Below are 69,369 nucleotides of genomic sequence, written 5' to 3'. Positions count from 1 at the left end.
TTACCAAGAAAGAAAAGGTTATTTTGGTAACCTTGACAGGATAAATACATTACATAATGTATATATATTCCACTTTCCGCCCATCCTCTCTGCTGTTTGTCTAGTTTATTTTTTATTTTTTCAAGTCAGGTCAAGTGCAGTAAAGGGGGGGGGGGAGGAATTCCAGCTGGTCCCCAGCTAAAGCCAGAGGCATTAGTTGAAATCGGTATACTTATTTGTGGGATTTCCATTAGCTGAGCCTCATTAGGATGCTAAAAGGAAAGCAAACTTTACATCTGATCTACAAAATGTGACCTTGAGGGGAGTTTTAGGAGTAACGTGGCTTAAAAAGATGATCTCCCCATTATCAGCTGGCGTTAATGCAGGAGGGCTTTTGGTCATTTTCATCTTAATTTATTTAAAACAAAGTGAACTGCAGTGTTTGCCGTGGGAATTCGCACAGCACACAATGGGCTTGTGTTCTTTTTCAAAGTCAGGGCTGTAAGGGCATTAGAAGCAGCAGCTGAAACTCCAGAAGCTTACTACGGTAATTAATTAGCTGGACTGTGGCAACAGGGTAGTCATCACTAGGTGTTTGGATGGTAGCCTAAAGTGCAGGTGTACGGCTGCTGTTTTATAACTACTGTATTGATCTAGCACCCGGCCGCTGACATAACATCTCGAGCAGCATTGGGGAAAATTGCCTTCAGAAAGTGTTCAGGAAATCATCCCATTACTTTTGTGTGTTGGAGAGACACTCCGATTGAGTCAGTAAACTGTAGTTTCATACAGAAGTAAAATTCTGCATTTAAAAAGGACTGAAGCACTGCACTTTGTCCTGAAACGCAGGAAATTTTGTCATTTGGTGTTAATCACAGCCCTTTTTTCCTTTATTGTGAAAGGGAGGCTTTTGAAATCTTAGCGAGCATCTCGGTGCTCGGAAATGCATCTCCCAGGTCTCTGAAAAGCATGCATTTAAAGCCGTTTTAAATGTCTCTGGTGCTCTGCAAAACGAACTTTTGTTCTAATCACTACGCTCTACTTTCCTTTGATTTCACACGGTTAGTTCTTAGGAAGCGTTTGAGGCAGGAGGAGCAATCTGTGTAACAAGCCAGCTGACTCTGCTCAGATGGTTGACACTACCCCGCCATGTGACTGTACCCAGAGTATTTGTCTGCGCAAGTACAAGGTAGTGTAAGGTGATCGTCACAAGGTTCGGAGTGCTAACTAACAGTTCTAGTGCTCTGACACTGAATGTAATCTCACCTCTGTTGGCTTTATGAGGTCCAGGAGAAATATAACGACTTTCTCACCTTATATATCAGATGTGCAACTTTTGGCATCTACCTTCAGAATTTTTCCCACCTTCCTGGGCTGTGAATTAAGTAAAGAAAACATCAAATCTTGAAATATCTCTTAAATGTGTTTAATATCACTGTTCTCGCACACTGGCCAGGCTGTGCAAATTGGCCGTGTTGAAAAAGAAGGGGAACGGAGAGTCGCTCCCACCCTCTCTTCAGTTTCCAATGCCACGCGAAACTTCAACATGCCGGTGAGTTTCGGCCACCCCATTCAGGTGCTAAAGGCTGAATTATTAGAAGGCTCGCTGCCACATGCACCTTGCTCCCCGAGACGACAGACGGAAGAGGGAAAGGAACGCCAGGCCGATAACCTTGCCGATAAGGGAAATGTAATTATTATTTCATTACACTATCTGCAAGTTATTTACTTAATTTTGTTTATGTCTGAAATCCAATTCCCTCCAAATAAAAGCATCCATTTCCTGTGGTTACTTCACCAATATAACTTAGAGTAATGAACTCATTTTGCTGTTGTATGGAAATTTTGGCTCATTACAATAATTTTGCCTGTTACACCAGCCACACAATATTAAGAGCAAGGCCCTACAGTCATGAACTGTATTATTATGCTATACATCACAAACTGCATTAGGCTCATAAAACCTGTCACTGACAGGTTTGAAAGTTTTCAAAATGCAGCCCACTGGGTTAATATATTTCCTCCAAAGAAGGAATAACAATGTCTCAGCCATATTGTGGCAGCTCACGGGAATCCATTTTCTGCCAGTTAGGGGTTTTTTTGCGTTTTTTTTTTTTTTTTTCCCCCCCTCCTCTCCTTTCCCAGTTTAAACATATTTTCTCATATCAACATCAACAAGACTCTGATACGTTTCTCATCAAATCATGTATTTTATTTTGTGTTGACTTGATTGGTAGATAAGAAGTTGCTATTACATTTTTAGTGACACTTTTACTATTAATGCAAAATAATAGAAAAAAACAAATATATTACACATCTGAAAACTCTAATACTTGATAAGTTCGCTGACATTAACCACTTTTTATGCTTACTGCTGTAACTCTTGTTTTAAAAACTTAATTGAAAGTAAACATTTCCCCTCATCTGGTGGTCTGACAAAACTTAGCTTATAATTAGCTTGTTTGCATGTTTGATCATTTCCATGCCATACATATATTAACTTGTAAATTAAGGTGTAATTATCTTTCTTCTCTTTCATATTTCTAGTTAATTATCTTACAAATTCTGCATTTTATAAAACATATTTTGATTCCAGTGAGTTTTTTTTGTTTTGTTTTGCAGCTGTGCTAATATTCTGATGTAATTTAAAAAAAAAAAAAAAGATTCATCAGCCTTTATTATTATAACAATGTTGAGCATATAATTCTGCAATTGGAGCTTAAAAACAGATGCCAGCCTTCAAATGAATCATAACACAGTATTATTTTTAATTGCTTAATTTCCATGTAGCAAGCGGCACTCTGCTCGACAGTTTGTCTTCTTTCTTTGGGGAACTTGTCGTGCATCTGCTTTCTGTGGAGTGATCCGTTGAAGAAAGTGTCAATACATGTGTCCATAATTGCCGGTGGATGCACATTTTGGGCACCTGACTTCCATTCCATTAAAAAAAAAAAACAAAAAAACAAAAAAAAAAAACAAGAAAGACCCAAGGTAGGAATGCGATCTGTCAGGTCTGGAGACAAAGCAACAAAATACGCTAAATTGTTTTGTGCCAGACGTGTCGGCGTGAATTTTTGATCCTTAAGCGGCCACATCGCTTTGTGCAAAGCTTTTAGCTGTCAGATGCTAGCTCTGAAATCGCTGTATGCTTTTCAGGGACCGTAATCTCTGGTAACAATCAATTACACTGCAATTCTTCCTTTGTTTGGGCCTGTACAGCTGCTGTCGACGCACATGGTGAAGGCTGTCTGGTAAATATTCAGTGTTTTCCTTTTAAAGTTCTTGTAGTATGCATGGGGTATATGAAAATGCACCAGGATAGAGGGCTTCAATCCAGCAGAGAGTTTCTCTGTTTGAGAAATGAGGACAGAGCAGTTTGCCGTGCTCCTCATATTATCCAGATTGAATTACACTTCTGTTGCTCGGTTGGTCCATCTGTTCTGATTTAAGCTATACTGACAATTCTATGATCTTTCACTGTTTAGATGGCTGGTGGCAGTTTTGTTGAAAGAGGAAAAGGCAGCACTAAACCACGGCTGTCTTGTGGCATGGAACGTGGCGCAGCGATGCAGATCAAGTGTACTGGGTTGGTATGACGGCCCCTGCTGATTGGACACTTTGTTTTGGGGATACCCCAGATGGTTGCTGTAAGTGTGTTGCTGGGCCGTGAGTCTTGGTATAAGTGCTTCTGCCGATGTAAAGATCCTTAAGTCTTCACTAGGATTTCAAAGCTCAAGGTCATGTTGACTGCAGACAGAGGAGATGAAGGGCTTGAGAGTTGACAAAGGCACTGTGCAACTGCACCCTAATGCCAGGACAGATCAGCAACAGTGTCCTGATGCCACATCACGAAACAGCCTTGCTGCCAACAGCACAGGTCTTGGCTTTCCTGTCTTTGTACTGCCATACAGTATGTATGTACTGTATTGCAGGGTAGCTGTACAGTTCTGGCTGCTTCTCTGAGTTGGTAATTATAGAAGCAAAGTAGTATCTGCCCTTGGAATGCAGTTACCATAAAAGATGTATTTGTGAAGTTTTCCCACACACGGTGCATTTGTTAATTCCGTAATGACGAGGGACGTTGACTTGAACATAGCTGTTGACTGTGTCTCGATTGTAATCCTTTGGAAATGTTTGTTGCTTTTAAAAGATGTGGTTTAGCGGTCTTCTATGCAAAAGCATGTGGCTTTTATTATGGAAAGCTAAATTATAATATTATGACCAGTATTCAAGAGCAACAGCTAAATTTGAACACTGTGGGTTGCTTTATTGTTACAAGATTTTGTTTAGAGAAGTTTTTTTTTTTTTTAAAAAAAAAAAAAATCTGTCCATTTAAAAATGGATGGTTCAGAAAATGGAGAGAATTTTGGATGCACTATAGAATTTATTATTCAGAAAGCTAGGCAAATTCCAAATAATTGTTGTAGACGTCAGTCCGTTGCAGGAATTTTGCAAACACGGTATAATTGCATATGTGGGTGCTAAATATGTCCTGTTGAAAACGAATGTGTTATGTCATGAACAGGTAAGTACTTGTCCTCAGTAGGAGCTCATCATTTTTAGTTAAAGGCAGGATTTCACACTCCCCTCTGCTTATCTGAAATGCTGACTCCAGCTAGCAGGATTCGCTCGCTGAAAGGTAGCCTTTAAATGTCACTGATCCAGAGTGCCAACGGAAGGATGGAGGTGAGGGGCATTGGCGGGTGCACCATTTTAGTGTAGAGATTCGCCCGCGCTAACAGCGCCACGCTCTGCCGTTCCCGAAGTGAACGCCGGCTAGCCCCACTGTGGAACGGAGCCAACCACAGACAACTCAATTACTGCGCCGTTGCAGCGTTCTGTGGTAGAATAAAGGCCCATTATTCGAGTGGCTGAGATCGCCTGAACTTATTACGTCTGTGACCTTTAGAAGCCTTTTGCCGTGATGAATTTCAGGTGAGAATCTGCCTGGAATGACTTCTTCAACGAAGTCACAGAGCTCCTTGCATGTTCAGCCTGCGGTGAAACATTTACTTCTTAAAAAAAAAAAAAAAGAAGCAGAAAGTTGTGGAACTCCAGGCTGTTGGAGACGAGCAGGATGCTCAAGCTCCTGATTTACCTTTGTGTCCTTTGCTTTCAAATTAAAGAGACTTTGAAATGGGGGGCCATGGGAGATGCCTCTGTATTGAGCTTAATCAAGGTAGAAACCCATACTCTGTGTGCATTCCCCACAGGTTCCCATCAAACGGTGCCTTCCTCTTTGTGTGCTTATTAGGCTATTAAAACACAGATGGCTGACTGCCTCGGCTAATTAATCATATATATCGCATCCCGGTGCCGTTTATTAAAAGTGTGTCAATGTAACAGAGAAGAAATCTGTATTTTTTTCACCAGCTAGTGACCACCGAAAGGTAGGTTGCGGGCTGTAAGCTTGTTCGCAGTGAAACGGGTTCTTGAGTAGCTCATTTTGGTCGCTTAACATATTGCGGGCTATTACAGGTGAACTTCCTCACGTCTGACTGACAAGTTCCTGACTGACTTCATGCTCATTGGATATGCACACCTGAGAGTTGCTGATACTAATTATGAGGCTACGGGTGGAATCTCATTTCAGGCTCTTAATTGGGCACCTGAGGGACATAAAACACGGCAACAGAGAGATGCATATTGTGTGTATGCGTCTATAAAAGTGAGGGGGACTTATGCCTTGAATTAGAATGACTTTATAATTAGCCTTTAATTTCACTGACAGCACAGACATCAATACACGGTGCCTGTCATTGCAGCTCAGTGTTGGGAGTTGCTCTTTGAAGAACCGCACTTTTGCAAGAAACTTCACAAACAAGGACTTTGGAGGCCATTTTACCTTAAAGGCATGCGGTTTCATTTATAACCTGTTTAACATCAAACCACTTCCTTGAAATGAAAAGACTGGAAGGATGCTGCCCATGTCAGTTGGTTGTTGTGGCAAACAGCCACAGGGGTTGCATGAATTACTATTTGCCGTAGTAAGTGGATCCAGATATATTTCCGAGAGCCCTCAAAACAGTGCAGTTCTTGAACTCTGATTAGTTTTGGAAATGTGTGGGACTTAAGTAAGCAAAGAACTTTGGAAAGTTTTTCATCACCTTGTTGCCAATGCATATTAACATAGTACTAATAGTATTATTATTTGTTTAGCAAAGTTCCAGCGCTTAAGGATTACATGGTACCAGTCATGTAAGATGAAGAAAAATGATGTTCTATCGTGAACATGCCGTCAAGTTATTAGGCATGGGGCAGCAGGCAGAGTAGTGATTAGAGGTGCTTCGTTGCACTCAAAGGACCCAGATTTCACTTTCACCTCCTTCTGCAATACCCTAGAGAAGAGTAGTTGCCCTAAACTGCTGTAGTAAAAAATCACCCAACTACTGTATATGAATGGGTATTTGTAAGTCATTGTAAGTAGCTTAACACTGTGAATCACTTTGGAGATTAATACAATGGATATTAATAATTGCAGATGTGAGTAACTGAAAAAATCAAAATGTACAAAATCAAACTTTTGTAACATTAAGCTCTTAACAAGATAAATAATAAGCAGTTTTCCAGGGTGCTGCATGTTCTTGAAGGTCCATGAAGAATGGGACCTTGGAGCCTTGGTCTAGTAGCCAGACCTCTCTTAATAGCTCTCTCTTCCGAGGTCTCCGATGACCCCGATCACCGGAAACATACCATTCTGCAGGACAATGCTCCGCAAGCCGTGTCCTACCCTTCAAAGTTTGCACCAAGTTGTTCTTTTCTCTGACGAAAGACTTCAAGTAAATCGGTTTAAATGGAATTGCTGTTCAATTTTAGAGGACTTGGGCCAGGTTTAGAAATGCACATGAGGGTTGATGCACTGCAGCAGAAGTAATAAAAAAAGTTTTACATTATTTAGCAATTTGCTATATTCTTTTTCCCACAGCCACGTACGTAGTGCATAAGTTTGCACTTTATCTGTTTGTACAGCTGCGTATTTTAACAAAGCGGTTTTAATGAAGCACACTGCAAAACTGTAATTGGGGCCCCACAAGGGATTTGAACCAGTGACCTTCTGGCCATAAATCAGAGCCCTTAACATTTGTACTACTTGCTAACCCTTTTAAAAAGTAAAAATTGGCAGCATCGCATTTGTGCAATTTCACCAAGTCCAAGCCATGGGCATAGCCAATGCGATGCCCAGCCTTCAGAGGAAACCATTTTTGGAAAGTCCTGGTGATTTGTCTCAGGAGAAACCATTACGGCTACAACAACGCCAAATCAGAGACCCTTGGGGTGGCGGTCCTTAAAATGAGCGGCACTTCAGTGCAGGCCCTTCTCAGAGTGAACCACAGCATGATCAGGAAACACCACTTGTGCATTAATTAAGGACTGCACCAATGGGATGCCCGACTGATGAGCGGTCGGCAGCATAAAGCGGTGCGTTAAATACAAACTGCCAAGATGCACGAAAGACATGGAACAAGCTTCCTCCGCATTTCACGGGAGCATGAAGCTCCATTACTTCCTAACCGGAGCTGCACCATGATTCAGGACCAGTGGTCGACCTGTGTTAGAGCAAGGCAGAGCGCGTTGGTGTAAGGGGGAACCGCAATCAACAGTAATATATACAGCCCGCTGCGCATGGACTCGTTCTCACCACAGAACAAGGTGATTCTCTTTTTCTTTATGAGAAGAGAAAATTGCACATCTAATGAAATCCAATTTTATATTTCATTCCTAGCATCACAATAAAAAGAGGGCAAGCTGTAAATAAGCTTTTCAAAAAGCTGATTACAGAAGCAATTTATTGCCTAGTCCAGGGCCGTAGCAAAGTAGAAAAGGGGAGAGTGGGGGAGGGATTGCAGGTTCATTCCAGATCTTTTTCAGCACCCAGCTCTCTGCTGGCGGTCTTATGAGCAGGGCTGGTATCGTATGAAGTCGGTCTGATTGACTCACTGTAACGCGCATGGCCTTGTCTTCCTTAGGAAGTGGTAAAACATGCTTTTATGATGGGGGACACCCTCCCCCATCATTCACTGATTATGACAAATGTGATTATGTCAAAGGTCCACATCTTTAGCAAGCTTCATTTTCCATTTTGTACTTCAGATCTGTAATTCACAGAGCACGCCTCTCAAACACAATGCTGATTATCCTGAGGGCTACAAGTGTGCAGATGTTTCTTGCAAACAGTTATGCGCACAGCTTGATGCTGCACTTTTTAATAAATATTATGTACCACTCCCAGGTTGTCCCATTTAAAACAATCTGTGCTGTCTTGTAGTTATTTTTGCAGGCTTAAAATGTTTTACACTACTTGTGTGAGCTCAAGCTAACGTTTAATGTTTTTTCTTGAGTTTCCTGATGCGGTCTGCTAAATTTAAAAAGATTCCATCGCTGAGTTTATTTTCGGAGTCCTATTAAAGGAAAGTTGTTTTTTTTTTTTTTTTTTTTGTACATAATGCTAAGCAACGACACTTTTTTCCCGCAAGCTAAGATGTGAGGTATGTCATCATTTTTAAATTCTCTGAGTAGATACAAATAAAACTTCTTTTTTGTGCCGAGGATTATGGGAGACAGCGGTAGCCTCCCTGAGCACCAGGGAGGTCGGTGAATACCTCTTTATTCTTCTAAATAACGTGTGCGATGGCGTGGGAAAACTGCAAGGTGTAGCTTACTCACAGTTCTGTAAAGTGGATGTGAATCCTTGGACCTTCTCATTTCGGTCACTTATCCCTCATTGTAAAAGCTTGTATATTTCATTGCTGCTGCAGCAGCTTAGAGGATGCATTTCAAAGCACCAAATAAAAAATTGCTAAACTTCAAAATTAGCACTTCAAAGTCAAACAAGCTGTGTCTGTGAAATTGGTTGGGGGTTGGGGGGGTAGGCTAATGTACAGAGTTGTTCGTATATATTTTAAAACCAATTTCTAGGCAAATTGGTTTAATTTAAGAATGAGACCACTGAATAAACAAACCTGTTTTTGCGGAGACTGAGTTTGAAAATGCGTTTTTCACAGTGCTGCACGGAGCATATGAAGACTGTTTGTGTGTTTTAGGTGGTGCAGCACAAGAATATTTAAAGTACCGCTTAGGCCGTTTGCCCTGCTTTATGGTGCTACGAATGAGACGGGCGACTGAACACACGTGTAAGTTTTACACACGGGCTGCCAGACACATGGACACAGAATAGATTCAGCTGATTTATTGGGTTTGTCCTGATCCCCGCTCTGTGTTGAAATCCAGGTTCTGAGTGCATCCATTATCCCTGACCGAGACCAGCATGATGGGCAGCAGCCCACATCGCGACAGTGCCAATGCCAGAGAGCCCCTGCTTGGCAGAGGCAGCCCAACGCCGCTTGGAGGACGACCGCTTGTGGGGGGTGCCGTTCACCGGGAGCCGTGCTCCAGCTCGCAGTGACAATCCTCACAACCATTTTATGTCACAAACATGGCACCGCTGTTGTACTGAGCCCCAGGGCCCGGTTTGGTCCCCCCTCGGTCTTGCCTCGCATGGGGAGGATGTCGCTCTCGGCCACGACTGCCATGGAAAGCGCACCCTCGCTGCCACGCTGATGGAATTCTGATTATTTGGTGCGACTAATTTCTCAGCTTAATGAATCCAGTAGCCGTGGCAAAGATAATTAGTCAGAGAGGGATGCGAGAGGGCACCGCGGGCGCAGTGGGAGGGAGCGGTGCCAGCCAACTCCCTTCTGCCCCGAGAGGCGCTGTAGTGTTTCGCAGCATCTGAAAGGTGCGCGGCATCTGCGCTGATCCGCAGTAACAATCAGCAGAACAGTTTTATGGTTTTTTTGGGAGGGTGGGGAACTATTTGGTTTGGTACAGGCTGTTTATTTAACATGGTAAAGTGTGTGGTTCACAGCGGATCTTTGAAGATCATAGATTCTCAGAAGTACGAAAGTTAATTATAAAGAGTTTATAGCAAAGCTCTCATTGGAAGCCACCGGCTTCAATGTACAGTGTGAATCTTTCCCGCTCAGTGCTTGGTTGCTCGTGTTGAAGCGATGATTCAGCTGCCATTTTGGATTCCCGTGTAGAGCTGTAGTTGAGGTTTTATTTTTATTCCAGGTCTCGTACCCTGGTGGGTCTGGGGTTCGAGTCCCGCGTGGGGTGCCTTGCGGCAGACTGGTGTCCCGTCCTGGGTGTGTCCCCTCCCCCTCCAGTCCTGCGCCCTGTGTTGCCGGGTTAGGCTCCGGTTTGCTGCCACCCTGCTCGGGATAAGCGGTTTCAGCAAGTGTGTGTGTTTTCCATACAAAGTTGTGCGGCAGATGGAGTACAGCTGAGCTCAAAGTGCACTTGCGCATTTTGAAGGACCGTGTTGGACACTCTGATTTTTTTTTCTTCCTTATTTTTGGAGAAAATGAGCAATCAGCTACCAGTCTCGGAGCCTGATTGTCTGCCTCTGTAAATCAATCCAGGAGCTGCAATTAAAAGGCACTCTTATATGGTGTAATTGCCTTCTCACTAATCCTTTATTTGCACACCTGCCGTTAGCCTGAATTTTTAATGACTTTTTAATTAATGCACATTGCACATGTGATTTATTCGTTTGCAAATGATGTTGGTGCTCTATATCCTGCTGGAATAAGCACTTCCAGAAAAATCACTGCAGTGAGAGGCCTTTGTATTGTATGGGGAAAAAGTGCCAGTTCTTTATAGAAATGAAAGACTGATATAAACCTTATCAACATGTAGTAAATAATACAGCTGGCAGTCGGCTGATCTGTACCTGCCCAGGTGTTGATACGAGGCTGATGTCGCCTCTTTATTCTGTGCTGTACAGCGCTTGAAAAGCATCATCCGAGCAAAACGTTACTTCCTTAAAACTGCAGTAACCCCAGTTTACTTGAAGAAAAGCTTGTCGCTTTATCTGAAGTTTCAGGTACTTCACTGAAGTAATTATTTGCACAGTAATTTATCTGCATGGTGTTTTGGGATAAAATCGGGTGCCATTTTGTTGTCTGTAACCCTCTTGCACACGGCGCTCCCAGACAGGAGTTGGCCACACTTTAGCTATCAGCTGTCGCGCATGTATGTGGCGGCACTGGAAGGCCGCTGAGCCGAAGTGGAACATGTTCGGAGCGACTCAGTCATCCCAGACAGGAGATGCAGGGATAGCAGCTAACGCGCCCACCGCAACGATGGTATCGCGATGGTACGGCGCTCACTCGGTACTGTCAGGCTCGCCTTACGGGAGTTTAGCTCTACAGGAACTCCCACTGCGGCATGAACAAAAATAAATGTTTTTTTATTCCTGCAACAGAAGCACAACTTTAAGGGAGCGATGGCAGGCTACAAGGCCCCCCATGTGAAATCAGTTTGACCTTGTTTCCAAATGTAAGATCCAAACTATAATGAGGATTTCCCTGTGAACGGGGTGCTATGAAGGCTTGTGAAATCACTGGGACACACACATTGAGCATTATTTTTGGAACCCAAGCGCCACACCCTCTATAAAGAATGTTCTCCAAGAAATCAAATGTTGGCCGTCTCCGTAATTACTTTTCTTCTTTTCAACTTTGGGCACTTTTATATTTAAAAGCTTTTTAATAACTGTGAGGAAAAGTTTCTGCAGCAAATTACGCGAAAGTCTTCATTTAGGAATAAACTTCTTGAAGAAGCATTCATTATGTGTTTTGTTCATTAGCTAAGTGTTGGACGTTCTTTGCTGAAATTTCAATATGCTCAAAGACCCCAACTGGTTTCCCACAAAATTTCCCTGGCAATGAATGAAGCTAATTGCTGTAAATGGCAGAAAACTCTGCAAAGCAGAGCTCCTGCGGTTCAGAGCCCATAGAAACAGGAATTACCACCTACAGATCAAAAGTAGTGTGAACAATTCTGCTAATTGCATGTCCTTTATATATAAAAGCTATTCAAATCTGATGCATTGGCAAAGGACTTTAACTCTTTTGATGCCCAAATGTGCAGTTACAATTTTTATTCTTCTTTCCCCCCCACAAACAACAAAACAGGCTTTTAAACCCAGGATTTTCATGTTTAATTCACTCGTCTGTTCTCTTACACACACTCCTGTGCACACTGTTGCTGTCAAATGCTGATTGCACACTGTGTGCATGAATTAGTCGTGTTTCTGAGCAGGTGAGATTATTGGAACAGTTCCCTCAGCTTGTCATGGGCATGGCTGATAGACAAGTCAAATTCCCTCCAAAATGAGCTTATCCTTCTAGATGACTAAATGTTATTCTCAGCAGAATATACAAAAATATCATGTGAATGTGCAATGCCTGGGCTGCCTGCCACATTTTTATATTTGACAGCTGGAGCACTCGGGGTAAAGTTAAGAGTTAAATATTCTGATTGGAGACATTTGCTGGTATTTCCTGCCTGAATTACAATTAGCGGAGCCAAACTTAGCAAAACTAGCACCACCATCTAATCTAAAGCGGGATTTGTTTTACGAGCTTCTTTTGTATTCTTTGCATCCAAACAAGTTAAAACACATAAAACCTTGTTTTTCCACTTGTACACTTAGTCGTTATGAGCTGGCAAATACTAAAAATAGCTTGATTTGGTTAACATTCCCACAGCTGGTATGGTTTCAGACCTAATGTCACAGGTTCATCTTCTGATGTATCTTAGAAATTCAGAATTACACAGTAAACATTTAAGAATCTTTAATTCACACTAGTAATAAAATTGCATTACATTTTCATAAAATAAATGTTCCAGTTTATATATACAGAAAAAACAGACTGTACAGACCCTCCAAGGAACCATACCAAAAGGTGGGGGGACAAACATCAAACATACAGGCAATAGAGTGCGCAGCTAAGCAGGCACAACTGTACATTGAAAACTTGTAACTGCTCAGTGTCGGGGATGGACGAGCAGAATAAGGATTAAAAAGTATTGCAGGCAAGCAGACGGACAGCCCTGTGTCGGAGCGTGGCTCGGCGTCCGTCCTGTGTGAATGCGAGCGGCCCCTCCTGCTATTGAACCTGCGTCTCGAAGCTCCCGTTCAGCTGTCCCTCCTCATAGTCCATCTGACACAGAATCATGTTGTTCTTTAGGAAAAATTTGTCCCCGACACAAAACCTGAAGGGAGAGACACATGAAGAAGAAGAAGAAATAAAAAAAAAATAGAAAAAAAAAAAATATATATATATATATATATATATATATAAGAATTTATTTACATATACAGTGTCTTCAGCAGAGGGAGAACCTGCAAGCAATCACAGTGGGGCACACTGTCTTTAAAGAGGGCAGCAGTAGAACAGCTGACGCCATTACACAGAACACTTTTTTTTTTTTTTTCTTTTTTTTTGCTAAAAGCGATCATTGTGCTGATGAGAAAGGCGGCCGTTTAGAATTGCAATTAAAGCCTATTTATTTCCGGCGACTGCAGTCTCTCTGGGTGGCGGAGCGGTAATTGGCATTTTGTGCACAATGATTGCACTAATTTGGCTCCACCGCTCGCCCGCCACCAGGAACGGCTTCGCTTCAGCGTGCGATGTCCCCTGCGATGCGAGAGGGAAGGTGATTCTTTAAATAAAATTAATTGTTTTAGAGATTACAACATTTTAAAGCAGGCAAACACGAGGCCTGGCACCCAGCAGAAGGGGGGGGGGGGAAACCCTGCTTTGAATATTGCACCCGTTTCCTAGGAAACTCTGCCCCTGAGCAATCCTTCCGTGTAACACTTTGGTGCCAACATTTAAAACAAGTCTTTGTCGCCTCTCTCCTCAAGTCGAAGGGTAGGGTTTATTTTATATATTACTAAAAAAAAGAGGATTTCGGTAACACACAAAGCCATATGGAACTCTAAAGGACAGAAGTGAGTGTAAGTTTTAGGGGCAGCAGGAGATTAGAGCACAGTGACGTAGTGGTTATAGCTAACTTACGCTAAACTTGTCTTGTAACTGAAAGACCTGTTTGAGTCCCTGCTCCTGCTGTATTACCCCTGAGCAAGGTACTTACCCACCATTGATGCCATAAAAATTATCGGCCATATAAATGGGTAAATCACTCATTGCAACGTGCCTTCAACAAAGGCATCAGCTAAAAGAATTTATGTAAATGTGACCTGATAAGTGATGACTCCTCTTCCATCAGTAGCACTAGTGAGCGCAAAGCACTCAACACGTGATATGGACCAACTGCCCAGCTGAGGTCGCAAGGTCACCACTTCTTAGGCTTTCTTTCTGACACACTGTCACTTCCTGCACTTACCCTTAACCACCCCTGCTCCCCCCACGGACCGCAGGCATGTTCTGAGGAATGTTCCTTCAATTACGCGTTTTGCCCACTTTTGACGCCAGCTTTTAAAAAGAGGTGCATCTTAAGCGCTTGAACGGGGTTTATATTTTGTGTCGTGGCTTAGAGTCGCCCTTCGGAAACGGAGCGCTCCTGCTCTGCCCGTTTTGATCGGGCTCTCCACTGGCTTGGCAGCTCTACCGCTTCTGATACACCGGCTAAAATTAAAAGCATTTATTCTTCAAGCTTGTAATCCCAGCATCAGCCAGAAGCACAAACACAAATTACTGCCAGGCTTGAAAGTATAAAAAAAAAAAAAAAGAAAATAAAAGAAAAAATTAAAAACCCACACATAAACTCCATTAGTATGGGTATAATACAGAATTGCAGTTAAAAAGTTTCAACAGGCAGGGAAGAGAGCGGGGTACAAGAGCACATTTCTGCGTGGCTGTGGTGTGAACCGGTACCCGTTTCAGCGGGGCATTACAGATTTGGGAAAAAGGTAATCTTTTCGCACAGCTGCGATCCCCTTACTTACCTCTGGTTACAAAGCTGACAGGCGAAACAGTCCAAATGGTAAACATTATCCCTGGCTCTCATCACCATTTCAAAGGCTGGGATCAGTTTACTGCAGGCTGCGCAGTTCCCCGTTGTACCAAAGAGCCTGCGGGGGGCGGGAGACGAGCAGAGCGTGAGGCTGTAGACCGGGCTAGATGGTGTGAGCAGTGTAGAACTGGGTAAATGGTGCGAACGGTGTGGAGCTGGAGCAGCAGAACAAGAGCGAGACATAAGCGCAGGTAACATGGCAGGAAAAAGGATGCTTGTACATGCACAGACGCTGAGTTTTTTTTTTTCCCCCCTTTTTCTTAATGAGGGTACAAACCTCAACGTTAATTCTTTACTAATGATCTAATTAAAATGATCACATGGTTTTAATCCCCCTTCTTCAAAGAATTTCTCCCAACACATTTCAAAAATGCAAGGGGAAAAACACGTCTGAATCCAGCAACTGAAATGTGGAAAGCACCCCCCCCCCCAACCACCACCACCACCACCACCCCCATCCCTACCATCCCAACCCTTTCAAACCAATGCAACTAATGAGACTAAGCTCCAACCAAATCCAGCTGGATTTTACACAGGAGGCTCAATTCCTTAATGTAGTCAAAAGTTCAAATGGTTCCTGCAGCAAGGATCCTGTCTTTGAGAGGGGAGCGGAGTGCCCTGCCTCCAAGGTGAAGAGCGATTCCCAAAAGAGGTTACCGCACGTTCGGCGGCGCACGGCCTAAAAGACATGTGCAAACAGCACTTCCGCCCGTGTTTGTTTAAGCTGACGAGATTGGAGGTGCGAGCGGCCAAGGTTACAGCGCAAGAAGGCGCTGGTGCGGAGCTTCCCCTCCGACCAAGGGCTGCCTGCAAGGAGGGGGCTCAGACCCTCGTGCCGTGTCAGATTTACATTTCCATTTTCCGAGCGCCTGACCTTATGTTTAATTTGGAGATTTTGAATCGCAGATGTATTCCACGGTGCGAGAGAGGACCCCAGCCGACTCGCTAGACGGGATCAGGCGACAGCCGGTCGCCACCCTGACAGTGCGTTAAATGCTTTGCCAAAGTCCTGCGCTGAGACGGCAGGAGAGTCTAAAGTTTGGTATTACACTCCCCCCCCCCATATTAGTCTCTCTCTGGTGCGCATTCGTCGTCACAGGAAACGTCTCTCCAGCGGACCATGCTTTTAATTAGCGCACAATAGTCCAGCTGAGCCGGGGCTTACGGTGCCAGGGAGGGGGGCTGTTACGAGAGACGGGGTGTGAAACGCAAGGCATCGTTAGGGTCCCCGCGGTTACAAGAAAGGGGTTTATACCCAGGCCTCTGTGCGGGAGAAGCCGGTCACACTTTTATAAAATCGAGTCTGTTGGCAGGAAAGGTTACAAAAGGGTCTGTTGTCATTTGAACTGAAATTATCACAGACATGAGTGACAATTAGTGTTTTTTTTTTTTTTTTTTTTTTTTAAATCCATATCAGATGGTGGCCATGGGTTTGAATAAGCTCGCTATACACACAGTTTGTATGTTCTCACATCTGCGTGAGTTTTCTCCCACCGTTCCGGTTTCCTCCCATAGTCCAAAGTCGTTTTTCAGGTGAACTGGTGACTCCAAATGGCCCTGAGAGTGGGATTTGAACCTGTAATGGCTAGCATTCCATCAAGGGTATCCCCTGCCTCGCACACTATTACATTTACATTTTTTCCGTTTAGCACGTTTTTCTCCAAAGTGACGTACATCTCATAGAGAATACAGTGTGTACGTTACATTAGCAGAAAGAGACTTAGATGCAGACACGTGATTCGGAAGTGCAGTTAGTTTCTTTCCACCATATAAACTAATGGACATCACACGAGTAGCTGCATGAAGGTTTATCCAAATAACTGACAATTATTTTATTTTTTTAAACAAACATTTACAAACGGTTGTGATTTCAAGGTTTTGCAGCATGACCATTTACACATTACATGTGCTTAGATTATGGGAGAACTGAGTGCACACTATGATTGTGGGATGGGCTCTGGACCATCGGTAATGCCTTGCAAATGTTTCACTTGGTGGAAGTACTTGTGCTCCAAGTCAAATAAGGGCTTAATTATTGCCTGAAACGTGATTTAAACCTTCGTCCAGACCCCTGTACCCCGTGTGTTCTCATCAGGTGCAGTGCATCACTAACACAGCCCAGTTTAGCACGAGCTTTCAGGGCAATCAGCTTCTTCATTTTCTCTTCAGTATCACCCAAAGAAAGACTTACAGTGTTTCACAGTGGAAGTGTAAAAATATGAAAAACTGAACTAACCGACTCTACATACAGACTCAGTTTGTGTTGATGATATTTATTCAACTGAATGCAATTTATATGATGCTCTAGATAAAAATGTTAGCTAAACAGCATTAGAGTTTAAAATCCAGCAACAAGACCAAAATATAAGTTGTTTCATTCAATTGTGCTTTATTCAGTGTTAACTTCCAGTGAAGCAAAAATAAGTTCTTGTGTCGGGGAGAAAGGAAGCACTGATACAAGCGTTCCAAGCCTGTCATGGAAACACAAATACAGACCTACTGGCCATTTCCAGAGTATTTTGGTTGTGTGCGTTTCAATTTTTTTTTTTTTTTTTAAAACATTGAAAATCATCAATCTGAGCTTGAATAGAAACTGAGTAAAATCAGAGTGAATTCATTCAGCATTTTCCCCTCTGAATGCTGTGCTTAATTATCTGCACCTGTACCTGGAGCAGGAATCCCATTGCCAGACCCAGCAGTCCAGGTCGATCTGGAACAAAAGACGCACTGAATACAGTAATGATGCGTACATGATTTCAATAGCTTTACGTGAATGAAGTCACCTGTAGCGGTCCGTCCACATATGCTGGTGTGTGCCTATAGAAAGAAAACACCTGCCAGCCGTTGCTCGCCAGCTGTGAAAAGTGCACTGCCCAACAAAAGAGGAAGGGTCGAGACCCAGATTCAGCCATGTGAGCAACGCAGGGCTTGGGGGAGAGCAGGGTGTAGGCAGATTGGTTCTGACCAGGACTAAGAACAGAATTAAAGATTTGTCATGTTATTTGGACTCTACCTGCACCTGGTCCTATCTGGCCAACATGACCGCTGTTGCCATCCATCAATGTTTCCATGTGCAATTTCTAGGTTTAAAAACTTACTGTTGATGTGGACAAGTCAAGAGTCAAAATTGAGAGGGGCCAATAGGTAGGACAGTGGTGAAGGTCATAGGTTGCTCTGTCCCACTTCATGCTCCTGTTACAGCACACATTAGTGAAGTACTTTGACTCAGTTGCCCAGCTGTATAAATGGATCTACAAGTACTACAAGCTGATTTGGATAAAAGTCCTCTAAGTAACAAATTAATGCTGCTCAGGAGTGTCAGAATAAACCAGTGCAATTCATTATGTGCCTGTTGGCAACCCTGCTGGGCAATCGCTCCTCTATCTACTTCCTTAGACAGTCCTCAGGTACCTTTCCAATGAAACTTAAAGTCCCGTAAGAATATGGTTAGATATTTAGAAAAAGGTATTGAATTTAGATTATTGCTCACTTCCACCGTACCATTTGTTTCGATGCTAATATTTTGAGTGCAGCACTATAGCGCTTTTCTCAAGGTCCTGATAATCGTGCTGGTGTACACTTCACTGGCTTTTGCTTTTAAAAATCAATACCAACACACAGTATAAGAAACAACTAAACACATGCTGTAGTTTTACCCATTCATCAGTGATGCTATTCATATGGGAATATTGTCTTCTGAAAGCATGAATGAAGGGTACAGTGTGATGGCTGAGTGGTTTTTTAGCACCAACACACACCACACACACACACAGTCAACCTTGTTTTTTCCCTAAATGAAGCAGGCAATTTTAAAATCCGAGCTGATTCTGACAGCATGGAAAAAAGCTACAGTAACTAAAAATGGGGAGACTGAGTGCTTAATGGTTAATTCAAGAGGTATTAGAAGGTTGTGTGCACTCAATAGGAAGGTCACCCGCAAACTTGAAAATCCAATAGCATGAATTTTGAGTCTTTTTGTAGCTGAACAATTTGAGATAAATGAAAACTAACCATTATGACTGCAAGGCCATTTAAAGTATGACTTCGTGTGAATGTGTGTTTAAGGCCTTTCAGGTTTCAAATGGGTTCTATACAAGGACTGTGTAATGTCTATTAAATAAAGCAAATGTCTTGTATTAAGAATCTTCATGTTCCATTATGGTATTTTTGGTGGTGTAAAAAGGTGCAGTTTTACATGATTGTGGATGGAAATTACTAGATGGCCTTCAATAATTGCCCCACACCTTTGATTTTTTTTTTTTTTTTTTAATTCAATAATGGAACAATTCATTTTGGAGAAAAAGGTATTTTTCTTACAGTTCAGAGATTTTTTTTTAAATCAACATCCTGGATGCTTTTTCAGGTATCTTCAAAAGTCACCCCCCCTTCAGTGAATATAAAAATTAATATCTAATTGTAATTTAGTAAGTCGGCCTCAGCAGGGGCATTCGGTTTCAGGCTTTGCGATCCAGAGTTTGTTTTTTGTTCCAGATGAGCTCAGGTATTACTCTTTACTGGGATTTAAGTTATAGTAACTATTATTTAAATGACACCTTTGTCCAAGATGACTTACAGTATTGGATTTGCACACTAAGGTGGTGAGAAAATTACCCATTCATACAGCTGGGTAATTTTCACTGTATCAGTATAAGGTAAATACACTGATCACTGGTATCACAGTGGAAGGGGGAGATTATCAGATGCCCATGGTTCAACTGATTGCATAAACTAAACTAAATGGCAACACTTGCCATAATTTTTCTGTACAATTAAGCCAAACCATCTTAAAACTGCCTTTCTCCTAATATGCTATGTTCCCTACATTTGTGAAATTAAATATGTAAGCATTCATTTAATATTTAGAGAACTAAGAACAATTAACTTGATTAGTACTTATTTTTAGATAACATCTTTACTTTTTACCATTAATGTACCACTATTTCTTCATTAACAGTAATTTGATTTAACACAATTGAAAAAAAGGAGTTCTCAGGGAACACATTTGGTTTCACATGACTGGAACAGTGCAATGTATTCAATCAAAATCCCAGTCAAGGCAATATAATGAAGAACTCAACTGAAACAAAGGCCACCATGCCTTAAGAGATGAGGCCTGGAGTTCAGTACCCCTGAGGTAGCGGACTGTTGGGAAGCACTGGGGAATAACATCTCAGAATAAGGAGTTGAATGGAAGGATGTGGGTTAATCCTTGTTTAGGCACTGTATATTAGCAAGAAGTTTGTTTGGAACTGGTTAGCAATTCTGTATATGCAGAACACCGCAGGATCACAGGCCAGTGCTGCCCATTTCCTATATCACCAGATCCCCTGAATCTACACCCTCTTCTCCCCAAAATAAATAGCCGTGCTCGAGAAGATGGAGCAGAGGCACCGCCAAGAAGAAAGTCGTTGCTTTGGACAACTGTTTAGAATGTATTGTGAACACACGCTAACAGTCAAGTTTTAAATTGTGAAGAGGCTGATTTCTTTAGGCACTGGACCTCTTTAACGTGGCACTCTTAGCCTTAGATGCGCGAGGGATTCATTCTGCTCATCATGCTGACAGCCTTATTTCACCCAAAAGTGCTGGCATTTGAAGCGGGTTAAGAGAGCGTATTTTAATTTCAATTAAAATAACCACCTTTGATAAGTGAATGGCTAATCTGTTTCCCTTAATATATTTAATAGTGACAAGATAAAACCCTCAGGCGCTGGGTCCTGGCAATCAAAAGGCAGCCTGGTTTGACAAACGTGTACTCGGAGGTCATCAGATTCTCGGCCCTCGAAAAATTAAAATGACTAATTAATCTGTTGTTCTCTCGTCTAATGAAGGAGCGTGGTGACTTTGTTCCATTTAAAAAAAAAAAAAAAAAAAAGCCAGGTGGATCCCAAAGCTTATGACATGGTATTTACGCAAGTGTTTTCTGCATCTCAGTGTGATGAGGGCCCGGGATACTGTAACTTTACCTCACTGTGTTGCGATGGGTGCTTCTCGCAGTCAACGTGTGTGTGTGGGGTGGCTCCCAAACATACACATATCAAGGGAGTGTGTTTGATCCATCACATCCAGCTTTAATGAACTGCCACTGCGGTACGGATGTGCGAGTTGCTCCACATTCGGGGATGCATATCTGTCCCAGAGGGAGACGGCTCCTCTGAAACCGGGGTGGAATGGGAGTCCCAGCCCATGGGATTATGCACCACCCCATCCCAGCCCACCCGCCCCTTGAATCCAGAGCTCAGAACTGCATCTTCTGAGAATAAGCGGGAAAGCTGTTAATTTGATTCATGGTAACAATTCATCTCGAGCATCTTCAGCCGCTAAGTGGCATGCGTTTTTGTCTCTGAGGAGAGCGGCAGAGTGGGCTGGATTTCATTAGGTCATTAGAAGTGAAGCTGAAATGGAGAGGCCATCTCCCTGCCCCCTCCCGCTGCCCACTTTCCTCCTCAGGCACCAGAGGACACCCTCTTTAGAACAATCAGCTTCAGTCTCCCTGAACTGCAAATTCAACACGGCTCAACATGTAGTCACTTCCCAATAATGCATTTCAATTACCGGTCTGATATAGAACTCTGTTGCCACATTAGAAAATGCGGACATTAATTCAGAATGCTGGGTAGCTTCACCTTTTTTGGGGCATGCCATGTCTTGGGCAATCTGTTCCCCAACTCCTGAACACAAATGGCAGTGTCTACGGGACAAACTGAGGAACAAGCCGCCCCCTCTGCACAGCAGCTCACCACAGAAGAGGCTGTGGCCTGCTGAAACCTGCCTGCCCACAATCCCCAGGGAGCTGTCTTGGGGATAGATAAACCAAGAGGTCACTGTGAGGAAGCCCCAGGGAGGGGTAACTTAATGCCTGGGACAAAATCATGTTTAATTTAGCAGGGCAGATGGCAGTGAGGAGAGGGGAGGAGAGGGAGCAGTGTCAGAAACCCCACACAGCCAGTTACGAGAGCCAGTGGCACGAATGTGCGATGCTGCAGTTGTTGACACCGCGAGAAAGTGCGTCCTTTTTGCCCTGGTGTGTGGACTTGTCCTCGTGTGACAACACAGAGGCCACAGGAAGCTGAAAGCATCACAAGTGTCCGTGAGTGTCCTTACCTCAGGTAGTCCCTGCGACACAGGATGAGGTTGGCTTTTGTGTAGAGCGTGGAGCCCACCTCACCCAGCCGACAGTCGCAGCAGGCGCACTTGAGGCAGTCCTCATGCCAGTACTTGTCCAAGGCCTTCAGCAGGTAGCGGTCCTTGATCTTGCGGTTGCAGCCGGCACAGCCCTTCTGCTTGCCCTTGGGCTGCACAGAGAGCATGGGCACACCTGTGGCGACAGGGAATTACCAATAATTTAGCACACAGTTAAGTAAGCTCTGGGCGTCATTTAACACTCGGGCACTTCCCATGTTCAGACGCTTGGAAGGAGCACCATAACCAGCATACCTCTATAACGGTGCATCTTGGACAACCTCAGGAAGAGGTGGGAACTTCAGCATTGACTTGCTTTACACCCCTCCCCATGAGCGTGCCTTGTATTACCTTACCTAACCTTACCTACCCTACCAGAGCAGGACAAAACCAAGGACAGAAATTCGTGCTCTGTTGCAGACCACGTTTAAAGCCATCCTCGGATGCACGCGCATTGTGAGCCAAGCACATCTGCATACGAAACTAACCACTTCTCAGATATTCATTGGGTCTGGCTGCAGAGCAATTATATTTACATTCTATTAAGCCATCACGCTGACATGTATTGAAACCCTCTTTGTGCTGAACAAAGTGAGGACCTCAAATGGGCTCGCTAGCTGTTGGTTAACATTAACCTTTTAAAAGCGCCGGGGTGACCACAGACGTGTTGCTCCCAGGGCCTGCGGTGAGATGTTCTCTCCTAAGTGCCTTGCAGCACTCTCCACCCCTCGCATTACAGCCTCTCCTCCCTTTACACGTCGCTCCGCCAACGTGCCTGGCAAGGGGAGTAACAAAACCCGCAAATTGCCCTGCTGTCACGCAGGTCCCACTTTAGGTGTGCCTTTTAGCCTCCTAAAGGACAAATGAAGTCCATTTAATAACTGCACTAAAACACTAATAGTCTGTCTGCGGTTGACATGTGCTTTTTTCCGGACTAAAAGCCACCCTCAGGCCACTGCTGGTAACACTCCCACCCTGGCGAACCCCCTCCTCCACACTAACGGCCCCCACCAACAGCTGAAAGCGCTGGATGGTGGCTCTTAAGACACTCGCATGCACACGATGCTATTGATCCGTCTAATAGAACACGCCAGTCGTCGAGCTTTCTGCGCTGCAAACATTTCTCTATGAAGTGGTGACAGAATAAATAATAAAATAAGTGAAATATCGGCCATGCCACGTCACCTGAAGCTGCAGCCTGATATTTCTGAATGGCAAACCTTTCAAACAAATTAGAAGTGGCCAGAGGAGCCCCCTTTCATTTTCTGTTCAAAACGTCATTATCGAGCGAGACGACGCATCACCTGCGTTCCACACGTTACCCACTTAGGGGACTGGATTTTCACCGAAAGCTGTTCAGGCAGAGTGTTCACTCTTGACTAAGTACTTAAAAGGCACGAGCCCCACGTGGGATTCAAACCTACAGCCGCCCTCGAGTCACATGGTCGGCTCCCTTGACGCCACCGCTCCGCTTCACGAGCGGCTTTTCTTTAAAACGTCACCCGCTGAAAACAAGTGTTCCGATCTTGAACGGCGGCGAGACGAAGGCACCGCGGTGGCACTGCGAAGGGTTAAGTTCAGCCAAGATGCCATCGTGTAGGGTTTTGGATTTCGTGGTGTAGTTCTAGTTGGGTGCAGCTGCGTCCAGCGGTTTCAAAGTATAGCAGTGCTTTACATGATAAACAGACTTCTACCAAGAGGGAGCTGATGCGTTACCCAAGACATTCAGTTCTTTTTTTGGGAATGTTTTCCCCAGCTTGCTCCCTCCCTCTTCTCCAGTAAAACCTCAAGCACTTTCTTTCTCAATACTTTGTTCTTTTGAATATCAAAGTAGTGCCTTCCCCACAACCCCCCACAAACCCTTTGTCTCCTAGAATATTGGATCCAGACTTGGTCTCCAACTTCTTAGTGTCCACACATCAGGAGAAACACTAATGTTATACAATTAGCATTTCCCTTTTTTCCTTTTTAGGGGGAGCCAGGAGTGAAAGCTTGTTAGTTAAATTTATAGCTTAGGTTAGGAAGTGAATAAGGGCCCTGGTGGTATTCAAGCCATCAGATTTCTTTATCAGAGGTGGAGAGGGGAGGCTAATTGGCCCAGCGCTGCTGATGGGAGCCATCAATTAGCGATGTGCCTGCCTCACAGCTCTCTTCCTGAGCAGGGCTCCTCAGAGCCTGCACATTAGGATCACAAAATTTGCTATAAATACCAATGTTCAGTGTAAATGAAGCTAAAAAGCTTCAAATTGAAGCCACACCAGCTGAAGGCGGTCTGCTCTACCTGCATTTCATGGCTTGTTAGAGGATCTCTGCAGGTATGCCAACAGAGCACGCCTGTCAGGTTCCTACAGAACTTAAAAATAAAGAAAGGGCTTAATGAGGAGAGAGCGAGCAAACTGTGGCCTGTGTGGCATGCATGTGCACGTGTGTGTATATGTGTGTGTGCGTATCAGGGGAAATAGTTCTTCTCCCCAAGGGATCGCACCAAAATCTTTAATTTGCCATTTATGACAGCTAATTAGTTATTCTACTCAAAATCTTTGCTTTAAATAAGAGAACTAATTATACACAAAGGTCAGCCCCCCTCCTCCTCACGAGGAGCTCATAATTGGCTTAAACTCCCCCCATCCCCATACCATTTCGCCCTTTAACAATGCAAGTACAAAGCTTGCAAAAGAAGGGATATTTTATCTTCTTATGCAGACTGGCTTTGACTTCCTCTACAAGCCTAGGTTGTCGTAAATGCGGCTACCTGGACGAGAGGGTAAACGATGCTTCTGTGGGGCTGCTCCGGGAAGCTAGGTGAAGGTGGCACACGAAAAGTGGAATTCCACTTTAACGTTCAGATGTCACATGTGGTTATTTATGGAGTGGTTACCACAAACTACTTAAGCCTAGGGGACACGGTGGTGCAGTGGGTTTGGCCAGGGCCTGCTCTTTGGTGGGTCTGGGGTTCGAGTCCTGCTTGGGGTGCCTTGCGGTGGACTGGTGTCCCGTCCGTGGTGTGTCCCCTCCTCTCCAACCTTACGCCCCGTGTTGCCGGGTTAGGCTCCAGTTCATCGCGACCCCGCTTGGGACAAACGGTTATACACGTTGTACTTAACCCTAGGGCTTTCTGGAGTCTAACATCAATGTCCTTTGAACAATAAAATTATTTACATGTATTAATTTAACCAATGCTTTTCTCCAAAGCGAATTAAAATGTTAAGCTACATACAACAGTTTACCCATTTACACAGCTGGGTAATTTTAATGGAGCAATTTCAGGGTTAGTACCTTGTTCAAGGATGATGCAGCAGGAGATGAGATTTGAACATGCAACCTTTTGGTCCAAAGGCAGTAGCTGTAAGCACTATACTTTTAAGGAAAGAAAAATTAAGAAATTAAAAAATTGTGGCATTGTGATTGCATCAGTTCCCTTAATTCAAGCTTGCCCATCAGCGCAATTTACGCCACTTGAAGGAAGACCTGTCGCCGTGTAATCTCAGCTGCCCATCAGTTCCCGTACTCAGTCTTTTTTTGGAGTATAGGAAGAAGTTGCATTATAAAAATGGGGAGCGGGGACGACGCAGGGATGGTTTCTGCTTCACCCTGTATGTTCAGATACAGCTGCCACTGACCTTCCTGTGTCATTAGGTGTCACAGCCTGTGTTCCTCTGTCGCAGAGAATTCATATTCTACAGGAGGCTGGGTCCTCAGAGAGAAAAAGCTTTTACCTGATCCAGACATCCTGCTGGAGATATTAGTTTGCCAGTAATGGCTGGCACAGAGCCTGTCATCCTCCTCATTCTTCACCCCTCCCCTCTTTTTAAAGACTTTTTTAAAAGAAATGAACAGTCAAGTTTGCATTTCAAACAGACCATGTACTTTCCATTATAGAGATAGCATCCGATTCCTGTGTAAGCCTATTTTCGAGTTCCATTTTTACAGCTATCAAAAAATCAAATCAACGTGGTAACCCTTTTGATGCGTTTAAGGTTTTTAAAAATGGTTCGCTGCATTTCAGGAAACTGTTTAAACCACTACAATGCAATGATCACATCAGTATGGCGAACCAAGGTTTTCTCAGATTAGAAAAAAAAATCCAGAGAAAGGATTCCACCCCCTTCCTATTCACAATACATTAATCTTTTAAAGCGAGTGCACAGCTAAAAAGACGTCTGTTGCTCATACCAATGTGTAACAGGGTTGATCTCTAATTATATGGATTCAGTAAATTAAACTGATTGACACCTTGATGCAAGCCATCATATTCTTGAGCTGCAGCATTAAAGAGGCGGATCATCCCTCTGCCATGTGCCATTTCAAAGGCCCCACCATGAGAGGACCTTGCATAATCTCCACTTTATACAAAAAAACAGGGTGCTGGAGAAGATTAGGGACTGTGGGAGGGGGGAACAAATACACAATCACACATTTGAATAATTATTCAAAAGGATAAATGCAAGTTACTGTGACACAAGTCATATGAGTGCGTAATGGCAATGATTGACAACGTGGTAACACTAAAAATACGCTTAGATTTTCCAGACCCTGAGTTGAGTAGATGTATTAGAGGATGGATGGATGGAAAAACTTTTGCAGATAATGGAAAGCATAGCTTCAGAATACCTACATGTTAACTGAGAGGTCTGGCAAGGTTGACTTGTACTGAGGAACTGTGAGGGACCATTGTTCATGAATCTTATGCGGTAAAGAAATGAGCGCAAAATGCTCAATAGGCCTCTGACTAGGTCGCTTATTGCGGTGTCCACTTAAGATGCAGCAGCTAAACGTGTGGGGAAACATTTGAGGAAACTCTGCAACTTGTTCATTGTGTCAGTGTAGCTTGAGATGCTACTTTACTTGGAGGAAGAACAAAAGTCCACCATCGACCGGATATACTTCATATCTTAACTTCAGAGACAATTGAAGAAGTATTCGGCAAATTAAATCAAAGTGATCTGTATTTAAGGGTATTCCAATGCTCTAAGGGCTTACTGCTGCCCCACCTCCCACCCCTCTTTCAACAGCAGTCAGCTGTAAACCACCTTTGAGTTCAGGTTCATGTTTGTTCCTGATGCCTTGCTGGCAATGATGATCTAGCCCGTTCTGAGAGAGATGCTCCAGAGGTTAATGGAGGCCTCAGATGAACGCCCTCCTGTTGTACGAGTGACTCAGCCCCATTTTAATAAGCTCACATCAGCCTTGTAATTGAGCCCATAGCCCAGGCTTCAGTGCTGTAGGGAAACAGAAGACATCTGTTCATAATCTAGGGTGGAAATAAATCAATAATACTGAAACCGAAAATAGTCAAATTAAAAACCTGTGTGCGTGAATTGAAAGCATAATCCAAACAGTCTGAGAAACAATAAATCCCATGACGGCGGGGGGGGTCATCTTCAGTTATGAATGTTTGCAGCAGACCACATGTTGCTGTAGCAGCAGTTGCATGTAATGTTTGACACCGTTACCCTTTTGCACAGATTGAACGCTAGACAAGACTCAGTCATGTGCTGACGATGTAATTAATGGCCACAGGAACAGCAACAGCAGGTCATTAGAGAGACTCACTTTTGCAAACTTAGCAGCCCACCAGGGCTGAGAAGGCACTGTGAAGTGGCACTGTAGCATTCCATGCACCGAAGCAGCAGAACCCACAACAAGGGAGAGTTTTGTCTGGGGAAAGAATTGCCCCTTCCTGACAAATGACAAAAGGTTCTGGCCCCAGCAACCAAGAGCCACTTTCCCTTCCATAATTACTCCTGATCCCCTCCAAATGACAGCAGCCATTTCGGTCCACAGTGAACAGGGTTAGGACTTCAGCAGTAGCTCGGGCTGGGGGGGGGGTGGTCTCCGAGCACCTCCGCTTCCCACGTGCTGATCATTTCATCGCCGAGACAGAGGGGGCATGCCAGGTGTGGCGCTCCTGGCAAGGTTCTTACCCCTCAATCCCATATAAGTTCAGGGGGGATGCTTGGAAAATTCGGCTGCCGGTTTGGTCTCCGCTACTCACAATGGCTTGGCTCTCATAATGCAGTCCAATTAACAGTCAAATTCATCAGGATGTTCTTTCCACACTTATATTCCCCCATTATTTTTAATTTATTCACATGGGGTTAATTAAAGAAATTTATCACAAAGACGTGCAAGAGCTCTCTAATTAAATTCATTACCGCTTGTTTTGAGATGTGAAACTGGCAGCATTTCGTTATTGCAGAAGACAGCTGGTTCCAGCACTCGGGCGCCTGCGAGCACAGAGAGATTACAGTGGTGGATGGAAAGCCAGCAGTATTCAGTCCTCAAAACTCTGTCCATGACGTTGCCAGAAAACCCAAAATGAAGAATCGTCCCAACGCTGACAATGGTGTGGATGTTTGTTAAAGCAAAGCAGAGTAACTGTTTTTAGGTTTCCCTCCAAAAGACATATTCTAAGAATGAAGTGGACATGCTTGCATTTTCTCAGTGTAGTGTGTCTGTATGCTCTTGTGACCCTGTGTTGTATATACATTTAATAAAAATAAAAAAAAAAATTTAATATACAGATTGCTTTCAACTGAGAACCGTGGGTGAACCTTGTGGAAAATTCAGAATTATTTGAATGCACTTGTGCAGTAGAACAACGCAACAGTTTATTTTATTGAAATTGGGTTGGTTTTTCCATGGTGTCTAGTACACTTTCAGTATTTTTGCAACTTTAAGGTGGACTTCCGTGGTGGAAAGGATTAATCAGGCTCATCAAAAGTGCATACATACACATAATTAATTCACTTTTAGGTTAATTTTGACTTCCCTTCAAAGTAACTTACTGAAGTGATTTATGAAGCTCTGCTGGTTCCAGTAGGAAAGCAAGTCACGGCGAAGTTGTGGTTGGCCAGCTTCAGCTACGGGAGATACGTTTTCGCTCGTCCCATTTGAGAGAACTACGAGCGAGGCTGCTGATTTGAGGCCAAAGTAATGCATGCAAATTCAATTCGTTTTTTTCATAGACTACATTAACATTTGAATAAAAAGGATAAATCCATCCATTTTCAAACCCGATCTTTTCAGTTTGATAAAGGGAACACAATCCGTTATCTGGCACTTCATAATTCCTGACAGAGTGTAACCATTAGCACTGTTGCCTTGGCTTTCAGCAATCCAGAGCAGGATAATGCAGGAACACCTTTTAGCCCTCATTAGAATGCATTCAGGAAGGCGTAAATGTAGCCCTCTAAAGTTTGTCACTCCCAGGGTTAGAGAGTGATGTATGAAATCCCTCCTCCCCAGCAATTACAGCATGCTTATCATTTCAAAGGACACGCCAGCAGACAGGTGTGCCATTCAGAGCCCTTAGTGGGCTTTAAAATGGAGAACACAGCAGAACACCAAGTGAAGGAGGGGGCACGTCTTGAGGAGGAAAAATGTGGATTCACCACAGGTGGCATATGTTTGGGGGAGCAGCCCTCCCTGTGTTAATGAGGTCCTTTCTTTCACGACAGTCTCCTCACGGGATGAGGCCGTGGGAGTCGCCTCCTTATTTCCCTAGAATTCAAGGGCTCCGGGAAAGTGGGGAATCCTTGGCATTAAAAAAAAAAAAAAAAAGAGGACTGTTTAATGGAGCAGCTCAGACTTGAGGAAAGAAGACCAGGCAGGAACCTTGACTTGCTCTTGCTGGTGACAGCTTTATTTTCTGCAAAGGGTTTGTTTAGCATTCATTGTAATGGACTATTTATGGGTTACGACTGGGTCTCTTCCAGGTGCCCCATTCCCTTGTAAATTAGTACTAAGAAACCAACAGGATTTCCAGGCATCGATTCCTCTATTGCCACCTCTTGTTTTTGCGTGTTACCTGGTGCGGCGCACTGCTGAATACATTTTCCTTTGGAGAGTTCACTCTAACACTGAATACCTCACCAATTGAATGGACATCACAAGAGGGTATTGATTGTGCATGAAATCAAGTTAAATGGAATGGGCTGCGCTTTATCGGACTTTAGTCCATACGAGAGTCAGTTGCCTTTAAGTGCTGAAAGAGGAGAAAATAAAAAAAACCTAAGGATGATGAATGATTGACAGGGTGGCAGTGATGGCACATGCCCAGTTTCTTGGGCCAATTAATAAGAAGCACAATTGTGAATGTGTATTTGCATTTAATGGCTCAGACTGCACTTATGTAGAACAGCTCAGGGGCTGTATTGATTGTCTGCTTCAATACCCAAGGCTCCCCCTTCTCTTCTCTTTAAGACAGGAAAATAAACCTGCAATCACAGTCTTTAATTAGTTGTTTAAGGTTTGATTTATTGAAGACCTTCCATTGAGAAATTGAGTCTCCCACTCACAAGTTAGTTCTCATTAAGTGGACAAGCAAGGCCATTACATTTTCCAACTTTAGGTGGGGAGCATCCATCCTCACATGAGAAGGATGTTTTATTCAAGAATGTCAACAGCTTGCTTATAAACCACACTGGTAGCCAAAAATAAAAATCTACATTTTTATACTAAACTGGATTTAACCAATAGCAATCTAGGCTTACATTTTTATGTAGCACTATCAGCATGTTAAAGTCAGAGCTGTACTTTCTGGTAGCTGAGAACATCCAACCACTGAGTTAGTCCATCACTGTATATTGGTTTTAAACACTGCGCCACTTAGTTTTGGTTGGTTTCACAGTGGCACTTCTGATGTGTGTAAGATGTAGAAACAACAGATGCACCAATTTATGGTCTTGTTCTCTTGTCGCTGCCTGCCAACAGAGAGCGTCAGTCATCAAACAGCCAACCTAACTAGCTGGCTTAGTGCAGCATTTGGCAACAATGCCTGCACCGCATGCGCACGCACTCATGCACTTGGTCAGGCGCATTTTGCTTTAGCTCTAATTTTCCATTATATTTAGAGAGTATTTTTGTTCTGCTTCAATAGAATCCATACTGCTTGGGACTGTAACCATTATACAGAGCTAAATGGTTGTAGTGTAGCACAAGTGTGGTAGCTTTGTTTTCCATTTTTAGACATTGGTAATTGGTTAACCATTTGAGACATGTCAACTATGCAGCACTTAGTTCATTTTCTTGAATTCGCAATGGCCTACTATGCACAGGAGGGGGGCACAGTGGTACAGCGGGCTTGGCTGGGTCCCGCTCTCTGGTGGGTCTGGGGTTCGAGTCCCAGTTGGGGTGCCTTGCAAAGGGCTGGCATTCCGTCCTGGGTGTGTCTGTTGCGCCGAGTTAGGCGCCGGCTCACCATGACCCCCCTCGGGACAAGCGGTTTCAGTCAACGTGTGTGTACGTACCATGTATATGATACAGCTTTAGAAGGCAACCAGAAGTCCATCCACATCCAGTTTGGCACAGCCATTTGAATACACCTTACCTTGTTGGAATGGCAAAAAAATTTCTGGATGCCACATTAGAGATCACCAGTCCTAAAAGCTTAACCAGAAAACTTCACTGTTGAATATTTTTCCAGTAGGTCATGTCTGCCCTTTAGCGTCCACATCTCCTCCTTGTGCACACAGCATCTTTAGTTCAGACTTGAAGATTTTCCTGTGCAGCAAAGTGTTTTGGTTTACGAGCCATAGCCCAGTCATGCTCTGCTTATTTACAGAGCTCTTTCTCCATGTACATCAGAGTGCCAGACAGGAATGCTGACTGATGAAAAGATCGTGAGCCGAACTCTCAAACTTCATTAAGGCTGCACAAGGGCATCTGCGGAGACCGAGTTGGAGCTGGAAACTGCACCGTTTGTCAGACATGTGTAGTCTCCAGCCAGTGGTAGCATTGCTGGAGCTTATGGCACCTCTGATTTCAGTAAAGCTGTGGAAGTCTACAAAAGGCAACTTGCTTCCTAAAAGTAGTGGTGGTACATTGAGGAAACATCTGGATTTTACTTACCCCCTTGTAAATGAATCTCACTAACCAGTATTAGTGAGACTTAGTAAGAGTGAAGGCCAAGCTTGAGTTTCCTCAAGTGTGTGCCTGTAGGTGTACTTGAAGCCAGAACTGAACCTACAGTTAAAGTGGTTCAGTCAGAGGAATGTGTAGCTGAAGGTCCTGTCGTGGGCCAATACTGACAACTAATTTAAGGCTCTCATAGGAGCCCTGAAAAGGTGTAACATTTCAATTCTTTTTCTGTTGCTTGGAGCCAGCAATTTAAGATTCTGCAACTTTAGCATCAGGGTACCGGTGGACCCCAGTAAACACCGCCACATGTGCCTTCCCTACTTTGTTGTACTACAGTGAGGGTGCAGTATAAAGTTCTGAAATCAGAAGTCATCTTAGCCGTTTGATGCATGGTTGTGGCATTTCTCATGACATATAGCCATTTTAGGAAGGCCAGTACAGCAGGACAGCAAGTTGTGCTGCCATCTCACACCTCCTGCAGAAGGACATGGGTTCCATCCCCACTCAAGTCCGGAGCTTGCCTGGTCTCCGTGTCTGCATGGGTTTTCTCCGGGTGCTCCTGTTTCTTCCCACATTCCAAAAGATATGCTGTTTGGGTGGATTGGCGACTGTCACCCACTATGGGTGGCTTAAAGTGCATCTCACCAATGTATTGATAAGTGACCCCTTGTAGTGTATTCAATAGTGCAAGTCAGTGTGAATAAGGTGTGGGTTGGCTCTTCATTGGAAGTCTTTGGAGAAAAATCATCTACCAAGTGATGATAACCTTTGTAAAGATGCCAACCTGAGGATAACTATACTGATTCCTTGTGATGCCACACTGCAGCACAACTGTACATAGGCTCATTATTGGGATGTAAGTCGATTACTATTGTAAATCAACTGCTGGATGCTTGCAATGGAAAGATTTGCCATCCAGAAGTGTCCAAAATTTGTATAAGCTATAATGAAAAAAAATGTCTTGCTGTAGGTTGTCTTACATGGTGGACTCATGGTACCTTGATTTAGAGTTAATGTGGTACTATGAGGAAATATACAAAGTACAGCTAAGATTTAAATAGCTGTACATGAATTATGTTTGACATCCATTTCAGATGCAACCAGTATAATGTATTCCATACCATTTAAAATGTTTAAAATGTATCCTCTGAAGTCATTTAGATGACTTCTGAGGCAATGTACATCTCAAAAAATACAATCCAATGCAAGTTCAGCTGTATGGGGTAATGTGTCACAATTTACAATAACTCAGTCTTTATTACCACCACCACAACTACCTAATGTTGTCAGGAAGTTAACACTAACTGGTTTCAAATCCCCTTCTTAGGGAACTAAGCTGCAAAATAAGCCATAATGTTGTTCAAGACCTAGGGGGGAAAACATTGATGCAATTTCAATATTTGAAATTGGCAAGTTTAATTTAAAGTAAGAACAAGCCAATAAGATGAGAAAATAGCAAATACAAGGAAGAAAATTACATTGTCGGGGAAAAAGTGAAAAGACTTCAGAAATGTAAAAAGTAATCTCCAAGTGGAAATTAGAAATCAACCCGAAGAAACGAAATAACAAGAGAAATATTACTGTCCACTTTCGAAATCAATATTACATTGCTACAAGACAGAATTACCATGGTAACTCGTAAAAAGAATGAAGCAATTCTTATTTCAAAATAAAAACTGAGCCTGAAGCCCAAGTTTTATTAGAGCAGCTGACAGATCACACATGGGCTTGTATTTGAGACATTGCTTTTCAATACATGCTTTATGAATGTACAAATTTCACTGGACAGCCAGCTTGCAGGGTCATAAATTAAGGCACATAAGGTAACCAAAGGATTTATCATGAAGTTCAGAAAATTGTCAGTTCCTCTAATGTGCGGAGAGGACTTGATCAAGCTAGCATATACAGATGATCCAAGTACTAGCGATTTATACAAATACCTAGTCAATCCCTCCCATCGGGACCCTTGTAGAGTTATGACAAGCAATTCAAATGAAACTGTCTGCTATGAGCAAAATGGAAGTATTTCACCACCAATAAATTTTCAAAGCGATAGGACAAGGTAAACGGCAGGAACATACTGGATCTGACCTCATCAGTATTACCGCTTTTACAGATACTGTGTAGAGCTTTAAAAAAAGCATTTTTAATTATGTAAATGTAGTGACACTTCTACAGGGTTATGAATTTATTTAATCAGAGTTTTACTTTCCCAGACATTCATGCAACTTTCCCCACTTTCATACATTTCCATTAAGGCAAGCTTCTAGACCATTGTAGGTCAGAAAACCAATATATTTCAGCAGTGTTTAAAAATAGGATACAAATCAGTTCCCTCCATTTACACTACTTTGCCCAAAAGAGGTTTGGGACAGGGGAAAGCTTCTTTCCTCAAGAAAAACTAGTTTCCTACAATCACACTCCATCTCAGGTTTCCCCACACAAACATGCAGCCAATCAGGATTTTAAGTTACATCCTCACCTTTCCACTCTACAACTGAACCTGCCTCTGATTTGAGGGACCTGGAAATACAAATGGGTGTGAAAACATCTAAAGCAGCCAACAAGTTGACATTTAGTCTTTCCTGCTTTTATTTCACATTTTCTTGTGACAACTTCACTACACCTGTGAATGGGTCTGGAAGGTCACAGAAGACATGGACTGGAGTCTAGGTCATTGTGTGGAATATGGAAAATGAAAACACCTGCACATACGAAGATCTGTTCCAAGGGACAAATCGGTGCTTGTCAAGCTGCAAGCTGAGCGCAACTACAAGTCTGTTGAAGCAAAATAGATGTTTGCAACCCCTGCTTGTTGAGGTAACATACTGCACAGCTCTGCCAAAGTGGCCTCAGAAAGCAAAGGGTGAAGCTTTTAGCCTACAAGCAGCAGGTGATGTCTGCTTTTCTGCAAGTCCTAATGCTCCTAAAAGCCACTCTTCCCGTTTCTGTAATTGGGCATCAGTAGTTAATGTAGTATTGACTGCATTACATGCTCCTGTGCATCCTCTCCCGCTAATGCCATTTGCATCACCTTGTACATTCACCATATTGCTTAGCCAATGGCTGTTAAAAGCCATCCAAATCATGAATCATAGGAAACTTTTAGCAACAGACATCCAGGGGAGACAATTTACAGTTGCGTTAATCCAAGTACATTAGCAAGTCATGGATTTAGGAATACAAACTAATTTGTTTTCTGTAGCATTCTTTTTATTGCTTTTTAGATGGGGGTGACTGAAAGGATGCTTGGCTAAAACAGATATGAAACCTCCATTTTAAAATCTAAATAATTGGCTTAGACTGCTAGCAACTGCTTATGGCTCAAGTGCCTCAGGCAGAAAACAAAATGTTGAGGTTAGAGATGTCAAGGATAGTTCATTTTAGGTTGTCGTTGGTTTGGGCAGAACTTGTGCTTTTACCAAATAGGCATAAGCAAACGAACGCTTGGAAAACTTTCTCTACATCGCACTAGAAGTACTAAGACCAAGAATCACTCAACAGCTTGGGACATCAACTTAAGACAGTAACACCAACCACATGGATCTATGGTCTACTTTCTAATCAAGATGTCAAAAACCTTTCACTAGGAGTGAGAGATCAATAAATCTGACCTCAAATCTCACTGGAAGAAACCAAAGACGAGCAACATTTCCACACGCCGTTAACACTTGCGTGGGCATCTCTGAAGATGAAACCACATTTGGGGTCTTTGCTCTAGTCACACATAAGGATCCCCAACACTTTTGACACTAGAATGAGAGCCCAGCTGTCACTCGTGCCCTCGGCGAAGGAGTCAAACTGGTGGCGACAGCTGAGCAGCTCCGAGGAGCGCTCAACAGAACCGCCAGCTCATTCAAAAGGCGCACGAAGTCGCAACTTCTTTAAATGCACATCCTCTTAAATCGGCCTCTTATTTTCTACATTGAGGAACTTGCAAGTGCAGCAGAGAGTGAGCTCAAGTGGCACTCCCAGCTCCAAGTGAAGTAAGAAGTCTTCGAAGATGCGAACATCACGCAGGATGGGGAGCGGACGCGCCTCACGGCTCACCTACCCGCCGTATCGCAGCCCTGCTCTGCCGGGGGGGAAGAGACCCGCTTCGCACGCGAACCACCGAATGAGCCGTCACTGGGCTGCGCGCGCCTTCCTACCTTCCTCCTTGTCCAGTACCATGGTCCTGAGAATGGAGGAGTCCGGCTCCGGGGCGTCCGTCCTGGGCTCCAGCAGACCAGTGTCCTCCTCCGCCACCACCAACGATCACCACCAACCAGTCTTCTCCACCCGCACGCGTGATGCAAACACAGCCCTGCGGCGACAGCGGGGATCCCCGTCTTCTGTGCGCGTAACGGCACCTTCGCCTCGGCTCGGCTCGCGCGGGAGGAGATCGGGAGATGTTCGGAGGTGCGGAGCCTGGTTCACATGGAGCTCGGCTTGGAGGAGACCCGCCTTACGCACTTCCCTCGCTCGGACGCGTCCCCGGTGCGCAGGAGAAAACCTTCACAGGCGGTGCGGAGCCTCACAACTACGCCGGACGGACGGCATGTCAACAAACAAAAGGGAAAGAAAACGGGGGAAAAAAAGCGGAGAAAGTGTTGGTCTGGTGCCGTAAGGAGCGCTGAAGACCCCTGGTCACTGAAGACTCGAGCGCTTCCGTCGCGGTCAAATATTTATTTTGATTTCATCTGCTCCGAAAGTGAATACACTGACGGGGGGGTGGTGGGGGGGTGCGAGACGATCCCAAAGAAGGGGGGGGAGGGGGGGGGAAAAAAAAAAGGAAATCCGATCAGGTCCGATCCGAGGACTTCTTCCAAACCCGCGCCTTCCTTCTTCTCCCAATTTATGCGCTTCTCTCTGCGCGGCTCCTCACCAAGTGCGCGCCGCTCCCGAGACCCCGCGCGCGCGCACGCGCGCCTTCCCCCTCTTAATTAAATCAATTCATTATGCTCAGATCTGATTAGCGGCCCTTCCCCCCTCCTCCCTCCCTCTCTTTGAATCAATTATTCAATACACAAACATAATTGCCTGTGCCAGAGGTGTCTAAGTATTAGCTTATTTAACTCCAAGGACACTAATTACCCCTAGGGCAAGAGAACTTTTCTCATTAATTCTGACAATACACAAAAGCGCAGCGAAGGGAGAAAGTGTGTGTGTGTGTGTGTGTGTGTGTGTGTGTGTGTGCGCGCGCGCGCGCTCGCGCGCTCGCGTATGTGTGCGTTTCGGTTCGTGTGCGTGCGTGCGCGCGCGCCTCGTGTCAGGCTGCTGCGCCCCTCTACCCGCCCCCATGAAAAAAGAAAAAAAAAAAAAAAGCAGAGAATCCCGCAACGCAAATCGCATTGGCCACCTGTATTTTTATTAGGTATTTCTCCGAACAAATGTGCAGTTTGATTGGAGCGCCCTGAACTGTTGGTGTGTTTGCCGATAAGCCTAAGGTGCGTGTTTGGAAGAGAGGACACGACAGATGGAGCTCGTCCCGATCGCCGGGCAGATAGGAGGCTCCCTTTCCACTCCGCTAATATGATTGTTGGCTCTTATGGTCTGGACCAAAGAGTGGCTGTTTAAGGGTGAAACATAAATTGGGGTGGTTTAACCTAGCCCCGCAGACAGCTATAACCAATTAAGGAAGCGATTAACCAAGTTGAACCCTTTTGAAGTTTACAGTGCAATAACCAAAACAAGTGAAGTGTGACAGCAGCAGGTACTCAGCCGTCCCAGCGCTCTGTGGTTCTTCATGATTCATCCTTTATTGTACTCAGCATTGCACTAATAACCGAAGGAAAAGTGCAGGGTTTAAAAACAACGCAAAGACACTGGGCAGGATGCTGTCGTCCGACACCTTACCATGGCACATATTCCACTTTACAGTGATGTACCCTTTTATACAGGGGATGTTCTTACTGTAGTGAGTCAGGGTAAGTCTCTCGATAAAGAGCACTGTATCGGGAGTGATGATTTAAACTCAGGACCTTTATGTTGTACAGTTACATTTATTCGTTTATCAGGCGCTTTTCTCCAAAGCCACGTACATCTCGTAGAAAATACAATGTGTGTGTTACATTAGGAGAAAGAGACATAGTTGCAGATGTGTGATTCTTAAGTAGATTGTTTCTTTCCTCTGTATGCACTTTCATCACAGGAGTATGTGGTGTACGAGGTTGTGAAACGACAGCGTTAACCGCTACGCCACCTGGTGCCTGAGAATTTCTTTTGGATAAAAAATGTGCCCAAGGATCAGTATAGGAGTCCACTGGGGGGGGGGGGATTTAGTGGGGAGAACAGATACACAAGGTCCTATGGCTGCTTTCATACTCTCGACAGAAGAGTCACACCAGTCCACTGCAAACATGTACTTTCTTCTTAGAAATGGAATGGAATGCGTTGCCTCGCTTCCTTTTCTCTGGCCGCTCGCTATTATGTTGCCAGTTAGTTAGTTTTTACGTTTTCAGCTCAGCGATCACGGTTATGTCCACACTGAAGTAGCTTACAGTGATCAGAGAGAAGCATTCTGCCCCCAGTGAAATCAATTGTAGGGTCCTTCTATCAATGGCTTTCTGGTTGACATGTCTGACTTTTCATTTCTGTAGTCAGATAGATTGATGACTTATGACCAAGAATGTGTGTTTGCTGACCTCTAGCAAGAGTGAGTGACACGTAATTAATTCTGCAAAAAAAAAAAAGAAAGAAAGAAAGAAAGGAAAGAGAGAGGAAAAAAAACATTATCCAATGTCATTGGCCTTGGACTTCCAATAACCATTTGACATTCCTATGCAGGCGCTGCACGAAAGTTATACATACCGAAAAAAGACATTTTACATGTCACCACTTGTGAAATATGTAATCGCTACCTTGAGCCTCGTCTTTCTGAAATGTTTTATTTTTCATTTTCGGCCCTTGCTACGAAAGGAACCGCCACATCTTATTTAAGAGAACTTGGAACATCATAATTGTAAGTTTTCGGTTTGCTGTTTTTCCTGTAGGTGCCGTGCATCCGTGGATCTCTCCCGTCCTGCACTTTATGCATTTTGTGCATCTGTTGCGAGCGGCTTGCTTGCGAGAACGGAGACGTGACGCGTCATCCTTTTATTACGTGGCCTCCGTGCCACAGACGTGGAGCGGCCTATTAGTTGGCTCATGTTGCCTCCTCGGCCCGACGAGAGACAAAGGGAGTCAGCTGTGACTCAAAACAAGCGTCTGAGAGACCACTCTGCTGCGGAGGTAATTGAAATTCATCTTTTTATTGTGCATTAGCCGTGGCCCCGGCCCGTTCGCCGATGGCTCGCATGCAGCCACTACAGAACATCGCTGTGTAATTAACCCCTCCTGATCTGATCACACCGCTCCATTGTTTCACCGCTCCGTTTCTCCTGAAAGCAGCGTGCAGTCAGTCCTGCCTTCTACTCTGGGAGGATAGGATGAGCGCAAATTCATTCTGTTTTTCATAAAGGTTCAGAAGAGTTTTTTTTTTTTTTTTTTTGGGAAGAATCAAATGCAATATTTACTGAGAGCGTTATATTAAAAGCACTCTCTTCTTTGAAGTGGAAGACTTTAGTAACATATATAGGCTCTATAGTCCTTTTGATCCCGTGCTTGGCAAGATGACAGTTGTGCGTGATCAATGTTCATTTTTCTTTTTTTTTTTAACATCTCCAAGTGACTGCTTTGTTCCGTTTTATATGAGCTGGATCCAAGTTATCTTTTCATGTTGGAGATTGTGACAGTGATCCTGAGTCAGTGATAATTATGAGATAAAGGAATGCAAAACTTCAGATTTGGCTTTTAAGTTTAAGTGACCCGCTTTCGTGCGGCTCTACGGAAAGCGCACAATGAACCATCCGGCACGTGGCTTTAATCGTGGAACCGCAGGTGTCACGTACGGACGGCGAGTTTTCTCATAGGTCAGAGGTTGGAAAGAGGTCAAGGCTCTCCTCAAGTAAGCGTGGCCTCGACTTCCCAGGCACGCGGGACGTGGGCGTAGAAGGCGTGCTGCTGTTTCTGGTGTGGTTTTTGTTCTCTGATTGACCACCAGGGGGTACTAACCACAACAGGCTACGTCCAGACTGACATCAGTAATAATGATCATTTTTATGTACGCGTGTTTGGGCTGGCGAATTTAGTGATGCCGCAAAGTGCGTCCTTGCCCAGTGCCGTCCCCCCCAAACCTGGAAGGACCGATCGGTCCCGTCCGCGGTTTCCGAGGGGCGCCGAGGGCCTCCCCATCACCTGTGCAAAGCAGGCTGACCCGGGAAGCCCCGAAGGACACGTCGAACCCGTCAGGCACACGCTCACCATGCGCATCCTCATTTGAATTTAGGGGCACAGCCGAAAATAGGCTACTCGCAGTCTCGAGAAAGGAGCGAAAAAAAGATCTCCTTCCCTTCCCTTCCCTTCCCAAACAGTGAATCCAACTTTAATCCCAGTCATTAGGAATTAGACATGCAGAGTTGTCCGGCCGTGCTTCTAAATTACAATCAAACGGTTACCCATTACACAAATTATTGACGGTAGATTCTCTTTTCAACTGCAAATTAAGGCTATTAAGAAAGGCTCCTTTTTAATGCAAAAGTGACTAATTAACCGGCGGATGGGAAATCTGCAGCCCAGATATCAAAAAAGTGCTTGCTGCACATTGCAGAAACACAAGGGAACCAATTAGTTTAATTATCAAAACAGCTAATTAAAATTGCACAGTTCCTAATTAGTTCTTTGCTTTTGCCTCTAATTGACAGCATGGAGATAAATGGGCTGCCGATGAAAAGGGGTAGAGGAGAAAAACAGGCGAAACTTTGCCGGAATATTTATGCTGACTTTATCTCTGTCTGTGTGGCAGCCCTTGAAAGTGGAAAATTAATGACCTTAATTCCCAAACTGTTTTTCCTCTAACTGTGCTCCCCCCTGTGCTCCCGGTGCATTCTCTCCCTTCCTTTTTTACGGCCCTGCCACCCTGCCAAACTACTTGAAGGGGAGGGGAAAAAGGGGGCTCGGGGCTAGGAGAGCGAGCCACCAATTCTCCCCATTAACGTGACAGCTCCCATTTAACAATAGGAGCCGGATGAAAGAGCGCAGCAGATGTAACCACCGGGAGTGTTGCATCATGGGATCTGTGGCTCCATCACGCCTTCCTAACAAGTTGGCGTCGCTTTTTCGAGGGAAGCCTTTGTCCCGTTAATATAACGTGCTTTGCGGAAAGATCTAAATGACGATATGACGATGAACGTTTTTGGAGAAATTAGCGCTTCGTGTTTGGATTGTCGTGCAGAACGTAATTTGCCCATTTTCTTCCTTTATGGTTTCCGGTGCGGGATCGGCCTTGTCCGTAAGCCGGGAGGCGTATCCTTAAACGGTATACCTTTGAGATTTATGCTTGGGGTTTTCCCTGCTTTTTGGCACGCTCTGCGTAGAAGACCTTGAGCTTAAAGAAGAAAGATGGGTCCTGCCGGACAGAACTGCTACCCAGGCAAACCCGAGGGACGGTCGCTCACTCCTCGCTCCTCGAAGCGTCCAATGACAGCGGGAGCGTTCGTCTGGGGGCCGCAGCCGCGTGCCTCCCACGCTGCCCCGTTATGGGACGCGCGTCTGGGCTCCCGCGCGCCACTGGGCGTGGCGGACAGCTACCCGATGATATCGCCGCGGTTCTGCGGATAACGTGTACGTGATGCCACCGCTAGAACTGCGCATGAGACCGTTGTCGTGCGCTAAGAACACGGGCTGCATAATGCAGGTGTCATTGAGGTGCAGTGGTTCTGTAACATGGTGTTAATGCACTGTGATTTGTCCTGGCACCCTTTCAAGTCAAGTGCACCATATTATTTCAGCCATTCGGAGGCTGGGGGAAAATGGAAGGGGGCTGTTTCGACTTGAAAGGGGTGGGCTTTTTGCAGAGTCTCACTAAAACGTATTTCGTAATTGCGTAACGGTTTCCTCTTCTTTCATTCGAGCTGAAAGCAGCCATTTCTGCTCCATATTTGTGACCCCCACCCCCCCAATTGGTCAGAACTGCCAACTTCTCGACATTTCGGCTGGCAGAGGGCACTCGACTGAAAAGCTTTTTGTCCCAGTGTTCGAAACGCAACATATTTCCGCTCTACCCCCCTGTTTCAAACTGGCACCTTAAAAAGACAACCACACACACACACACACAAAAAACCAACCAACCTCCTCCTCTCCATTTTGGAGGGGTCCGCCTGAAGGAGTTTGCTGTCTCCGGCCAACAAAGAAACCTTCTGTGCTAATTAATAAGTCCCCTGTTTTATTTATGATCCAGCAGTAATTACTGGGCAGTATATTGTAATCCATTCATTAGCACCTTGGTACCGTTATGGATCATGCCGCATTGTTTTAGGTGCATGTGCCATTAAGGCAAACAAAAGAATGAATTTATTAGTGTAGAACCTTGTAAATATTCCTAAAGTCTGTGTGCCTTTAAGGAAGAACAGAGGGCCATAAAACTTTTGTCAGCACTTGCTTAGTAATTCCATTTGCTGCGGAATATGTTAAGGAAGTGCAGTATAAATTCAGTTTTAATTGTTTTGTACACACGCCAGTGAAAAGGAACTGATTGGATACAGTTCACAGACAGTATATTAATATGTTATTTTCATATGTTAATTGGTTTGCATAATCTTTCCTTTTGCATGCTTTCAGAGTACCTGGCATTGAGAAGGGGCTACAAAGAAAGGAAGGCGCCAATTTACATAAAATCAGCTCCCCTCAACATTAAATAATAATGTGCCCATGAGCCGAAGGTGTGTTCAGTTAGCAGAAAGCACATTTTTATAATTTATATGCCAGCTGTTTTGCTGCTTTCGAGTCCATTTTCCTCCGTGTCTGCCTTTTAATGAAATCTTGTTACTGGAGAATCGACTGGAGTGAATTGAGATTTTAATCCCATTGACGTTCCAGCACGGAAATGCACACTGGTGGGAACTTTTAATGGAGGACCCTGTAATCAGAGGACACTTGTATTCAGCCCCCCTTACAATAATGAATCTCATCAAATGTTAAAGCCAGGGCCGTGTGCGTGGGGCTTGGATTTCAAGGTTTCTCGACCATCTCCATTCGAGGCATTCCTCTGGGAGTGTGTGATTACTCAAGTTTAGCAGTTTATTGCCTCATCTTTCAATAGCCACTGAAGCACAAAATTCTCATCTAGGTAGCTCTTTTCTAACTTGAAGAACAGATCAGTGCAGAGTGCAGGAGAAGAGGAGGCATCCAGGTGGATGTACATTCGGGCATGCTGGAGAAATGTTACAGGGAAATAAAGCCCACAATGGAGATGAGTGGTGCCCATGCTGTTATTAATATGCAGATCACATAGGGAGAGATGTTCTGTTCTGTTCAGTTTTTTCTTTTTTTTTTTTTTGTTGCCCGGGTTCATTTTTGTCCTGCCGCTGGTGTTAGGTGCTCTAGATGTTGGGCAGGCAAGTGGGAGCTCCTGGGCCTTATCTCATCCTTGTCCTCTACCTCCTTTCCTCTCCCCTGCTTGACCTCCGACCTCAGGACAGTATTACTGCTGAAGGCTATTTAGAACAAGCACTTGAGAAAGATGTGCTATATATCTGAAATATTTGATCATGCGAAGAAAACGGGCATATTTTCCATCTCCCCTTTTTTTGTATGTTTCTGCTTTAGGTTGTCTGAATAGTTTGGTGTTATGATGAACATTTACATTTCCAGTGAATATATAGTTCAGTAGAGCAAAACTGGAGAAAATAATAGAGTACTGACATAAGTAATATCTGTAGTGATGTATAACTTTTTTTTTTCCATTTGAGATTTGATTAAATTTCCACGGGTTTAATGGACTGTAATGTTGTTCTAGAAAATACTGTGAAACAAGCCTGCAGTTTATAGTGGCTATGTGGTATTTGGTGGCCTTGCTGCGCTGTTTGTTTTTTATTCCACTGTCTTTTAGCATGCACCATATGAACTGGCCTATGATATGTTGTTTGGCACACTTCAATATGCAATAATACCCCAACGAGTGCAAGAGGGATATGATGGCAGGACTCACTTAAATTTTACACATTTCCATTCTTAAATGACCACATCTTGCTTGAAATTTCAAAGGATGGCCTCTGTTCTTTAGCCACATCTGCTGGTGTGAGATCAGTCTTCTTCATGATTGCTGGGCAATGAGAGCAGGCTTGTACATCGCCGTCTCTGTGGACCTCTTCATCCTCATCGAACATTGGGGAATGATGCCAGTGCATCAAGTGGGAACACATAATGAAGACACAAATGACATCTCGCACATACCTGCAGGTAATTATAAAGCGAGGCAATAAAAAGTGTCTCATGATTCCACGGTTTGTGATGTATGGACAGTTGCCTGTTGGATTATACCGCTGAGCTGGGGAGTGCGAGCGACCTTTCCGATTTCTGGAGAGGACGGGCAATGTGACACAAGCGAGGCTGCGGACATTCTGTAGACGAAGTTCCTGCCACCACCTGTTGATAGAGCAGCCCTCTGGGGGTCTTCGCACCAGATGAAACATCGTCCGTGCACGAAGCCGCTCAACTCGCATGGCAGCCGCTATCAAACAGGACATCATCACAGAGCTTTCCTGGGTTTGATGGGCATCTTTGATGCTGCAGATAAATGAGGGCGAGAGCTGACGGCCTCCTACTCGCACCGCTCGCTCCCTTTGCATGAAATAAGGGAAGAACAAGGGGAAAAATACAGAAAAAGTCAGCACTCCAATGTGTTAGGTTTCGACGTTGACACGTGCAACTTTGGCCAATTAGCTGACAGGGCTGTGCAACGGCATTGTAAGAGCTCTGAAACCGGACGCATGCGGTACAACGTTGTGCTGTTTGCACAAAGATCTATTGTTACATCTATCGCAGCAATCTTCGGGAGAGCTACTTGAGGTTTGCCTATTGATTAAAGGATTCCATTGACTTAATAAACCATCCTGCCTTCCATTAGACATGTATCCGATATTTGCCTAATTCCTCAAACAGATGTCCAGCCCGGGCCCTTTAAATGAATTGATCTACTCATCTTCTCTGAAATGGGAAAATGGGTGGGCATTGATGAGCTTGGAGATGGGTTCTGAGCAGTGTTAAAACACGAGCCATTGACCAGTGCAGAGAGAGCTCACTGGCAAATTGCCTCTTGAGGGCTCGTCGGCGAGCGTGCGATGGCAATCCTGCGGGCGGCGTATACAGTATACTTCCATGCAGTATACATATCAAAGCCACATTTGTTCTTGTATTCAACATGCGCAGTGGATTGTCTCTCTCAACTTAGAAAAAGAGTTCCATTTTGTTCTGCATTCTTTTATTTGCTTTTAATCTCTCACGTAATGCGTTTGAAAAATACAGGACATGAGACTTTATATAATATATAAAAAGGAAGCACAAAACAGTACACTAAATCCCCAGGTATCATACCCATCACAATATCAGTGCATTTTAGCTCTGTCATTTTCCTGATAGGGACAGTAAGCTTCGCTGAGGTGTGATATCCAAAAGCGCTCTTGTTTGCAGTGTATAACAGGCATTTAGAGGAGGATGTTCGGTTTGCAATCAAAGAACTAAATGGGTTTTAAATTGCATAGGAATAATAGGTAAAAGGATCTGGCTTCAGAGAAAGGTAGCATTAATGGGACCTGTCTTGACTGGAGGAATGAATGACACCCTCTGAATGATGGCCTGTTGGTCATTGTTGTTCTTTTAAACATGGGTTGCACTCATCCATGTTAGTCCCCAACTACAGATAAGCACCTACGGGTGCATTCATGCCGTTACGTTTATGCTTGAAAGTTTGTATTTGACAAATGATGAGCTGTATCCTCAGGCTCTTTTGGATGCATTGTAGATGACCCTCATGTTCACTGTTCTTCATCTTCTGATTCTGGACCTGGAAGCCAATAAGGCACTGCTTTCCTGAGACTTTCTTCTATGCTCAAACTGTGCAAAATTTGAAGAGATTAAAATTATGTAGAAATGAGTGCAGGTGTCATCAGATTACAATTGGTTTCTATTCTGACGACCTCTTTGAAAGTCAACTTTGTTGTATGTCGCTGTCCCTTTATGCTGAACTACATAGGCCATAGGGATATACAGGTGTACCCCACTATCCACCCTTCATCCATTCCTGAATATGGTAGGGAAAATGAAAAGCTGAATAGCAGGAGCCCATTTCCCATTATTCCTTATGGGGAAAATTATAATCAGTTCTCAGCCCATCTGAAAAACCCTGACTAACTTTGATAAATGTCTCTAAAATGCTATAAACTCTTCAAATGCTACTACTACTACTAATAATAGATAAAAGTTGGGTGCTGTACTTACTGCCAGAAGAGATTAATGGAGAGCATGAGGATGAAGACGCACATCAGTGTAAAAAGCATTATAGCATTACAGATCAAGGCCTTATATATGCAACAATGCAATTTATGTTACTTATTTAAATCCTCAAAATGGATTAGAATAACTTGGATTGAGAAATGATGCACAACCACAAGTAAGTAGTGAACTCATGAACAGGGCGCTGCATGACTAGTGACGCCTTAACTGATGAGCAACAATGAAGATGCGAAAAGGGTGTTATAAATACAACAGTAATATTGAACATTTAATAATTATACCCAGAAAGAAGTTTTAATACACTATGTCTCTACCTTCTGTGAATGTTCAGAGTAAGAAAAATTTAAGAAGGTAGGTATTTGAGTTTCAGATGTACTTTTACTAAAGAGGCATTATAGCTAGAGAGCATGAGGCATTATAACATACAGTGCACTATATGGTATTAAGTTGCCAAGATATATATATATATTTTTTAACATTTTTTGTCAGTTTGTGTAAATAAATTTCTTCTTAGAGGCCAATTTTTATGTTTTTTCAGAGACACTTTGGCACAAAGGTGTCATAGTTTGAAGGATTGGGGCAGACAGCAAAAAAGGTTTTTTTTTTTTTCACAGGGCATTATAGCAAAAGCTCAGATAAGAGGATGGATTGCAAGGTAAGCCTGTATAAACAATTAACATGCATGAATACTATGTTTTATAATGGGGCTTTGTAATCTTTTTTCCCTAATTTCAGCCATTGTTCATGTCAGAATAATACTAATATACAGTGTAATAATATAAATACAGTACAGTGTTGTATTTTCATGCTGCACTGTTTTCACTTTCATTCCTCGATCAATATTTTCTTTCACTTTTTCTTTTCTACACCAACTGTATCCTCATGCTTTCGCTTGCCGGCCATTTTTAGAAAAGTAGTTTGAATGGAATCACAGACAAAATTTTCTTTAAATAAAACAATATTTTTGTAAATAAATGCAGTCACTGACAGACAAAATGACTGCGTCAATAAGAAATATGGTGCCTTGCAACAGTGCGTTGCATTTGAAGTTAGACACTATGACCAAATGTTGGGGCTTAAACATAATAGTAGGCTGATGCGATGGCCATTGTAAGTACAGGTTGCCGTAAGTCATCAATGTCTTATGTTGACGACCACCTGTCTTGAGTCGAGAACCCCCGCTCCCACCACCTGTTGAATCTAGGCCTTGTACAAGGCCTGCAGGCCTTGAATGTAGGATTCTCGGGTGTAATGCCCCCTTAAAGTATAGAACCTTGGCCATAAATTATAGAGGTATGACAGCATGTAAGAGGACGAAAGAAGGTTGACTCTCACAAAGCACCTTTGTCTATCCAGTGGGGAGTGAAAGTATGATGGGCCAGATGGAGACAGGTTAGGACAATTAAATAGTTCTGTGGTTTGGGCTAATAATGAAGCGTCTTCACTGGCATTTTTACCCTTCCGCAGCTGATTGTGATCAAATCACAAAATGATGATTTTTTTATGCATTGTCACTAGCAGTTGTTATTATGTGTAACAATTATGTGTGTTATAGGTATGTATACTCTGTATGTAACATACTATGTCATATTTGTGTATGTATGTATAGGTATAAGTATGTATACTCTATGCCATTCACAAAAGCCTTCAGTAAAAGATTCCAGGCCTTTGTGTCTGTAAAAACTGTTTTACCCAAGAAAAGGTTTTGTAATAGCTATGGCTTAAACTCTTTAACATTTTTTCTCCATATTAATAAGGCACTTTATTTGTGAAGCTGGAAATAATCACTTGACTCCCTACTTATCTTGTTCTATTTGGTTGTCAAAAATGTTAATCTTTCTCCTTGCCTGAAATTATGAGCCTGCTTTATTGGTCAAAGGCCACAATAATTTGAGCTCTTATTTTATAAACTCATTTTTGCAGACTGACAGTGTCATAGATGAAAAAATAATAAATCACACGCACGTCCCTGAAGATTGCACTGCAAATGTCAAACTAGACGGGAAATTGTAATTAAAGAAAGGAAATTGCTGCAAAGAAGCACTTGATTTTAAAATGAGCTAAGCATTGAATTTTGTAAGCATTTAATTAAGGCCCAATTTGGAGAGACTTTAGTTCTTTTTTCCTTGTCTCACAGCCTTACTGTAATCCTCTCCTCCACACTAAACCTATTCAAAGCCAGCAGCTGAAAAGGCTGAGAGGATATGTTTGACCAGCACAGGGCTTAATTCTCACTGCTGTTGTTCACAACTAGAGTGAGCATTCCATAAAGGGTTTCCATGTTGTTCTTACTCTGTGCTTCTAGAACTATAGGTTTTGATTAGATGCATATATGAGGTATAGGTAAGGTATGGGTAAGGTATTGGCATAAAAGTATCCCTTTTCCATAGACGACATTGGTAATGGGCAGATCACATACTTTAAAAAGCCTTTTCAGGAAATTTAAACAGTGCAAGGATGTTCTACGTTTGATTTCTGAACACCGAGAAAAACCACGGGATTTAAAATAAGAACAAATCCTCCACCGTCGACAGGCACCATGTATGGTTGTGTTTTTCGTTGGGGGAAGTTTCATGATGTGTCAGTTTAGGAATAAACTTCTGGCCTGTTCAAGATCCATTTGACACCAATATACGCACCTTCAGAAGTGCCTTTTTACTCGGTGCTTCATTGCTTACAATTGGTTATTACATTTGCTTTTAGTTGAATGAGGCAGATCTTTGGAGTTTTGGTGGATTCTGTGTAAGCTCCTCCCACTGCCGCCTTCTTTTACCCAGTAGGGGCGGAGGCCAAATGCTATGAAGGTACACCACAGAAGTATGTCCTCCACTGCTTGGTCATGTCACTCAGCTACCCTGCAGACCAGCTGAGCAAGAGGAACAACAGAAATTCAGCTGAAGAGATCAATTATAGATAGACGGAAATGAATGGAAGAAGTAATTTAATAGATTATTGAGCTGATGTCCTATATCATGTGTGAAGCAAATGAAGAATTAGGTTGTGTCCATTGGATGAAACTGCATTTAAAGGCCTTTCAAATTGTATTTAATTGTAAAACAAACATTTTGCATTGTTTTAATCACAGAGAGTAAATTAACAAGGACAATCTGAGTTCTGTAGAACAATACGCCGTCTGAAAAGAATTACGTTTCGCTTTGTGTTTTTAATTTTTTTTTCTCCCCTTAGGACCACTCAGATTGTGATCCCTGGTTTTCTTCTCCATATTCTGGGTCAAGCCAACATTATTCTTACACGTGCGGAGATTAGCGATGGAGCAAAAAGGTTTGTGGAGCGCACGATTACATGCAAAGATGACACGGTGGAGCCAAGACACATGCTCACTTAGACTGCAGGGATGAACCCTCCTAGCTAGCAAACATACAGCAACAATGCTCATTACTGAAAGCCTGCCTATGCTATAAATACTTCATTATTATTTTTCTTTCTGCAGCCAGATGTTTCTCCCACATGGATTTCTGACACACTGGTAAAGACATTACAAATGTTTTAAACAGAACACCCTACTTTATTCAGTAGTTTTAAGAAAGGTTGGAAAAAAACAATGTTAATTAGATTTGGAAACCCAAAAGTAGAAGCTGGAAAAGTAACAGATGAGAGAGAGGAGCCAGGAGACCAGATTCTCAGGACTGAAGAATCACTTCGCTGGGCCCCCCGCTTTGAGAGATGTCTAACAGGAAGTAGTGCTCAGTTCCCATCCATACCGTGGTCCTTGTTCTGCTCTGTCACTGAACACAGAGCTCTGTGGTCGGCACCTGGCTGCCGCTCTCCATGGAAACATCTCTCATCACCTGCAATACTTTGTTATTACTGAAGCAAAGAAGTTTTTTAGCTACTATTTATAAGATGAAAGCATCTCTTTTGGGAATGGTAGAATTAGTAATTTTTTCCCAATTAATTTGTGCTGTGTGGCTGACTCCCTGTCACCACCAGCTCCCCCGTGAATAGATATTTGCGTGTTTACAAATATCTCAAGATGTCTGAAACTCTTCATCTTAGCTCTGTCGCTCTATTGGCACCAACTCAGGAATGCAGTTACGGGTATAAGGAGAGTTGAGAAGCCATGAGCACACATGCTAAACCCAACTGAGAGAACGAACCAAGGACATGAAGAGTAATTGGATGGTGTAACATGTCAACTCTTTACTTCGTTACTCCATCTATTACTCCACATTACTGTATTACTTATCATTTCTCAATATTAGTCTACTACTTCATCAATTACTCTACATTAATCTGTTTCTCCATCCTTTACTCCACGTTGCTGTATGACTTCCTCCATTGCTCTGAATTACTGTATTACTCCAGTCATTTCTCTAAATTGCTATATTATTCTCTCATTCCTCTAAATTACTATACTACTGTCTCCATTACATCATATTACTCCATGACTCCACCCATTACTCTACATATATCCTTTAACAGCAAAAGTACAGATTAGCGGTAATCTATAGGTTATGTACCTGATGTATCTTAGAGAAAGAATCTAGCAATGGCTAGTAGCTGTGCAATGATTTTCTTGTGTCAAAGACACACTAAAACTACATGAAGAATAAAGAACAACTTGGTGTGATTAATTGGCCATATCAACGAAAAGTAAAGATAAAAGCTGAACTGTAATTGAATGTGAAGCCTCATTTAAGTATGGATTTGTACTGAACCACTTTATTGGATTGCTTTCTCTGCTTTCTGCGCTTAAAATATGCTTTTAAAATGTGTGCCATTTCAAATAGTGGAAGGGAGGGGGGGAAGAATTCAATTAATAGCTCATTTGCTGAAAACACCCTGTTTTCAGAAGCCAGAACGTGGCCCTGGAAGTGATATGCAGTGCGTTCGTCCGCACACTGTGTCGCAAAAGAGTGTTGATGCACGTCTTTAGGCATGATTGCAGTAATGGAATGGAAAAGTACTAATGTAAAACGTGTAACTTTGCTAATGAATCACTTTAAATATTCTGCAGTTGTTAGCATTAAATTATCCTTAGACTTCCGCTATTTTGGCAATTCAAATGAGAAACACTTTGCTCGGAATAAACTGTTCAACTCTAATGAGTTGAGAGCAAAGCTTGATTAACTCCCCTCTACCAGCAACACTTTCTCCAGGATGGTTGCCGTGGTATCATAATTAAAAAAAGAGCAATCTGCTCTTCTCTTTGTGAATGAAGGAACTCACGATCTGTTGTGCCATCAATTTATACTGAAAATATAATAATTGCATAAGGGGCCTTCGGTCAAGTTCGTTCTAATCCGAGCGCCAGAAAGACAGAAGTCAAACATTTCTGTTGAAAGCCAAAGTCAGTCGACAAGCTGGAAACCCTAAACGCAAATGGATGCGACTCCCCTCAGACGTCACGGCAAGCCGAGACGTGGTGAGTCCGTCATCCCGACATCTGTCAGTAAAGCGCGATGAGCGGATGGGCCGCGCGGCCAGTTTATTAGACCATGCTAACAGCGTTCGTACATGTCTGAAAAAGCTCTCACTTTAAGATCTTTAATTAGGGCAATTATGGCTGCCGTATCTGTTCATTTTATTAATTCCACTGACGGGAACCTGTCACGTAAAGTTATCATTAAATGGCGAGTTATGAAACAGCTGTGGGAGGTATGAATTAGCACACCTATTGGTTCGCTGATGAAATGCAAGTCACCTCTAAGTCGATCTGTGGCTTTCCAGCCCTCCAATGTTATAATTGAGTAGCTGAAAAAAAGTCTGTTACGGGGGCGATCTGTGTGTGTCCGCGTGTGTGTGCGTGCGTGTGCATGGAGAAGGGTGTTCCTTCTGTAACTACCTGAGAAAGTGGCACACCAACAGCTGTTAGAGCTGACTTGAAGGTTAAATATTAGGAAGGAATCCAATTTCTCTTGTCTGTTCAGCTCAGCGGTGTGTTAGATTGCAGCTGGAGTGTGCTTACAGACTGTGGGATATGAAGTAGGCTAATCAATCCCCTCCGCTCCATTCTCAAATTCCTCTCATATCAGGTCCCTGCCCCCCAGGCAGGCCTTCTGCTTTCCGAAAGCCAATTCCGCACGAAATAAGAACTGTGACCTGCAGCTAGAGGGTGAAGTTGAGTTTTCCCTTCATGATTAATCTCTTCTTGGGTGGCTTTCTGAAAAAGGAGAGGGGGGACTTGGAGGGAGGGGGGGGTGGGAATAGGAAAACATGCAAGTCCGAGCCGTGTGACAGGCAAGCAAGTTTTTTTTTTTTTTTTTGTTAAACTTCTAACTGAGTCTGCAGTGAAGTCAGCTTATCAACAGGGGGAAAGGGAATTTTTTTTGACAGTGCATCATGTTGACATTGAGAAAATGAATCATCCGATGCTACGATTAAACCATCCAGCCGTAATTGTCATCCTAACCGCAGCGATGATGAAACCTAAGGTATGTTTTTTAACACCTTCTCGTTTCAAGGACTTTGGAGGGCTTGGGCAGCAGAGTGCTGCATCAAGTGTTTGGCAACTAATAAACGCACACGGGCATGTCTTGGAGATAGGGTGAGATAGACATGCTCTATTATTCCTAGAGAAAATAACCTCATCCCTGCAACCCATTTGAATACTCCAAACCCCTGACAACCTGGGAGAATTCCTGGCAGGTGTTATTTTGTCCAATGCCATTGCCTAGATGTCAAAACTCTAACATTTCTGATGGTAAAGCAGCCAGAGCACAGTTTTCTTATGTTGACTGTAATTGACATTTTTTTGTTAGGTACAAGTTCCATATGTAGAATCACTGTTGTAATTGGCATGTCACCAATGACGTCTCAAAAATTTTGGCTACATCCAGGTGTATTGACACTTTGCAAAGATGTCAGACACTGGGAATTCACTGTTGCGTGGCTGTTATGAAACTTTCATTGATTTTTGGGGTTTTGTCGCTGAGATATGGATGTCTTACATTTCGCAAGATGCAAACATAAATTTGTATCAGGCATTGCCGTGGCTGTGAAATGTGTGTCTGCAGATGCAGCAAAAAAAACCTTTCAATTACATCTTGCATCCAACCCCAATTCAAGCATGACTTCGAAATTAGCATACAATTTGACAGATGTTTATGTTTTCTGCACCAACAGTTCTACTGATCAGTTATTCCAAAAACATCTCTTAATAGCTTGCTAGGTTTTCCCCTTTAACTTCTTTAAAAAAATATCTGTATGAAATAGGAGATTAAAGAGATCATGGTTACTTTTGATGTTTTATGCTTTTGGGACTAAGAATCCTCAAACTTTTGTGTTTTTCATTCTCAACAGACTTCTTAGTGAACGTATGAGCAATTTTCTGTAGTTTTGTAAGATATTTTTATTCTTAGGTGCATCGAAGGATACATTGCTGTTTAGGTGCAGGCACAGCTCCTCTGACAAAACTGAACATGTTTTGTGTGAACAGATAACAAAAGGAGTGATTCTGGAGGAAGAACCAGATAGGAAGAGCAGTAGCGGGATAGAAGGTAAAGTGATCTACCTTTAACTACCTGTATCACATTTTATAGCTAATAATGACATCTGTCACCAAGATTGCTCCTGTCGAGTGCTCCTCTGGCCAGTTGGTGCACTCTTAATTTTGTTTATGATGGGCTAGACATGCTGTTATACCACTTGTCCAGCATGGACTGATTTGTCCCACTGGGGAAGTGAAGGTTCCTCTTAGAGAGCCAGAATTCACTTCTCTGTATGAGCAGATATCTACTTCTGTGGTCAGCTTTGGAAAAATATTGTGAGCAGAAATGTACCGGGCCTCAAATAAATAGAATTGTTATTGCCACCAAACTTAGGTTTTGCTGACATCTTCTTGCACAGATGATATAAAATTGGTTTTACCACATATTGTCAAGACCGATATGTAATTACAGAGATAATGTCACGATTTCATGCAATGAACCACTAAAACATAAAATAACTTTAGTCTAACCCTGAAATGGATTTCTGCAATAAAGTAATTTAAGGGACTCGAAATATTGCACAGTTTTAGGGTAGGGTATGATATGTTTTCTATAATTCTTTTTACGTTTTAAATGACTGTGCTGTTGTATATGCCATGCAGACATCCAAAACACATCATTTGTAAAACATTCCTGTGCATGAACTTCAGTCAGAAGTAGTCAGATCACCTTCTCAACATAGGGACTGGCCTTCACCGTTCTGCTTTTAGAGGTAATTTGGTTTGCTCTTCATTTACTTTGAACTGAAGGGGGGTTGCGGTGGCTCAATGGGTTTAGCTGAGGCCTGTTCTCTGGTGGGTCTGGGGTTCAAGTCCTGGGTGGGGTGCCCTGTGACAGACTGGCATCCCATCCTGGGTGTGCCTCCCTTCCCCTCCAGCCCTGCACCCTGTGTTGCCAGATTAGGCTCTGGCTTGCCGCAGCCCCCCTTGGGACAAGCACCTTAAGCTGCTGTGTGTGTGTATAAGATACAGTGGTCTACCTCGGAAGGTGTAAATTTGCACATATACAGCTAGATCCCACAGTATTGGGCATTGACTTTTGCACAACGTAATAAATAAATGCATAAACCCACAGCAAAGAGTATCAGTGAGTGAATTTCTTCAATTACAGAATGAACAGAATTGATATACAGTGCATTCAGAGAGTATTCAGACCCCTTTTATGGTGCAGAGTGCAATGCTAAAATCATTTAATTTAATAAAAAGTGAAAAAAAATAATAAAATCACATTGAAATAAGCATTCTGATCTTTTACTTATTTGAAGCACCTTTGGCAGTAATTACAGCCACAAGTCTTCTTGGGTATGAGGCAAACTTTGTACACCTGGATTTGCAGATTTTCTGCCATTATTCTCTGCAGATCCTCTCAAGATCTGTCAGGTTGGATGGGGACAGTTGGACAACTATTTTTAGGTCTCTCCAGAGGTGTTCGACTGGGTTTAAGTCTGGGCTCTGACTGGGCCGTTCAAGGACATTTACAGAGTTATCCCTAAACCACTGCTGTGTTGTCTTTGCTGTGCTTAGGGTCATTATCCTGTTGGAAGGTCAACCTTCAGCACTCTAGAGCAGGTTTTCATTAAAAACATCTTTGTACTTTGCACTGTTTAGCATTCCCTTGACCTTTACTAGTCTCCCAGTCCCTGCCTCTGAAAAACAACCCTACAGTATGATGCTGCTACCACCACCATGCTTCACCGCTGGGATGGAATTGCACAAGTGATGAGAGGTGCATGGTTTCCTCCAGGCATGACACTTAGACCTGACACAAAGAAGTTCAGTCTTGGTTTTTCATAGTCCAAGAATTATTTTGGTACCTTTTTGTATATGCCAAGCAGGTTTTCATCTGTCTTTTACTGAGCTTCCCTCTGTCCACTCTGCCATAAAGCCCTGATCGGTGGAGTGTTGCAATTGCAGTTGTTCTTTTGAAAATTTCTCCCATTCCACACAGGATCTGAGGAGCTCAGCTAGAGTGACCATTGGGTTTTTGGTCAACTCTCTTACCAACGCCTTGGCTGAGCGGGCACCTGTAGAAAGAACTGTGGTTGTTCCAGACTTCTTCCATTTAGAAGAATTAAGGAGGCCACTGTCCTCTTGGGAACCTTTAGTGTTGAAATTTTTATTTTTTTTTTTGGAAACCTTCCTCAACTCTGTGCATCACCACAATTCTGTCTCTTCTATCCCGCTAATGCATGCAACTTCTGGCTTGACTTCTGCTCTGATACACATTGTTAACCGTGGGACCTTATATGGACAGGTGTGTGCTTTTCCAGATCATGTTCAGTCAACTGAATTTACAACAAGTGGTCTTTGAACATCTAAACAATAATAATTAGAAATGGGATGCAGCTGAGCTAAATTTCAAGTGTCATAGCAAAGGGTCTAAATACTTATGTCAATGGAAATTTCAGTTTTTTATTTTTAATACATTTGACAAAATGTCTAAAATTCTGTTTTCACATTGTCATTATGGGGTATTGAGTGTATAAGGATGAGGGAAAAAATTTTAAATGATTTTAGCATAAGGCTGCAACAAAAAATGTGAAAAAAGCGAAGGCATCCAAATACTTTCTGAATGCACTGCACTCAATGGCAATGATTCCAAGCAATCTCTTGGATCAAAATGCTCCTGCAAACCCCGCAAACATGGGGAGTGTGTAGAGTTTTTTTGTTTCTTTCATTTTATTTAATTGAAACAATAGCAACACAGTTTTTTTCTCCTCAGTGGCATTATGAATGCTCTTTCTGCATCTGAACATGTAGCTACACGGAGTCAGGCAGATTGTTCTGTCTAAAGAGGATTTCTGTCATATTGAGCCGTAGAGCTGTTACATCTCGGCCTTTCGGGACATCCCCTCAAAAGATATAGAATAGTTTTTTGGGTGGCCATTGTCAATGATAAAGGTGTGTCTTAATCCTCCATTATCGTGGATCACCTCCTTCATTTCCTATTGCTCAGTCCAGTTTTTGGCCTTTAAATAAAGAAGACACCAAAAAGGACCCTGGCTGTCACTGTAAAACAACAGCTAAATGTGACCTTTGATCCCATCATCTCAGACGGTGCAAAATGCAGGCCACATATGATGAACTTCCTCCGTAGATGCATATTACATTCTGTGAAGCCTTAAAGCACTGCCACCAGCATTCTGGATAAAACGGCTAGTTGGAAGGTACCTTTATCGCAGAATTTAAAAGATCAAAAAAAGTTGTTCAAAGTTAAATTCCAAGAGGTTTATTTGGTACATGCTTGTAATGCAAGTTAAGTGAATAAGAAGAATACAGATCAGTAAATTCCAGAATAAAACTAAAATCGAGAATAATAAAACGTGATTATAAAAGGAAACTATTATGTTCAAATTCTCACCTTAGGGTCAGTATGACAACCAACTTGAATACTGCTTCTGAAAGCTGACATTAATGTTGAGTCAAATCTTGCAGTTCATTTTTATATGAGTAACACATTAATGCTGGGATGTACTGATGCTGTTTACTACTTTGTTTGGTCTTTGACTGTAATGGCAGCAGGAGGAGGAGGGTTCATTATAGTTTCACTGTCAACGACTGTTCATCGCCAGGCAGTGGTAACATGCTGCTTGAAAGAATAATGTATGTATACACTAAACTTCTGATAAAGTAATAATATGCAGCCAAATTTATATGCTCTCAATTTTGGTTCACATTGAGAAGGTTCTTTCCCAGCTTATCAGTGCTTAAAAATGCATCTTTTGAAAGCCGCAGGCATGTGGCACAACCCGGGAATTTAATGATTTTATAAATCTGAATCTGCTTTCAGTGGCTCTTGATGAAAGAGAGGAAGGTTCGGGGTAGAGGGGGGGCACAGGAAATTTGCACTCCAAGCCCCCTGCCATTATGCCAGAAAAGAGGACGCAGACAGATGAAATGTTCCCAGACACTGCATTTTGAAGCTCCATTTTGTCTTTTTTTCCCCCTCTTGTGTTACACTTTCAAGTATCTAAATATATATTACAAGCAACTTAAACCTCAGAAACCACATGGAAATGTGTTATGTTTTTTCCACTGAAATGTACGTTCATCGTCCAAACTCTGCGATTGACTTTTCAGCCCCTCTTTATGTCCCCCAAAGACTGACTTTGTCCCACTGGACGGATCATGGGTGAATCACTACTAGAAATTGGACACTTTCTGAACAACGTCCACAAAGAGAGTGAATGGCCATCGCAAAGCCGCAGCGGTACAACATTGCCGCAACGTTGCAGGAGCATCGCAGAGATGACCGCCCTGCATACAAACCCCTGCACTCTTTTGTTTTTTATTCTAATCTTGTTCGGCAGTCTCTGATGTTGAATTCTCTGCCTGCCCCGGACTGGAGGGGATCCAAGCAATCCTGAGCTCACCCAAGCTTGGAATTGGTTTTCAGTGGAACATCCCCCCTCCTCCCTTTGGGCACTTTACCAATTTGACCAAATTTGTTCCATGGCTGGTTCTAAGTACCAGCAGTGTTTTTCTCCCCGTACTTCAACTCGTTTCTGCAATTTGCACATTCTTTACAGAACATTAATAGCCCTGTCAAGAGCTCAGTCTCTGGCGGGTTCTGGCTTGGTGCACTGCCTCTATCTTGGGTGGGTTACGGTGAGGCTAGGAGTCTTTTTCCAGCTCTGCTGCTCTGCACCCACAGCAGCCAGTCAATCACTGAATCACACTCCTGGAGAAATCCACAATGTAAAGATTGTTTGATTGATCAATTTGTTGATTTATTGTCATACCACCTTGATTTTTCTTTTATTTCAAAGAGTTTTCGCTGCAAAAAAAGTGTACATTTTCTTGCAAGATGTTCCACATGTAGACTAATAATGTATTGCGGTGAATTGATTTTTGCCTGCAAATCACGAGGTCATACGTAAACAAGCAAAGAAATGCCACATTGCTATGCTCTGTGTTAGTACTTGGATTATGGGGATTATTTTCAAAACCAGCAACTTCCCTAAATTTGATGAGAATCTGGAGAGCCTTAAGGTCAAGAAAAAATTTTCTTTCATTTGCTGTTCAGAAGCAAGACGGGCATGTTCACACTTGCTCAAGTTCCGCTGAAATGTAGTGGCCACGTTACATGTGTAAACCTAGCAAAGTACATCATAAGCTGCTCCATTAAAATTCAGCAGGCCATCTTCACAGCCACCCAGAGGTAAGGTAATGCCGTTTTACTCAACTTTTGTTTCTCTGCTGCCTTTACATGAGGCAAGCAGCCCACATGATATATTACTGATGTACAATGGGCTACTAAAAGTTGATATACTGTAATTGTGTGAGATTATTAGAGTTATAAAGCCCAGGCAAATGCCCCATTGGGATGAGGGATATTAGATTGTCCGCAGGAATGCACGCCCACTGGTTTTTTTAATTTAAGGGATGAGTGTTAGTGGAAATATCGTTTAGCCCTGCGATCACATTGGAGGTGCACACACAGATAAAGACCTGAATGCTCCATAAACCATTACTTCAGAGTAAGAGATAAGTACATGAATTAGGATACCGTTAATACAGTTGAATGTAAACTCTCTGGTAGCTTAATGAGTTTCATGCCACGAGCAGCTACGCCGAACGGCTTCAGGCGCGAAAAGCAATTAACAAAAACTTAAAATAATTTGAATTAATTCTTCTCTTGTTATCAGCAAAAAATGATGCATTATATTTTGATTATGGGGAAAAAAGGTTTTTATCTGCAAAGAGAATACCTTATGCTGATGTTGCTTCTATTAAGAGTACGCTGCGGGGAGAACCCTTTTTTTCTCCCTCTTCTTCTCATTCCTCCATATGCATCTCATTCTTCTCTTTCATTTTTTGTTTTCCCGCTTTTTTAACATTACATTTGTACTTCAGATTCATTAAATGTGGCGTTTTTCTTTATTTGCCTCTCCTGTTCACAGAAGGGCCTTTTTCTTCTTACCTCGTTTTTAGCTTCCTTGCACACTGTTTGCTTCTGTGCATTGAGGACTGAGGAAAGTGTAGTAAATCAAAGTGAAAGCATGGTACAGAGAATCGCTGGCCTCTGTGCTGTGCGCATACTGTAGGACTGTGTTATTAGGTGTCTCAGTACTCTGCATGTGCAAGGGACTCTGAACCAGGGGACCCTTGGTAATCTTCTCAGTGAGCTTCCCATGTTGGCAGCAACCCAAGAGGACCAGTTGTGCTTGGAGGCCGAACAAAAACCAAGAGAATGTATTAATAAGAGTAGGCCTTCCTAATATCACAGACGTAAATATTTTGATTTAGTGTTAAAGATAGTTTGTCCCACTGAGATATGTTTTGCTGACATCCTATACACATATAGCCGCATAATTAAATACCGGCCTTTCATAGTGTGCTATGTACATCATTAGAGGACTCTGCACTCTCCGCAGGTTGTCAGCTATGTGTTAAACAAAATCTGTAGAAAGCAGCTTCCCCCAGAATAAAGGCTTTGGTGGTCCGGTGTGTCTCTGGAGACAGGGAACCATTTGGGAGGATGAAGGGGAACCATCTACATTTAATGTCTTCTGATGGGTCTTGTCTGGTGTTTATCTCTGCATTGTAATAGGCATTTATCATGCTGTTTTGAGTAGGCTTAATAGGATAATGGCATAATCTGGATAGTTTGGGTTTGCTTTTAGACTGTCTTTTCAGAATAGCCTTTTCAGTCTTGTTTGTTTTCTCCATTATGGATAAGAGATCCATCAACTACAGATAGTCCATAGTGAAATCGTTACATAACGCAATTCGATATGTGCCAACTAGGCCCGAGTACTTTGAGATCATGTTTAATTTTCATGATCATGTTTCGTTTTTGACAAAAAAATTGCAGTTTTTTCTGGTATAATGGTCATCTGTTGTGTTAGACACAAATGATGTGTGAAATAGAGATCTTGCCTGATCTAATACAGATAAAACAAAATGATTATGTCCTGAACCTTAAAAACCAAAGAAAATTTACCCACATTAAACTCCGCTTATGTTCCGACATTAACAAAGAATCACTGTAGTAAGTGTACTTGTGGTTCGGACTCCCTGCCAGCGCAGCATCACAAATTAAATACAGTATCAGGTATCAGTGGAGTTATTTATTTTCCAGTAAAATACTGAAATGTAACCAATAGCTCATATCTGTTTAAAGCCTTCCAACTGTTTACAGCAGCAGCAGCAGCAGCACCTAGCCCGCGTTGCCCATCGGGTACAATTATTTTGAAATAATCGATTGCCTAATGATACTGTAATTTACAGCTCGCATTAATCAAGTGACTTGGCGTGTTAATCAGATGGTGTTGTCTGGGCTGTGCATACTGAATGAGAGTTGTGCTCCCACCAAGGTTAGTGTTTACACTGGTAGAGCACTCCTAAATTCATCACACATTCACCCCATCTGAGGGAACCATCACCTACAGCCTTCATGTTCTCAATTTGCAAAGGATATGGGGACAAATCTGCTAGCAAAGACGATTGCTATTATCACTTTAACTTAACCGTAATTGAAAAAGGTCGTACGTGTCAATATGGAGTGAGCTATACTTTAAGTAATTTTATGGAAAAAGAGTTTCAAAAAAGAATATTTATTTTATGATTTAGGCTTGATCACAGAATTGTTGCATACACTTTATTCGACAATATCATGCTGCTCGGTTCCCGGTAGTGAGGTTTTGTCCACATTAAGGTTTCAAACTCCACATGTGATATAAGATTGAGCGCTGCAGTGAAACCAGCTGTGTTTTCTCAGCCTTCCATCTGCAGTGCACTGGATAGAAAGCGAATAAAAAAACCCACTAGGAATATTTCAGGACACAGTGTGGTCACCATGTGAAAGTGTTCAGTTATTCTTTATTGTTTATTTAGCCAAGTAATCTGGTCATTTAGTTTGGGTAATGAAATATGGGTTTACTTTAATATCCGCCAGTTATTGCAAACTGGAATTCCTCAGTCTTGCTTTATTATCTGTATTACTTCCAGAGAGCTGTAAATATTTGGATAATTTTCCCATATAAATTCCTTTTGCTTAACTGTTCGGCTACCAAGGTAAATATTGTGTCCTTTTCGTACATAGAACTCAAAGATAGGATTAGGCCTAATGTTGGGCTCTGCCTGTTATTGTAATATTGTTAGTATATTCTTTGTCTTAATTTCAAGGGGCATCCATAAAGAAGATACAACAAACCCTAAAAGTAATTGAAACACTATGAAACTGAAAGAGTCCATTTTAATGGTTTTGAAATTATGCTAGTTAATTAAACAGTGTTATAAACTAATGCATCGCCATGTTAGCTTTTACGCACCCTAATTGGTGAGGCTGCTGAATACCATTTGGGAAGCAGCGCTCCAACTCTGTCTGCATGTAAAAAGTTTTCATTTCTGTCCTTTATTTGTGAAGGTCGTAAACAACGTGAATACAGAGAGAAGTTTGTTACCAAATTATTTGCAGGTGTCCCCAAAGGTCGCGCTTTAATATTGGAAAAGTCAGGCAATAATGGATTATTGTTTAAGTCAAGCCTTTGAGCCTACCACTTTTAGTAAGACAAATGGGAAAATTGAGGTACACAGATTTTCAATAACTCGCTCCCCGTCCCCCAGCATCCGAGGGAATTCCATGTTGCACTCCCTCTACTTCTGCAACAGGGTGTCTAGGGTTAGGAGGGCAGCATGGGAACTGTCTCATGCAAGCAAATTGTATGTGCCCAGGTAACCGCCCCTCCCCCGACCCCCCACTGTGCCGGAATCTGCCTTTTAGTGCTGATGTCCTGCTTGTTTCCCAGGGCGAAGGCACTGTCAACGGTACTTAAAATGTAGCATATTCAGGCCAGCGTAAGATAACCGGATTGCACAGGAGACCGCCGCCACTGTCAGATGAAGGGCACTGGAATAAAGAGACGCTTTGCTGGTGCCCAGGGCCGGGGATTGGAGAGGAGCTGGGGACGGGAGATAGCCAGGTTCTTCTAGGCAGGCGCCCTCCACAAGTTGTAGGATGTTAGAAGGACCCTCTCTGCTCTTGGCCCCCCACCACTAATGCTCAAACCTCCAAGCCCCTGTTCCTTCGCTTTTACTGCATGAAGGCCTGTGCATTAGCTAGTTGTTGCATCTCACAGAAGGGATTCCGACTGCAGCTCTGAAGTTGTGTGAGCTTTCGCCGCAGCCGAAGGTGAATGTGGCATCAGTGGGAAGGGTGTGAATTACACTGGTGCAGAATAGTATTGTTAAGAACCGGCTTTTCAGCCTTTATGTAGGTTTTAAGTGTCATGTGGTCGCGCTGGAGATATCTGCCCCGACCTGAGAGTGGAAGAAGGCATCATGGCAGAACCCCAGCCAGCCTCACACAGGATCCACTGCAGAGGCGTGCTGAGTTTTATGGGCCTAATTTGAAATTCTTGACTTTATTTTTGATCTCTTATTCATGAAACAGGAACGTGAGGAGCAATTAATCAGTGGATGGTTTCGACCCAGAAAGATCCTAACAGCGCCCATAAAGGTGCCTTTGTAGCTGAAACAAGTTCAGCGCTGACATTCAAAGACCAGAGCTCTTTAAGCTGTAATTGCAATTATTGCAATTATGCGACTTTAATGAGCAATGAGTCATGGAACAAAAAGAGCGATGTCATTAAATCGTTTGACACTTTTGTTATGTATCATGCGGAATACCAATATGGTACAGTAATCGAGAACCAGAGAAAGCCCATTCATCAGCGGTCTTAGCTGCCTGTGCATGTTAATCAACCTGGCACGTTTCAAAATCTTTTGCTCATTGCAAGGAATGCTGAGAGGGTAAAAATGTCCTCGCCTGCTCCTGTTCGTCAACCCTTTAATGCCCAAAGGCCACATGCCTGACTGATAGGCTAGAGGTGCAGCATTAGTCCTCATGGAGGCAAATTTGGGGAAGCTGAAGATGGAGAAAGTGGTGGTAGAAAAGCTTGGGTACATGCTTTTGGGTGAGATCGATATAGGACCTGTATAGGACTAACTTTGATTGCCCTCTCATACTGACCTAAATGACATTGGAGTTCTCAGCTGTCTCTTTGTGATGAACCAGACACATGTAGATGATGGGCAAGCAAGGTAGAACATCTGGTCCTTAACTAATGATTAAACCATTTTCCAGGGTAAAATCAACAACTTGACCATGAGTTCTTGCAATAAAGTATGAATAATGCCTATTTTTCCCCAGTTAGTCTCTTCTGCTGTGATACAACAATTAAAACGTGCATTAATTTACACCCATTATGTTTGTTTGTGCTGCATTTACAACCTCCCCCACCACCCACTCAGCAGAAGACCTTCTACATCCAAGTAAATAAAATCAGAAATAGCTGCTGTTTCAGTTGCAAGGCCTGACACAGAATCATAATAAGTCTTTATTAGGCAACAGGGGGTCCACCAAAAAACAGGCTACTTATAACACTAATACACTTCCTTTGCTTTTTGATTCAGTCTGCTGTGAAGATGTACAACTGACTCTGAGGTCTTCATTGGAGTACAGAAGGGGGGTGGCTGGGTGGGAAGGAGGGCTTAAGAGAGGGAAAAGAAAGCTTAATTGAACAAACTAATGAGCTTTTTTTCCATCTGGGATACACCAGTGCACTTTGAGTAAGATTGTTTGACAGTTTATCTGTGATAAATAAGTGCATTCAAAGCTAATTAGCTTGGTGCCTCTCAGGGGAGGAGTGGCGGGGTGCCTGCTTGCATGCGGCCCACAGCAGCCACACGCAAGGCCTATGCCCCCCCCCCCCCATGCCTTGTCATGCTAATCCTTCCTCACTCCAGCATCTCATTCCCAGGCCTGGCATCCCAGCACTGGAGCTGCCAGCCGTTGGGGCGGGGGGGGGGGCGGTGGTGGCCCAGCCTTAGAGTCAGCACAACCCTCAGCTGCCTGCAATGGAGTGCTTTGGGGCACTGAGCAGAACTTTAGCTGGGCACATTTGTGGTTGCTGAGTACAGGTGGGCCTGTTGCATGGAATTACCAAATGAATACTATTCCTTGCCTGAAGGTCAGTTTCCCAATAACTCTGATTACTCCAGAGGTGCTGACTGGATGGAGATGTGAAGACAGCCAGTAGAGTAGTGGGTAAGGGTAAAGACCAGTTCTGATCTGTGGCGTAATGGGCCTGGGTTTTTCCCATTAAATTTTTCATCCTAGCAAATAAATAAAATTGACAAGTTAAGATTCTGAGACACACAAGGAACATATACCTCAGCAGGATTCCCACAAGGGGCAGGTTAGCTTCCATCACATTCACTGTTGGAGAGTTTAACAGTATGCATGACACTGACCACTCTTCTCAATAAATACACAATTTTCTCTCCATTTCGAGCCGTTAAGAAAAGGGGTGGCACAGATGCCCATTGATCACTGTGATCTTGGACATCCAGACTGTGTGCAGTTTATATGTTCTCCTGGTGTCTGCATGGGTTTCACACCCTGTGCTTCTGGGATAAGGTTCCAACCACCACAACCTGTTTTAATGAATGAACAAGCATAAACTGGCTCATTCACAGATGTTGTTGTTCACAGCACATTCTTGCATTTACGTTTTTCCAAGTTACCCTGGCATAAGCAGTAGGGACACTCCATGGAACTGTGTAGAATTTATAGAGTACCACCCAATAGGCAAAAATCATGATTCTCTGAACATCTGACATCTATACATGAAGCCAATGGACAAGTAAAAAGGCAAAAAAAACACCGGTTGGACTGATCCGAGAGCTGATCTCAGAAGTTGTAGCACTGAGTTCCCCACTTAGCAGAGCAGAAATTATTTCTACCCACAGAAAAGACAAGTCCATCACTCCAGTAATAATACAGCCATTTAAGTTACTTGCAGGCTTCTCCTGTCGTTGCACAAGGATTGATAATGTGGAGATGCACAATAGCAGTGACAAAGAAGAATATTTCAAAAGAACAGTATAAGAAAACAATGCAGTGGAGCTAAAGGAAGAAATGGAAGAATCATGCTTAACTAATAGCGTTATCCTGACAATTGTGACCTCCTGAGTGTCTTTGAACACTTCAGAATTAAAGAGTCGATGTTCTATATGAAGAAAGAGTAATCCTTCACCTCCCCATGTTTTCTTATTTTCTTGTAACAGCCATAATTGTAGTTTTTATTAGACCACTTTCAAGGATTTATCTTATTTTTGTGTTATTAACTTTGTACCTCTGTTTAATCATAACATTTCCTAGTTTGTACTTTTTGTCAGTGGGGGTTTTCAGTTGCTCATACAGTATTTCCCCATTTGAAACAAAGCCATTATGTGACATTAACATTTTTTTCTTCCCCCTGTATTGAATCCTTTTCTTAGTATTATGACTCTATGAAACTCAAGTTTTTCCACACTGAAATCTTGCATGAAAAAGCTTTGATTTATTTCCTCCTAAATTCGCTGTCCCCTCAAGGCAAAAATATGCTTATCTCTACTGAAAGTCTTCTGGGTTTGTCAAATTTGTCAGCTGTCGGGCAGCAGTGACCTAAAACAAAAGGCTCAAAGTAGACTTATACCCTGTCCCCAAAAGCCCAGTAAATTATCACTGAGCAATAACAGGCTTTCGTTATTACCCACTTCAGGAAACTTGGGTGCCCCTTTCCACTCACTGAAACAATGAGCGATTAGCATGCCGCTCACTCGCTCGCCAACGTTACTTTTGGGCCAGCAGCCCACGTAGCCTTCGCTCAGTGCTCACCTGTGAGACACAGCGCCACCTCACCACCGACAGTGCGAGTCGGCCTCATTACGAGTGACCCAGTTCTGGTTCCACGCTCCGGCACCGGGCACCCTCACCTGCACCGGTCGGCAAACAGGCGGCCATATAAAGTCATACGAGCGATTTGTCATTTTTCACACAGCACTGGAGCCTTTTATGAAGCAAAATGAGTTTCCAATAAAGAGGCATCACAAAAGCCCTGTGATTAATTTGCTTGTTAGGCTCTCGCAGCTGTCACCTGTGTAAGACATCTGGACAGCAGATTGACTAATGCCATAAGTGAGCCTGCACCGTGGTGCTCCTTCTCTACCTTTGCTTGCAGTTAGACTTTTCAAAAGGCTTTAAAAGGAAAGGCACTGTTTGAAATAATAGTTTTTTTTTTTTTGAGGTAATAATTAATATGTATTATTTTTGATTGATGTGGTAATTAGGTAGATGAATGTGACGGTGAGAGGTTTGCGCACGGAGGAGGAACAGCACTTCAAGTTCAGTGTGGCTTAGGGGTGTTTGCGGGGGTGGATTGACATCAGGCTGACCTCCCGAATTGTCTCGCTCCGGTTTAATTGCCTGTCTGATTTCTATGGTGACATGTCTTGGAATAACCGCCGCCTAAACACAGGAGCATAGCACACAAAGTGTCTGAGAAGATGGGCGAGGTGCCTTCACCTTATGAAGTCGCCCTTTGAAAAAGTCTAAAGATGAAATACATCTGACAGACCTGTCTGGATTTCTGTTTACATTATTTTGTCCACAAAGGCCTCAAATCAAAAAGGCTGTGGAACAAAAAAATCAAATGGTCTGTTTATTCAATCTGAACCCCAACAGTATTCCAGTCCAGCATCTGCAGACTGAACTGAACCATCATCTTCTACCTCCACCTTGCTCTTGCTTATTGTATTCTTCTCTGTGAGCACTGCGTTTCCATCACTTTTTCCTTTGCTTTGGACTCAGAAATGAAATTTTTTGTAGCAGATTCAATTTTGGGCCCTGGTACAGTCCTTGAATTTAAAATGCTCCTAAATTTGACCCCCACACGCTTCCCCTTAAGCCTGAGAAGCCTATAATGAGTACATTTATGTCATAAGAAATATTACCAAAGTAAAGCAAGACTGCAGCCAACTGAGTTCAACATAATAACAGTAATGAAGAAAATATGCAATATGTCTGCACTCATATCAAAATTGCTGTGCAAGCAGAATAGCTGCAAACACCTTTCTTTCGTGAAAAGGGAGTACTTTGTATGGGCGAAGTTTCATAAAATAGTCATTGCTGCCAAATGAATCCAACAGACAATGTGATTTTTTTCCCAGTGAAGAGATCCCTATGCAAAATTTTTTGATTTGCACCAAATTAGCTGGTAACAGTCTGCATTTATGAAGGCCGTGGGTAATCGAGAAGTTTAGCTCAGTGGGACTGAACCACTTTTGGCGGTTGGGGGGGGAGGGAGGCGTGATGTCGAACTGTGAACCCCAAAAAAAAAAAACTCCTTGGTGTCACAAACTTGGAGCTTGATTGAACTCTTCTGGAATGTAGGCAAACAAATCATTCAACAGGTCTCTTAGTTCTCAGCACTACTTTTGAAAACATAAACAAAATCCTAAATGGCCCGAATGGAGCGGCGTTACGAAATGGCAGTCTTCAATCTGTGCAGCAAAACAGTCCTCTCTCTGTAAAAGCCATTGCAACAACACCTCCAAATGGTTTAAGTAACTGCTTAAAATCATATGCGGGCGCCCTTCGCTTCTCTCTCAGAATCAATTTACGGTTAAAGAACACACTCAGCACAGATGGGGCAATTTGTGAGATGGAAATAATACCTGCAAAATTGTAAATCACTGCGGGCATCGATCAGCCAGGCCTGTGTTTTAGTGGATATGGTGATAGCGATAAGCGTGGCTTTACATCAGCTTGGCTGACCAATCATGACTGGTTCTGTCAGGAGGAGTGTGTGTGTGTGTGTGCGTGTGTGTGGGGGCGGGGTTCGCGTTCAGACGAACTGATGTACGAGTTGTTGAAAGCACCCCCTGACAGTTAGCAGTGCAGTGGATGTCCCTGTTATTTAAAGCAGTACATACCCAGGGAAACCTGTGTAACTGGAGTAAAGCAGAGTCCAAGATGGACTGACCCCACTGTGAGCTGCTGATCGTAACCTAGTAGGTGTGTTTGTGTGTGTCAGACTGGTGTGTATGTTTGTACGTGTGTGTTGCACATGCCGAACATTGCACGTGCTTGCGTGTGTGTGTGTGTGTGTGTGTGTGTGAACGTGTTAAATGTGTGTCGCAGTGTGTTTGGGTTGTTTCCTCTCCCTTCGTCTTGTTGACTGGCACATGGTTATTGAGGCCTGTGTGGAAATCAAATGGGATTTCTGAGGTCAAAAAGCACACTCCTTTATCTGCTGTCTTTTGGATTGATTACATCGTAGCCACTGTCGCCTGCCACACAACCTTCGATACGCCCGAGGCGTTCACTCAGGCCTCCGCACGAAACAGCGACGCGGAATCTCTTATTTCCGTAAAAATAAATCAAAGAAATCGTATGCGGGTACTACTGCCCTCGCCATAATAAGCTCCCCTTCTACAATCAAACTTCTGTGTCTATTATTTTCCTCAGTCCTAACAGGGCAGGATGCTGTAGACAGAGGTCTTGCTACGAGGCTGCAACATATTACATCAGATCGCATTTTTTTATAAGACGGTTTTTCCGTTAATGCCGTGATTGTTGTTTAATTGCCGGCAAGAAAATGCAGCACGGTACATGCACCCTTTTTACTACATTAAAATCCACACAGACGGGAAGTACTTCCAGGCCCTCTGAGGTTGACCGCGCAGACGGCAATCGCGAGAGGGTCCTCGATGCAACCCCCCAGTACGTATTAATGTTTTGATGGCGAGACCCTAAACAGGAATTGATGAGCAAACAAAATGAAACAGCATCTTCCTGCCCACCCTTCTGCTGTCAGAGTAGGCGTCCCCGCCATTCATTTTACTGTAACTCATTTCTGCGGCCAGAGTACAGCAGGATTTAATGTTCCCATTCCCCAAGTCCTGTTCTGCATGACAAATTGTTTTAA

General features: G+C 43.1%; 1 protein-coding gene across 1 annotated transcript; it reads right to left on the bottom strand.

Annotated features, from left to right (window-relative positions):
• Positions 1-12,677: 12,677 nt before the first annotated feature.
• On the bottom strand, positions 12,678-36,522 carry LOC108939538 (rhombotin-1). The gene is made up of 4 exons (XM_018760931.2): positions 36,003-36,522; positions 21,913-22,126; positions 14,741-14,866; positions 12,678-13,041 (listed from the first exon to the last, which is right to left on the bottom strand). Exons 1-4 carry the CDS (start codon positions 36,022-36,024, stop codon positions 12,936-12,938), a joined length of 468 nt encoding a protein of 155 aa, XP_018616447.2. The 5' UTR covers positions 36,025-36,522; the 3' UTR covers positions 12,678-12,935.
• Positions 36,523-69,369: the final 32,847 nt, after the last annotated feature.

This window comes from Scleropages formosus, chromosome 2, assembly GCF_900964775.1.
Source record: "Scleropages formosus chromosome 2, fSclFor1.1, whole genome shotgun sequence".
NCBI lineage: Eukaryota > Metazoa > Chordata > Actinopteri > Osteoglossiformes > Osteoglossidae > Scleropages > Scleropages formosus.
Note: the sequence above shows the minus strand (reverse complement) of the source record. Positions and strands in the feature narration are given on the sequence as shown.

What these genes read in the sequence shown, in the direction of transcription:
- LOC108939538 (XM_018760931.2), bottom strand. Translation starts at nt 36,024, where the DNA reads ATGGTACTGGACAAGGAGGAAG. An exon ending in GGTACTGGACAAGGAGGAAG is followed by an intron (nt 22,127 to 36,002) that starts GTAGGAAGGCGC and finishes CTGTCGCCACAG; the next exon opens with GTGTGCCCATGCTCTCTGTG. An exon ending in TGTCAGCTTTGTAACCAGAG is followed by an intron (nt 13,042 to 14,740) that starts GTAAGTAAGGGG and finishes CTCTCCCTTCAG; the next exon opens with GTTTTGTGTCGGGGACAAAT.